The sequence below is a fragment of the Semicossyphus pulcher genome, unplaced genomic scaffold (genome assembly GCF_022749685.1).
Source record: "Semicossyphus pulcher isolate SPU_LCO1_2020_fin unplaced genomic scaffold, fSemPul1.0.p SCAF_3, whole genome shotgun sequence".
NCBI lineage: Eukaryota > Metazoa > Chordata > Actinopteri > Labriformes > Labridae > Semicossyphus > Semicossyphus pulcher.
In genome coordinates this window covers 2,406,010-2,466,957 of record NW_027211704.1, presented here as the reverse complement: position 1 = coordinate 2,466,957, position 60,948 = coordinate 2,406,010, and the positions used below count along the sequence as shown (strand labels likewise).

Sequence of the window (60,948 nt, the reverse complement as noted above, 5' to 3'; positions counted from 1 at the left end):
TTGTCACCACACCAGTTCCAGCACCACAGAAGAAGAGAAGAGGGAAGGAGTTGGCAGGGACAGTGGGATGCTGCTGGCTGCATTCTTCGGTGCCACACAGCAGCTTCACCACAGAAGAAGAAAGTTGGCAGGACGACCCGGTGCCACACGTGGGTATGGACTGCACCATGTTAACGTTGGTGCGGAGCCAGCAGCCTGGATTAAACAGTTCAGCATTTTAGCGTGGGTTTATTTGTGACTGTGTGTGTGGTTTGAGTGCATTTTTGTGCTCCTAGCTCGATGCAGAATGCCAGGGGAACCCCGAGCCACCCAGTTATTCATCCTGTCCTTCTCCTACCTACTCTTTTTTTTCTGCCACATTTCTGTCATCTGTCTCTCTCTCCCTCCGTCTCTCTTTCTGCCATCTGGCATGAGTGAACAGACCCCTGACAGAAGCGCTCAGGCAGCTCAGACTCACTGGGCTGTGTGGTGTTAACGGGCCTCATTTCATTCCCCCAAATCTCACTGCACAAACTTCACTGACAGCTTTTCCAATAAATAGCTGGAGGCAGGCAATAAACTCAGCAGATCTCTTATTCGTTTTCTATAAGTGAAGAGAAGAGTGTGAAAAGTCTGAGATCAGCAGTCATTGACTAAAAGGTAAAAAGAAATGACTGGACGGTAGCGTTTCATTTGTTTTTCATGCCCACGTGTTTTAAGCCGTCTGTGTCCCCGGAGGAGTGTTTGCCGTGGCATGAGTGGCACGCAGCCAAGCTTGGCTCCACATCTACGCTGATTTATTGGAACCCAGGGAGCAGAAATAAATGAGAGGAGCGTATTAGAACATAAATCATCATAATCACAATAACTACGCCATCATAAAACAGCAGCCAAACCTTAAGTCCAGGCAATAAGGGAAATCCGTAAAGACGACATGAAAACGAGAACTGTGAGAAACGGAGAGAGACCAAAGACCAGATACGGCCAGTAAACTAATATAGCCATGATTAGTCATGCCGTCAATGGGCTTTCGAAGAGTGCCATGCACGCCCTACACACCACCTATCTGTAGAGTTGTTTAAGGGGTTTTGTGACTGGTAGAACCACGAAGATTACCTCAAGTGTGGTTTCAATTCGTTAACATTTAAGTGTGAGAAAACCTGTATGAAATGATTCTGTCAAGCTGCAATATTATTAATATAATATATATACCCTATAGATATCGACCACCTGGCTCTGCAGCTCCTCTCTTTGCTTTGTGGAAAAAACAAGTGAAACATATTTTTCATTGTGTGGTTTTCAGGTTCACCGTGTTCACTTGTGTCCATAAAATTATCGACGAAAGTGAAGACGGTGAGTAAAGAAAGTCAGGCTCAAAGCCCTTGTGCAGAGCTTTAAATAGTTATTAAATGGACTAGAATTAATACTGGTGCCTCTACATGAGCTACAAAAGCAAACAAGACCATTGGTGACAACATTGATAATATATTTATAGTTATTTTTAATGCCTCGTACTGCTGCCGGGGGAAGGACGAGGCGATTAACTTAAACAGCCTGTTTTCTACATTTTCCACAGCTTTCTTACACATGTACAGGACAAGATCACCAAAGAGACAACAAGACAGAAGGCGCTTTGTCCACAGGAAGACGCCAAAGTCAATACAAAACGAGCCAGTTCAAGGCGGGACGGTTGTGCCTCTGTTATGCCTCAATTTTAATATAAAATGCACGGAGGGGAAATTATGGGGTGAAGTCGTTATGCCGCTGAGCCAGCATCGGGGGTTGTAAAACAGGCAAAACGGTGTTCGCGTAAACGATGGAGTCAGCAGGACGGAGCAGTGCTATGTGTGCATATGTGAAGCTTGCGCTGTTTGTTCACATGCCGCGCCTCTTTTGCTTCCGTAGAGGCAGAACGCTGCGCTTTCAGCCGGCGTTGCTTGGTTCAATGTCAAACGGCAAACATGGCTTGCGGTGGAGCTTCGTTACGCCACTATTGAGGTTTTGCAACGTAAAAAAGGCATTCGATTAACACATGGCTAAAACACAACTCTGACTTAATACTATGATGTGAAGATGTATTTTCTGGATGTGTGAAAAAGCACTTTTTTGCTAACAGCTTGATCATATCAATCAATTGGTTCAAGTTTAACACAATAGAGAGCTTGGACTCGGACTTGGACTTGGAGTCTTTTTCCATTAAATCACCGTTCTTAGGGACAGATGCAGTTAAAAACGTTAAATATCAGAGACCAATTTATCAGCAATGATCCAAAATAAATCCAATACAAAAAAAGATTACAATAGTCATTGTAGCTGTTGCTACAATGTGATGTTGCTGCGAGTGAAGCCAGAGCCAAATTGACTGAACTTACAAATAGTTTAATCGTCTGAAACAGAATAATATTGAGTCGGAAAATAATCTGATAATTCCAAAATATTATGATGAGTTTCCCACACAAAAGTTGATTCCAAAGCAAGATCGTGAGCTACCAGAGTTTGGTGAGTGCCAGGCATGCAGATTTATGTTTTCATTTACTGATCAGGTTCATTAGGGCAACATCTTTCTGGCTTTAGATCTTTTGAGACTCATATTTCATGTTGAAGCACATTGTTACACTACGAGACAGAAAAAGATGCTGTTAATGCCCTGAATATTATTCCCCCTCTTGTGATCCAGAGCTGAAACTGATATGACAACAGTGGGGTTGAATGGCCGGTTCAGGCTCTTTCCTTGGGCTGTGATGTATTGTTGTTGAAGACAGTACAGGGAGTTGGCCAAGGAGGAAGTGAAAACAACATCCATCCACACACAGAGCGTAAATACTGTATAAACCCACACACCAACGTATACATGAAGTCCTCCAGTATCCATTTCATGATGTGGTGGCCACTAGCCAGCTGGTTTAACTACTCAGAAGAAGGCGGGGGAGAAGGTGTTAGTTAGTTAACACTGTTTACGGTTCCTCGGGGCAAATTCAGCGACTGAGAAAGAAACACGGCTGCTTGTGAACGAGGAAACTCTCAGAGGCACTTCATAGGTAATGTAGGCAGAATTTTAAAAGCTCATTTACTTTGACAATTGTTGATCTTTTGCCTGACAAGCCTTCTGTGTTACAATGATAACACTATTATTATTATTATTTTCCATGTGTGTTAAGTACTCATTCTTTTATTTTAAAGTCACACAAATGTTTAATATTTAATAAAGTAAAGCAAGCTTTACATTTCTAGCAAGGGATTATTAATGTTTGTTAGCTAGCTAGCTCAGTAGTTAAGCTAATGTTAGCTCTCTCTGTCCAACTAACTAAGTCCAACCTGCTGTGTATTCAAATGTAAACCCCGTAAATGGGCTCTTAATTATGTTAACATTTTGGCTAAATACATAGTAGGCCTATTGTGTGAAGTTTTTTAAACTTGCAAAAATTAAGAAACACATAGCAGCTAATGATAGCATCTTGGAGCAGCGTCCACAGTTGGTAAACACTGTGGAGTTGATGTGCTAGCAGGGTTGGGAGGGTTACTTTAACATTGTATTCCGATACAGTTCCTAATTACCTGTTGAGAAATGTAATCAGTAATCTAAGCCATGTATCACAATTTTAAAGTAATTACTTTCAGTTACTTTTGGATGACATCAACAATAAATCTGCAAATAAAGACAAGAGAAAAGAAAATGACTTTTGTAATGAGCAAATGCCTGTTTAAATTAATAGAGCTAATTATGCACATTTAAATGTACTTTGTTAACTGTACACTGTTCACACTACTTCACACTCAAACTTCAAGTAAACTGCTGTAAACTTATTCCAGTCTGGTGCTTGTGTTTTTACACACACCATCCCGGCAGCGGCCACCACCAGAGTAACGAACTGTTTTTCAGTCGTAGAAGAAGACGACAGGTTAGCTAACATTTTAACTGGAATTCTTTGCAGCTAACGTTAGCGGTTGGTCTGACCTGTAAATGTTTCTTTAAATTAGATGTCGAGTCCTTGTATAATGACAGCATTTTCACAGGCGGAAGGCAGAACTTGCACTGTACTGCGATGTTGTTCCTGGCAACTTTGAGGAGCGGTTGTGACACTTAAGTGTGTCGTAGAGTGTTGTAGCGTGATCTTATAGAGCATCGTTGGTTTTATGTCATCTCCATTTTAAAATTGCAGTCCTGCTAGTAATCCCCAAGTCTTTGATGTGCTAACTCTTGGCCTTCGAAGTAGTGCTTGTTTCTACTGCAGGCTGCACACTTGTTAGCTGCACATGCTAATAAAATTCCAGGCTTGTTGCACCTACTGTTTCTTTCCTTTGCTTGACAAAAAACCGTCCGTTTAGCATTCATCAAAATCAAACCTGTGTGTAATAAAACAATTCCTTCCAAAGTTTATTGTTCAGAAAAACTGCAGCCAAAATGTTGTTTTCGTACGAAGGAGCAGCTTTCGGTACACATTTGTTCAGCACATATTTCTCCACAGGCTCAATACAGGATTATCATGTGGTGTTGTTTTAGGGTATATAAGCATATCCTGAAGCTCTGTGTGTTTGGTCTGATAGCCCGACCACAATGTGTGATGTCAGTGTTTAGAGAGCTTAGACTGGAAACCTGCCTTTCCGTCCTCCCCCTCTTTGCTCCTTCATCCCCTTTTCCCCTTCCTCGTATATGGTTCATGTGTTGCTGATTACCTCAAAGTCCAGGTCTGGACCCATGACTTCCACCTTCTTCACTCATAAGATTTAAAGCAGCCGACTCCCTCGCTAGAAATCCCCCAGCAGACTACCACCTCAAAGCACCCTGCACCCGCATGCATGTGCACAGGTACATGTTTGTGGTTTGTGCATGCAATCCTAAAGTTTAAAGACAGGCACACAGGGGCTGTATGTTCAAACATAGACAAATGCACACATAAACACACATGCATACATACACGCCTCCTCCTACCCTCCTTCCCTGGAGTCCTTTTGATTGACAGTGCCCGCTCCTGCAAGGGATTATGGTGGAAGAAGGGGGTTGGGGGTGGAGGGGGTGTGGGGTCCCGGGGAAGGGTGAAGGGGTTTGAGGCCAGGGCGAGGGAGAGTGAGAAAGAGGGCTGAGGATTAGGCCCACTGAGCTTCATTAACCTGAATGTTTACACAAGCTGATCTCTCGCAATGAGACCCTTTTCCTTCCCACAAGTGTCCCCTTCAAGAATCTGCTGCCCCTTCCTCCATCCCCTCAGCCCCAGTGAAGCAGTGAAGCTCTGTCCACACGCTGCAAGTCAGGCATGCAGCCCAGCCTGATAAGAGCCAGGATTAGGGATAATGTAGCTGTGAAGTAATGCTCACAAGTAAACAAAAATGTTGGGTTTGTAAATGTGTGCAAGTTGATGGTTTTCATATGTTTTTGACCAGTTTTAAGATTAGAATAAAATTTGAATTGACACACGCAATTTTCAGAATTTGGCAACGTTTCCATTCAGTTTGTAACATATTGGTGGAGTTCCTGAAAATGTTACGGTTGTTATGCACTGCGGAGAAAAACAAAGTCTGGTAATGATAGAGAAATATGCTGACAGGGAAGCCAACCTGCTTGTATTTAAATCGACAACACAAGCCTGTTTCCCTTTCAAAGGCTAACACTAGTAACTGGCTGAGATAGGTTAGAGTAACTGAAGGGGACATTTGACCTGTGGTCAACTTCTACTTAAAGTTGAAGGAGATTGCAATTTGATTCTGCATAATAAGGCCCCGTGCGCTGGGGAGCGCTGGGATGAAGTGCTTTGTTTCTATGACAACAAGTTTAACTTACCACACAGCTAACAACAAGCTTACAACGCGTAGGACAATAAAAGCACAACACTTCCCAGCAACATTCAGTGTCCGGCTGATCTGCTCCTACAAATGGGCTTTTCTGTCTCTATTGTGATCCTGTTTGTTTGTCATGTGGTACAGCTCCGTGTAGACAGAAACGGCCAAGTTCGGTGGTAACCAGGGTGACGAGTGGCGCCCCATCTGATTGGTTGCCTGAAAAAAAGTGGCGGTGACGACACCAGGGCCTTTCTGAAACGTTGAGAGATTTTCAACTTGAAGCGCTCGGAGCGGCCGCACAAAAGAGGCGGAGCCACATGCAGCAGCATACGCTCTGTCCGCATTGGGAACAACTGAAAACAGACGCTGTGGACACAGGGCCGAACATGTGTCTTTAAAATCGGGAGGCTATGGAGGGACTTCTTGAGGATTTTGATTGGCATATGCAGTAGCCAATAACTTGGATTATAAAAAGGTTCAAAACACATTGACGACCCATAACTGCTAGCTAGCTCGTAGGTTGTGGTTGTTATTTGGGAGGGACATACAAGTTTTCATCTTTTTGTCATTGTTTTAGTCATTGTTGGGCCAAACACTGGCACATAGGTGACAATTAATGTCAGATATTTCTGATAATTAAACGTTTTTCAGGTTATTTTACTGTATATTTTCATTGCAAGATTTTATTTGGGCCTTTCACCTTTATTAGAGAGGACAGCTAAAGGCCAGTTCAGATCAATGATTCGCAACGAGACTGGATGCAACTGTCAAAAGAATCTCCCGACATCTGATCCTAAACGTTCTAAAACTGGGCCGTTCACATCAAAGCAACGCAACACACACAGACACAGCTGACCGTCTCCATAGCAACGACGCACTGACATACCCCACTTCTTCTGCATCAATACTATAAGGTCAGTATTAGGCCCAGGTTACATGAATTATCGAGCTGGATTTCTGTTATTGCTATAAAAAGAAGTGGATGACAGTGACAGTGACATGCTCACAATGTCAATGTCAATGTCTTTGGCTACCGCAGCGCCAGAGACAGGGTGCCTAAGCCAAGTTATGCTGTTTCCTGATTGGCTGAAGTGAAGTCAAATCTTTAGCAACGCCACAAAACTGCTTCAGACGCTCTGCAACTAACCAGTTCACACCGCTGCAACATTCTACATTATAAAACTGTTTTGTTGCGTTGCGAAACATTGATCTGAACTGGGCTTTAGAGTGACAGGAAGTATTGGGGAGAAGAGAGGGGCATGCATGCAAAGGGCTGCGAGTTGGAGCAAAACCCGTGGCCGATGCGTTGAGGACTTTGCCTCTGTGTATGGGGTGCCTGCTTTACTAACTGAGCTGAAGCAGGGACCTTATTACATGTGGATTTTAATTAAGTTAAATGAGTGTAAAATTATTAGTGATATAGTGATATTATTCATGATTACGCATGTTGCACCAAAACTAAACTGCAGTAATGGCCGGATCATGAAGGTTTAAAATAAAAAAAGAGTATAATATTTAATATTTCTAAAAGTAAGGCTGTAACTAACTAGTACTTTAGTGATTTTCTATTGTAGATGAAATGGTAGAACATTCGGAAATGTCGGATTTAGTCGGATCCGTTCTGTGGTTTCTGTGGTTTGCATAATGAATGACTCTTAGGAGTTCAACTCTGAGTAGAACATTTGACACTCCTGACGAAGCAGTTCCTGTTTTTCCTGCGCAGAATAAATCACGGCTAATTCTCTAATGCATTACAACATAATGTATTACGAAAGTACAAAGGGGGTAAAGAGCCAGTAAATTAGTGCCAATCATGAGGCCGACTTCAAACACACCGACTCATGCTTTTGTTGCTTCTCTCCAAGGACCCGTTGAGCCGTCCAGAGTTGTGCCTGAGCTCTAAAGACAACACTGGGGGCTATTTGCTTCTCAGATTAAAGAGGCTGAGTAAGATAGCCGTCTGAAAGCAGCAGCAGTAGGAAGACGAGCTCCAGAGGTCCCCCCCCTCAAAGAGCAGTTAGCTGAAGCGGACTGCCCGTATTGTTTAGCATCTCCAGGAAAGGGTGTTTTCTCTCGGCACTGAGGTGGAAAAGTAAATTAGCGTTCACTCTGAGCCTGGCTCCGGCTCTGACAAACTGAGAATGGTGTGTCGACAGCCACAAGACCGCTCTCTTCAAAGAGCTCTAACTGAAGGGACATGGCTCATGCTAATGTAAACAGAGACAAGTCCAGAGCTCTTAGTTGGACAGGCAGGCTGTGGCATGAATTTCAAAATCGCCATCACATCAAATAGACAAACAGATCGACTGGAAGTTATCCTGCAAGAGGCACTTCTTCATCTGCCATGTGGGTCTAATTTTTAACCTTGAATGATTGTGAACGCTGCTCAGGGTCAGCGTAGGTCCATGCCTGCTCGACAAGATGCTGATCGGAGAGAAGGAAGGCAGCGGAAGAGAAAGCTGGGGAAAGAGAGAAAAATAGAGAAAGACTGAGAGAAAGTTGACATGAATGCCAAATCACGACTTCTGAGGAGCAGCCGTCTACACAATCTCAGACAGGAAAGGGAATGCGGGGGGAAGAGAAGGGGAGAATGAGCGATTGGAGAAAGGGGTGCAGTGAGGAAAAGAGAGAAATAGTTTTGGAGGAGACATCTGGATTTGATTAAGAGGGGCAGCGTGGACAAGCCAGCCTTTGCCGCTTGTTTTGACTGGGCTTTTCAAGGGGATGTAGATGCTGTTTGTTTTTTAATAGCAAGTGGCTTGTTAATTGATGAACACGGGCCACGGACAGAGCAGAGATTAGACATTTTAATAGTGTTGCTATATATCGTCTTGTGAATTCATGTGCAGCTTGTGCAAGTACACCGTGTATTTGCAGGAGTGCATGATGACTGCAGGGGAGGCTGGAATATATACAAAGCATACATTTCTCTCCAGATTCTAAACCTTTCTTCAGAGTTGGCTTTCTAATGCGCTTTGATGTAGGAGGGACATGAGCCATATTTGTTAACAAGCCTTTTTCCAGGGTCTCAGAAGCTCACAAAACCACAGGAATTCAGGGAGTCCATGCAAATGAAGAAACTAAACTAGGCTGGAATAGATGACAGTATAGAAGAATATAAAAGTGCAGAACTGAAGAGGAAAAGCAAACAAGGGGAAAAGAAAGCAGAATATACTTGAACAGACAAGATTGGACTACACATGACGTAGATGCAGCGCAGATCTCATAGGAATTATCTTTAAAAAAAACCAACTTGTTTTACGGCTAGAAAACATTTCAGGAACAAAATCCTTGTTCCCTTACAGCAAAACTGCAACTCAGACCTCCTTTCTCTTCACAGACGTATTGAGTGTGAGAGGAACCTCATGGCACAGCGTCTCGCACTGCTGAATATGAATAAACCATCAAGTGCAGAGACTCAAGCCAAGCCAAACTCAGCACGCAGGCATCACAGCGGAGCAGGGCAGGAGGCCCCGGAGCACAGACCAGCTCCACCACCACCGCCCCCTCCTCCTCTCCACGTTCCCAAAGTCAATTGCCCATCAAAAAAAGATAATGGCTTAAAAAAAATCCTGCAGTGATTTTTTTCTGCTGTCTGATTTTCAATTATCGTTGGAGTGAGAAGCGATGCAGTCAAGATGCCATCAGTCGGAGGGAAAGGGAATCCGAGGGAACACTGGTGAGTCTGGTGGAGAAGAAAGTGGAGAGCCGGAGTCGGGCTGCTCGTTCTCTGCGGGCTTTGAGGCCGTGATGATGATTGGACGTGATGTCTGTTTGGTAGCTGCTGCTTCTGCTTGAAGGGCAGCTGCATAAATGTCAGAGGGGTTTGAACCTTGGTCTCGGCTCAGTTAGGCAAACTGATGTCCCAAAGTGTGTGAAGGATTGATGAATGATTAAGAGTGACGTTTATTAGCCGATGCTGTCCTTACGGGCAACCAGGTAAGACTGCTACTTTAGCAGAGTGTCAGACTGAGCTGGGCCGACTGCGATTGGACAAAACTCACACATTCCTCTGAATTACCAACAAGGTATTGATTAGGCTGTGACTTTTAATCTAATTGTATTGTAATGACATTATTGTTGTTGTTTCATCCTGAAGAAAAAGGCGCAATTTACGTTAGCTAAGGTAAAAGTTGGCTGATAAGTCAGGTGTGTTTTCCTTATTTTCCTGGAAAACAAGTGAAACAAACCAGTACATGTATGGGTTCTATCTGGGTTTGAACCAATGACTGTTTATAAATTTGGACATTGCGTCTCCATCTACTCTCATTGTACCAAATTGAAGCCAAAATACCCCTCCTGCGATCATTTGGAGTCACAGCTGCGCAGCAGAGATCGGCGGGTGGAGCCGTCGTAACCAAAACACACACTTAACTTAGCGAAAAAACAGCAAGGATCCCGCACGCCGGCGTGTTTAACAGCAGAACAGCTTCTTTGCGTTGGTCTGAGGTTAACGTTCACAGGTATGGAAACTTAAGTGACTGTCGTGTTTTTGTTCGGCTTCCTCGCACCGTTCCTCTGCTCTACTCTACTGATCGGCTTCAGGAGCTGGATTGGTCAACAGAGCTGTCAGTCATCCTTTTTACAGCATCAAATAACTAATTAAAAGTAAACTTGTCAGAAAAATGAACACTTGGGCATAAATCAGCATGATTAGAACTAACTATAATGATAGAAACCATGTATTTGACGGGTTTGGCTTCACTGTGGGAGGGCTGTCATGCCGTCCATCTTTTTATACAGTCTGTGGTTTGAACACTGTTGGAAGCATTTCGATAAGCATAATGTAAGTGCTTACCTTACTCTCCGACGTATAGGTGTGGCCTTTAGATGTTTAAAACATGATAAAATTCAATTATCGAATTCATTATGACTTGGCCTCGTACTAAATTAGTCACATACTTATTAAGTAGCACCTTTAATATCTTTATTAGCTGCTTCTAAACTACCCCCTCGTCACAGCAACCTCCCTGTGGCCCAACACCATGCAGGGTTAAAGTGTTTCCACCTCGTGCAGTGGACCAGCTTGTTATCTTTGCTGTGTTTAATTGTTTTAGAGCTCTTGAACCTCTGGCCACCACACCTTGGCAGCAGCAGCAGCAGCAGCAGTGTGTCTGGGGATCAGTGAAACTTTATCCACAGGACGGGAAACCAGCTGGGGAGTAGAAAACAGGAGCGACTGGAGGATGTTCTCTCTGCTTACCAAACAGAAACTCAAGAGGAGGGCGAGGAGGAAGGTGTTAAAGACAGTATCAATATCCTGGAGCTTCTCCCGTATCTTCAGGGCCTTCTGTCCTGTTTGCGGTTGATGCTGAGCCTGTGTGTGTGTAAGAGAGAGACCTCCTGATCTTAGAAAAATATTTTACACCGCCCCGTCATGGCCCGGACAAAACAGAGCTATAGGTTTTATTTTTACAGTGTGACTACTAATGATGACCGTTTGCCAAGTGGAGTCTGGCGGGGGAGGTAAAACAGCGGCTTTAATCCAAGTTTTTTATTGTTGTGTCTGATGACTGGGAGGTCTGAAAATTTCAATTTCCTATAGTTGTTGTTAGCCAGAGAAATTGGTGGCAATCGGTTCAACACCCAGTACAGTTAATGTGTGTTGCTTCACCACATCCATTAGTTACAAAGACCTTTAACACGTAGCTGTTGGTGTGGACTTTTAATCTAACTGTTTGCAAATCCATCATTTATCCACTGTCACCGTAAGGACAACTTGACATTCAATATGCTAATAGAGGCGAATTAGATCTGTCAAGAATAAGAACACTGGTAATTATATAAATATGGGTCAAAAGGTAACAACGTCAGTACAAGAACAGCAGTCTTTGTACTGCAACCTGAGATGACAAAGGCGTGTTAAATCTTCATTACAACTGCATCCTTCTTCACTGTAATCTGACTGTCAGCTCGACCTTTTCTTTCACAGCTTTCTGCCTTAGCCACATAATCAACCAATCAGTGTAGGAGCACTAAAAACAGGCGACCGCAGGTGAGACCTGTGGCTGTCTGTCATTATCTCATCAACCCATCAATCACGCGGAAGCACCGCCCCGAGGGGAGCGTTTGCCAATAGGCACACAGGTGAACCCTTAAATCAGCTTTAATTGGGCGGCTGAGTAACAAGCGGGGTTGAAAGGTGTGGGAAAGTGAGACTGGTGTCGGTGAACTTTATGGAGCTCTGACAGAGTCTGGGCGAAGTGTGGAGGCAGAGCTCGTGATAAACACTCCTGTCCTTAAGAAAGAAAAGGGAACGTTGGCTCAGGCACGGGAGGAAACAATCAACCTCTATCTCCCGTCCCAAAGAGTTTATGAATACATCATGTTTTCCACCCATGCCTTGTGCAGTATTACATACCAATATTTGCAGCAAACAGTTTCATTTTTCCCCGGAAAAAATAAAGACCGCAGTAATGACTTGAATGATATATAATATATTACATATTTTGAGATGTTGCTCCCTCTGCAGGTCCATCTGCCTGTTGATAACATAAGAGAGATAATTGATAATTGATTGTACTAACTTGATAAAACAAGGTGATTTAGAATGTGATTTAAATTTTCTTTTTAAGATTTATTTAGGCCTTTTATAGTAGCGAGGGAGTGGACAGTGTTGGAAAGAGGGGAAGAGAGAAATGGGGGAAGGCACGCGGCAAAGGGCCGGGGGTGGAGGTTGAAACATTGGCCGCCACATCGAGGACTGTAGCCTCTGTACATGGTCCTCTGATTTAACTGCTGAGCTAAACCGGCACCCATAAATGTGTCCTTTTCTGAAAAATGGAAAACATTAGTTACCAAATGGGAAAATTTACGAGAAGGCTCCCTCAAGCTGGAACAACAAATCCAAAAGTTATGGTGCTGGGCTTGCTGGTTTGACAGACGTGATACTCTTTTTTTGATCAAATGTTTTATTTTGTTAAATTAAATATCACAGAAAATCATAAGCCTGCACATATATACATGTGACCTCCCCATATGACACATGGGTCAATTTAAATTTTAAAAAGGCTGAAAAACAGAAAAAACTGAAGGCAATAAAACCAAAACAAACAACAACAGGGTTCAAATGACTATACACAGTCAGTGATATTATGTTATAACACACATTGTGATATATATGTTAATTTAATTTTCTTTAGAGCCTTGGACAAAGTGTCTATTAAATGATCCTTTGCACCGTTTGTTCGAGCTACTGAGAGCTCCACGGAGATGATGTCCAGTAATAAAAGAGTCCAATGAGAGATCTCCATCGTATGTGGGGGCTTCCACCTAAACACTTTAAAACAACAGTCTTTTCTGAGATTTGGTAACAGTTGTTACAGAATCATCATTCAACAGTAAAACATTTGGTGACAAAGGAATACTTCCAGTTCCAGTAATGTCCGATAACACGTGATACTCTGACCAAAAAGGCTGCATCTATTGCAAATAATTTCTACCCTCATTTGTAATTTGTAATACATGATGACATTTGGTTGTAACCACACATTGCTTTCCATGTAGAGAAGTGGAATACAACACATCTTCTTTGTAATGCAAGTTTCCAACTTAAATCTTAAAACATCAAAATTGGTAGAAAAACTTCCCGACCCGTCCGAGGAACACGCGACACACGACCGTTTCTCTCAACAATACTTTGGCATGTAGCCCGACAGGCTGTTGACCAATAACTCTCACAGACAAGCACCCACCCGGCACAGGAGCCCAAAGTCTCCTTGGCTCTGGCCGTTGATTCTTCACTCAACTCATCACTACAAATTTATTGACAGCTTTTAAAAAAATATTTACTGCCCCACTTCCTCTCCCAGCGGGCACCTCGCCTGTAATCTCCCAACCCGTTTATTAGATCATTTGTCAAAGCCTCAAGCTTTTCTTCTCCCTTTTTGTCATCATCCCCTCCTCTCACTTTCTGGATGGAGGGGTGTGTGTGTGTGTGTGTGTGTAATGTAAGTGTGTGTGAAAGAGAGATAGAGAAGGAGATTGAGCACCGGCTGAGACTTGGAGTGCAATGGGCCTGAGGATTAACTCCTTCCATGCCTGCTTTTCCTTTTTAAAACAGAATTTACAGCTGATTAGCCTCCACTGTAAAGACAGGCCCCAGTTCCCAGAAGGAACGCTGCTAAACATTTATGCAAGGCCAGACGTAAAGACCCTTATTAAAAACATGTGTTCTCCCAAAGACCCCTCAGAGAGACATCTAAGAGGGGACTGAGTATATACGCTGCTGAAGACCCCCTCTTTCAGCACATCGTTGAAGAAATGCGTGTTGTCTTAAACCAGACACACAGAAATGCCAAAAATCACACATCCTACATTTTTTGACGCATAAGAAAATAAGTGCTTGGAAGGATAGTGGGAAATAGCAAAAATGTGCCTCAACCAGAGAGTTCCATACCTTTATTTTTTTTAATTCAAAGCTTAAGCTAGCAGCTGTTAGCTTAGCTTAGCGAAGAGATAAAAAGAGCAGGACATAAAGTTTTCAAATACTGAAGGAATACTTTAACATTTTAGGACAAGATTATTTGCTTTCTTCCTCAGAATTCTTATGTCTGTTCTGTATAAAGCTAGAGCTAATGGTCATTAGCATAGCTAGCAAAAACACATAAGTGAAAAAACATACAGCAACAGCTAGGCAGGCTCTGACTGGGGGAACAAGAGCCATGTACAAGCATCTTTAAAGCTCATGAGCGTATCTGCTTGTTTGATACGGCTGCACGTGACCTCGTATAGCGGAGTTGCAGTTAAAAAAGCTGCCTGTGGTAATCCGGGATAAAGGGGAGTGGATCTCAGACGGGCAGTGAAATTTGGGCACAACTAAAAAAAGAACAGCTCTCACCTACGGCTCGGTTCGCGTTGTTCGAAAGCGCCAAAGAGCCGCTCCAAAGAATCGGATCGTTCGCGAACGTCACAACTCTACTAGAAAGCTTGATTTCAGGAAGGCTCCCAGCCTAGTAAAACTCACAATGTGTTATTAGTACAATCCATTTTTTGTACAGATTAAACAAACAAATATTAATGGAACATTTACTGAGCTTTTGAAGTGCTGCAAGGAAGAGCTCTTTCATAAGAGCCAGTTCAGCTGTGTCCCCTTATTGCTAGTCTTTACGCTAAGCTAACTGGCTGCTGGTTGTAGCCGTACAGATATTGAACAAGGGAGTGGTATGAATTCTCTCCTGTTACTCTGAGCAAGAAAGCGGCAAAAGGGCTATGACCCAAACATTTACACTTTCCCTTTAAAGACCGAAAACTTACTTAAACCATGAAATAAGGTTAATAAACTCAAAATAATTACTCCGAATGGATTTTTGGTTAGCAGTCAAAGTTAGCACTGAGCTCACCGCGGTTCACAGAATAACCCACTGTTTCCCTCTGAGTCTGTGTAATGTGAGTGTGTCTGAGCAGAGAGTGAGAGAGGGCATGAGACGGTGAAAGTGAGCGTAAGAAAAAAAAAAAGTGAGAGTGAGTTTTATTATTGCTAAAGACGTGTACGGTGAGGCGGCGGCTGGCGCGGACACTATAGCCACCGTCGCTGCCAGGCCTCAGCTGCTACGTGTGCCTAGTCTTCACCACGTGCCCGCAGAGTACACACGGTGGCCACAGGTATGTTGCCATCACCCGGGGGAACACCAATCACAGCCAGCGGGCTGTCAGAAGCTTTCGGGGATCCCGTCAAGCTAATGAGATGTGACTGAGCCTGTGCTGCCAGCGCACAAGCAATTGTTCCATTCATGTAGCATCCACTGATGTATGGAGACTTTCCTGCAAGTCACAGCCATCAATGAGGGCAGAAAACATGAGTGTGTGTGTGCGTCATATGGTTGTCTGCCTGTACTGTGAGTGTATATGTATGTGAGCTATGTGTGTCTGTATGGATCCATTTGTCTGTTTGTGGGTTTGGGTGTTCAGAACTGGTTTACCACAGTGGAAAAGATAATCATAAACTGGCCGATGGCAGAAATGTGTGCAGGTGGGTTGTGTGTGTTGGTGTGTGCGTGTGGGTCTCGGTTCCAGCGCTTCGTGAAGTTTGTGGTAGATAAAATGTTGAGCTGTACACTTTAACGCAGCCTAAGATGGATTAAAACTGTCACAGAGCAGGCTGGTGCAACAAGGAAAAATGGTCCGCAATCATCTGCTGGTGGAATCATGGCAACACTGAACGTGTTTTTCTTTAACAGTCCACCGTGGAAACTGACTGATACAGAAAACCTGATTTCCTTGTTGCTGACTCATCTATTGTGTTCTCAAATCCACTTGAATCAACTAAAATAATAAACCCTAAAACTTTTAATTTGGAGGTGTATGCAATAAACAATGACAAGACAAATAAAACTCCAGTTGAATTTCCCTTTTACGTTGAAATCAAAAATCTGTATCAGTATGCGGCGAAAGCTCCAGTGGGTTAATCACACTCACATTGCTTGGACAAAGTGGAAAGGCCAATTAGTTTTGGGCAGTGTTTCCAACTGACATAATTTCAGCTATGTGAGTTCAACATAAACAGAAAAAGGAATGAGAAAATAATTGTGGTCGACTGGTGTGTGTGGTAACCCGGTGCAGTCTTCATGTTGGATGTGGCCAGCTTTTTCCAGGGTTTTGGATTTCTCATTATATGTGAGGTACATGAACTTACATATGGCTCCATACATGGTGTTATAGCTGACTGAGTGCAGCAGCGTTCCCCATTCGACTTAAAATCACAAATAAAAAAGATTCTTTCATTCAGCGAGAGTTTTATTGAGGTGAAATGTGGCGGTTGGTAGAATTTGCTGTTGAATACTTGACCTGGGAAACTATGGTGACACTTCTTTGACAGGAAGTGATGAAAGGTTTCAAAGCAGCCTGTATATGAAATTATCCGTTTTAAGATCACAGGATTTGTGTGCTTTAGGGCTAAACAATTCTAATAGTATCATGGAATATTTTCAGTGTTACATTATAGGGGGAGTATTATGCTAATTTCAAGCTTCATATTTCACTCTGTGATACCTGTGGAGTAGCTTAGCACATTTTATAGTTAAACTCTGTAAAACTCTGTGCAGGCCCTCATACAGCCTCTGAAACGACTCGGCTCTGTCCCTTTAAGAAACCCCGCCCCTACAAGTCCACTTTCTCCTGATTGGCCAGCTCTCCTTGACGTCACAAAGTGCAGCGCGTAGAAAAAACTGTGTGAAACCTAGCGTTCACAGCAGCCTGCAGACTGATCTGAGAAGCCTGGGGATTACTCCAACATACTTTTACCTACGGATCTGAAATCTTTAACTTTTACACGTTTAGTCTGAACATCCAACAGTGTAACATTATATATATGTGTCTAAATGTGAAACAGCAAAATACCCCCTCTTTAAGTAAAATAAAGCAGAACACATTAAGCAATTTGGGGGTCAAGATTAGAGTTGAAAAGATTAGTCAATATATTGATACGTCCATAAATACATACAATAAAGTGATCAACGTCTGAGGTCCTTTAACATCTGCAGGACGATGCTGAGGATGCTCTCTGAGTCTGTGGTGGCTAGTGCTGTCCTGTTTGCTGTTGTGTGCCGGGGCAGCAGGCTGAGGGTAGCTGACGCCAACAGACTGAGCAAGTTGATCCACAAGGCCAGTGACGTTGTGGGGGTGGACACTCTGGAGGATGCTGTCCAAGTCATGTGGACAATGTGCCTCCCACCCACTCCATGATGTGCTGGTTAAGCACAGGAGCACGGTGAGTGACAGACTCATTACAAGACATGCACCACAGAACGCCGCAGGAAGCCATTCCTACCTGTGGCCAACTCCTCCCTTTGAGTCTCTGACACTCAGACACCTATTTTAAACTGTGCACTGAAGTCTTACTGTACATACTCTGGATAATTGTGCAATAATTCCACTGTGCAATACATTACATATTTAAATTACCATAGATCCAGTTCTTAGCAATTAATATTTTATCTTTATTTCTTATTTTATTGTATATATAATACACATATTTGACATATTTCTTACTATATACTATATTTTTAATGCCATATATTTCTTCATGCTTCTCTCTGTATCAGAGCAACTGTAACGCCCGAATTCTCCCCCGGGACAAACAAAGTATTTCTGATTCTGAACTAACGAAAAAGTGACAAATTAATCAGGCAAAAATACTTTAACCAGCTATTTAAATGTGAGAATTTACTACTTTTCCTGCATTATATAATTATAATTTCAATATATTCAGGTTTAGGACAACTATTTAAAAACACCACTTGGGGCTCTGTGAATGTTTTATAGACACAGCAATTTTAGAGAATTGTGTAAATAATATTTTTAAGCTGAGTTTTTCTCTATCACACTCTACATGTCATGCCTAGTAGTTTTACATTTTACATTTGAATCAGAATCAGCTTCATTGGCCAGTTATGTGTACACCTATGAGGGATTAGTTTTTCATTGCTTACACTGCTCTCAGTGCAGAGACACACAAACAGACATACGCAAACATTATAGAAGTAAAGTGTAAAAAGGGAGGATTTACTCGCAGTACAACAAAATTGATCACTTTAGTGCCCTATATATTTAAGGTCAAATTTAAAAAAGAAAAGAAAAACATCCCCCTTCATAAATCTGATTAAATATGTCTCTACTCTGTTCCAAATAATTCCCTTCCAGCTCCGTCCGGAGAGATTTAAAGGGAATATTCAGTTGTTTTTTTCTCCTTCAGAGGGCTTTAGCTCAGTTGGAAGGAGGGCCAAGGGTCCGGCTCTGTAAACTAGGGCCAATGTAAACACAGCAATTCCTTCCCAATTAGAAACGCTAAATGCATTGGACTCGGTGCACTACCAGGGCCGGTCCGTGCAATTAATGCAGCCTTGGTCTCCACCGGCTGCTTCGGATGGCTGGGATGGTTAAGATGTATACGGTTTCAGTTCAAGGCCGGGCAGGGGAAGTCTGATTGGGCAGGTTGGACTCATCATGGAAGTATAAACATGAGGTTGGATGGGCGCTCGGCGGTTGGGGTTTTCTTTGGGTCAGCCGTGCTGGGTAGCTCCGCAGCAGGCCGGGAGGAGATGTGTGGTAGGAAGGTCAATCAGAGGGGGAGATTAGGGGAAGAGGAAGCATTTCAGCTGTGCAAAGACTTTGGCTTCAACTTTAAAACTGAAAAAGATGATGAACAAAACAGTCGTACGAGGTGCTGGCAGTGACACGTTCTGGCTTTGGACTGCAGTCACGTCAGATGTGAAGCGACGCTGGCTGCTTTGCCATTTGTCTACTGCAATTTTTGTAACATTTTTATCAACACTGCCGTTTTACATCAGGATGATATTTAAATGTAATCTTCCCTTACTGATTGTAGCCCCAAAAAAAACATGAATTTCACTATCCTCTTTTTTTTTTAAATTTCAGGATACTTCTGCAATAATTGAGCACTACAACACACGACTTTTTGTTACTTGGAAGGTGTGACAAGCGATAGGCAGACAGGCGATTTTGGATTACTTCTGGCATGGGAAAATACTTTGGGGTGATTCTAGATCAGTGTGGTTGTAGACTGCATTTTTACCCAATACACTTTAATCATAACTATTCTCAAATTGATGTTTATAGTTAGTTTAAAACTTGAAAATGCACAGCAAAGAAGCGTACCTGTAACAAAACAATATGCCCCTTTTTACTAAAGACACTTCTCAAGTATGCTTCAGGATAAGGTCCTTAAAGTAAAAAACAATCATAAATTATAGAAACCGACTCTTTCTGGCTCTTTGGTTTGAAAACAGCAAAACATGTTTGACAGGGGCAGAACACCATTGTTCCAGTCTCCTTTTGTCCAGTGGCCATTGTGCATTGTGTGTTCCTGAGGTGTTGGTTTGCACTATCAGCCTGAGGCGCTCCACTCTCTCAAAGATAGTTTGCTAACAGAGCTTTCACTCCATTGCCTCTAATGAAAATCCATACTAAACATTTAGCTCTGTGTGAGAAAGGGGGGAAATTCAATAAGACACATAACGCAATTTGTAAATTACAGGAAGAACCAATCGAACTAAGAGACAAAATGGAGAAATGTTTTTTTGTTTATATCTGTTCATTTTCTTACATTTTAAACCACAGCAGCAGCTGCCTGAGTGTGGTGAGCGTTAAAGAGGATGAAATCTACTTTTCCAGGCCAAAATGAAGTCCAATGCTGTGTTTTTAGTCAGTCTTGTTTCCCACACAGATTATCAGTCATGCCGCCAGAGATGTCTCTGCCGAGGTATTCCCCAAACTAATGGTCGCTCTTGGACAGCACCGTCGATAGTAAACTAATCTGCAGCCTTCAAGGCACAGGAAACAGATCTAATTAGCACTCATTGAACTATCTTCCAAGGAAACTTTTATCTTTAGACCACTCTGACAACAGGCCTGAAAGCCAGACTAATGTCACTTACTAGTTCTTGGTTTAATGGCTGACTGAGAAATGTCTAATAGATGGATGGACATGTAAGTCAGGGTGGAGTCAGCTGTGTAAATTGTTTTCAAATGGCTAAATTGTTGTAAGGTGCTTTAGAAACCTAATACAATTACTGGGGGGAAAGATATTGATAAAGTTATTACTTCAAGTAATTATTTGCCTGTTCTGTACACTTTTATTTTCATCTTTCAGCATCTTTCGTTAAATAAAATGTTATATTTTATTTGTTGTACAAAAATTACATTTCCCTTTGCTTTTCATTCCTCTTACAGCGCCCATCCGGGCTGCTTGATGATAATAAACTATTAATATAATATTTGGAGTGATGCTTCCACACCGTGGCTGAAGCTGCAAACTACAGCGGAAGAGTTTAAATAATGTATTTTTTTGCCAGCAGGGGGCGACGTCAAATTAATCGCACATCCCGCGAGATTTTGCAATTCTCTCGTTGTTTGTTTACAACCCAAGTACTTCCTGCCTGCTAGCAGCTTTGTCCACTGTAAGCTAATTTGGATTATTATTTAACTAAAAAAACACTTTCAAGATGGGATGTGATGGAGGCACGATTCCGAAAAGACACGAGTTGGTCAAAGGACCCAAAAAAGTAGAAAAGGTGTGTTGTTTTCCTTCTTTTTAAGACCGTAACTTTTAGCAGTGTTGCTAACTGTTAGCCAGCTAACATAGCAGTGAACGCTTAAAGCACTATATCCTGAAAACTATTAAATGACTAATATGTTTAGGCATGTTTATTATTTATAGAGACTGTTTAGCCAGTCACTTTTCTTTTAAGGCATTTATTACGCGTAGGGTGTCTAACTATTCGACAGCTATCTAGCTATCGGTAGTTTTTAACATCTACGCTACTGTAATGTTTGATAACACATAAGAGAAGCTTATCAATTATAGTTAAGTCCTTTGCGTTTTTTGTGTTCTTACCTTCCTGCTCATGTGTCCAGGTTGATAAAAATGCAGAGTTGGCCGCCAAATGGAAATACTGTGCCTTGAGCCAGGAGAAACTCAAACGCCCCATCGTCTCCTGTGAACTGGGAAGGTGAGAGCTGCTCTATGTTTGCTTATATTCAGTCATTATTGGCCAAATATGTGGCACATGAAAGGAATTTAACTCCGGGTTGTCTTAACTCTCAAAGTACAGACACACAAATTGACATACTAAACTTAAAACAAGGATAAGTTAGTAAAGGTAACACAGACACTTAAGACACTGAAAACTACAACTACTATTTACAGGCCCATGGATACAAATATATATATTACAAAGTATTAATATAAATATCTATACATTATTTAAAAAACACGTCTATCTTATACAAGAGGTAGATTGTACTTTTTAGTATATATCAGTATATACAGAGAATGTGAATTGACACTTTGACTAAGTTAGCTGTTCATCAGAGTGACAGCCAGTGGGGAAAGAAACTGTTCCCACGTCTGGTTGTTTTGGCGTACAGTGCTCTGTAACGCCTGTCGGAGGGGAGGAGTTCAAACAGTTTGTGTCCGGGGTGTGATGGGTCTGCAGTGATGTTACCTGACCGTTTCCTGACCGTTGACTGGTATAAGTCCTGGATGGAGGGCAGGTCCGTGGCGATAATCCTCTCTGCAGACCTGTTGTCTGTTGCAGTCTGTTTCTGTCCTGTTTAATGGCAGATCCAAACCAAGCAGAAGACCCTAAATTCATAGGCTGTCTCGATACAGTTATGGAGACAGGAGGGCTTGAAGACGTGATACTGACTGAATATATTGTGTTTGCTTCATAGACTTGTGTAAAAAATCCTGTTGCAACTGTCTAACTAGTGGTCTTGTAATGTAATGACTCAGGCTCTATAACAAAGATGCTGTCATTGAATACCTTCTGGATAAGACTGCTGAGAGACCAAATGCTGAGGCAGTAGTTCACATCCGTGGGATCAAGGTACTGTTATGCTAAAGTTTTCTACACTTGTGTGCGTTTGGTTTGGGTTCATATGTGATTGTTTTTATGCCTGATCATCTATCCCTCTTCAGGATATAAAGGAGCTGAACTTGACTGACAACCCCGAGTGGGAGGGAGAGAGAAGAACTACTAAAGGGGACAGATATGAGGACATCCACTGTGGCATGTTCATTTGCCCCGTTGTTGGGCTCGAGATGAACGGCAAGCACAGGTAACAAACTACAAGTAAAGAGTTTACAACCAAAGTGTAATTAAGAGGCAATGTCAGGTATTATGTATGAAGTATAGCAAGAACCTTTCTCCCTTCAATATCCATCCTGTTCACTGTAGTTTAGTTATTATTTATCTACTAATTAGGTGAGACTTTATAAACTTTAAAGGAATTTTTAATCAGCTCTGTGTTTCTTAAAGTACAACATTAAATTCAATATTTATCAGATATATTATGATATTAAAACATTTGATAGAACTCCACTATACCGGTATTGATAGTACTTTTTGAACAGCCAGAAAGTAAAAAAACTTTTATTAATCTACTCCAATGTTTCCATTTTCAGGTTTTGTTACCTGCAGACCTGCGGCTGCGTCTTCTCTGACAGGGCCATGAAGGAGGTCAAGACAGAAATCTGCCACAAGGTAAAATTTGATATATTTTTCTAGTCACTATCTTAACTGTGTTTAACCAGTGGTTTGCCAACTATTACATTTGTTTAGATTTCCTAATAGATTATTGACTGACCGCCAGCGTCAGCCCTATAAATGGGTCTGTGAGTGAGTGAGTGAGTGACGGTACTTTCAGAGCAGCAGAGAGAGAGAGTTGCGACATTGCAATGGCGGATCATGGAGCATTTTGGACCTCCATTGACGTGACTCTCTGTCTATACGGCTCTGGATACTTTGTTCGGGGAGTAGGCGGGGCTGCTCCTCCGCTGTCCTCACCTACGTCCGCAGCGTGCACCTGCTTTCATTGACCTGATGCGGTCAGCAACATAGGAGGTTTTGACCTAGTCTTGTTAATCGTGTTTTCTGATAAACTCCTCTCCATTACTGAACTGAATATTTGGCAGTGGTTCTGCTTGTTTGATCCAAATACAGAGACCACTCAACCTTAATGCTTAGTTAATAAGCAGCCTTGATATCAGTGTTGATAATTCGATAGCACTCTTGCAGTGGCGCGGGTCCATATGCACCTGCAGTTCCTCAGGTGGACAGTAACAGTGTTTTAAAATATCAAAACAGCTTATACTAGTAGAAAAAATGATGTTGGCTATAAATTAAATATTTGTAACATGAAATAAAAACAAATAAAAACTTAAAAACACCCAAAAACTTTGAAAAAGTGAGAGTACCACAAATCCATATACATAGGCTACATCTGAGGAGAGTGTATGTTAACAATGGCAATCTATTAGTTTAACATCCCTAACCACAAGTATTATTCCTGTCATTATTATTCAAAGCAGAACGTGTGGTCAGAGACCCAGCTTCAAGAGGAGATAACATATTTTTTAACTCTCTTTTCATTAAGTGTCTGTAGACATCTATAGTCTAGACTGTCACTTTAAGAGCAGTTACTGGCAGTGACCCAGTGAATAGCGCCACATGGGAATCTTACAGAAGCAGGCCTGTGAACCATTTTGGGTCATGACCTGTTATTTTTAAGTAACTGATGTGCTATTTCTGTAATTTCTCATACAAGGCTGTAATGAGGTAAAACATTGCTGCACATGGTATTTGGTCATGACTGTTGTTTCTGTGGAAGTGAGAGCATCTTGGCCCACATCAGTTGTTTGACTTTGCCAGAAATAGGGACTGAAACCATAAGAATAGTAACAGTGCTGCTTGTGGGAACTGACTCTGTCATGGGGGATTTCTGCTTAGATGGTCTTATTAGGCATACACAATTTCCCTAATTGCCCACAAATATTCCCTTGTGTTTTAGTGCTATTAGTAGTCTTAGGGGGGAATTCAATAAAGGCTTGCACAGCTTTTGCGCCCGCTAAACCTGTGCAAATAACACGAAAAGCCTCATTCTCCAAGCACACAAGGAACATTAAATTCACCCCAACGTGCGCTGCAGAGCAAACAGCGTCTCTGTGCTGCGGTGCTGTTTATATATGTTTCATATTTAAATTTCAAATTTAAATTTAAATTATTTAAATTTCTCACTATGCATTCGTTCGTTGGAAATTTGCTCCCTTTCTATGCAAATGAGCCTTGTGCCAAAAAGCGACTCAAACAGCAGCGCTAAATGCACCGCGGTTAGAGAGAAATATCACCATCTGCAGAGAGCTGGTGGTAACAGGTGCGCACTTTTATAAGGCCTGTTTCGCTCTGAGTTTACAATGATCATGACGACAACTCCCCCTTTTGCGTGATCAAAAAATGTATTTGTCTGTAAATGCATTCTGTTAATAATATATTGTCATTATTATTATGATTGGGAGAGCAATCAGTCCGGGGCTGTGCGAGGCTCAAGCCTGGCACACGGGCAACCATTATGCAGGACGGGGGTTATTATATGGACGAGCTGCTGTTACACGCTGAGTTACAGAGAGTGAAACTAAAACACCTGTCGAGTCTGGACTTTACAGTAAACTGTTAAAAGAGCTGCCCCCTCCTCTCTCTGCTCATCATCGATCTGTGCATGGAGTTGAGATCCGTCAGTGTGGAGCTCAGTTAAAGGGTGAGAGCAGAGAGTGGAGGTGCCGACAGCTCCTCTCCACAATCAGACACAAAACAGGAGCAAACTGCACGGATCTGTGACACTTTATTGGCGTGTTTGCGCTTGAATATCATCAGGGCAATTTGCTTTGTGAATCTGACCTTGAGACGGAGCAGATAGTGGGGGCAAATGATGCAATTTATGTTGCCATCAGTGGCTGCAATTATTTTACATTATACATAATGTTTATTAGAGGTTTAAATTGCAAGCAAGTGACTAACAAACTTCCCTGACACTAAACATCTGGGAAGGGTATCAAATATTTTCTTGGGTAATGCATTCCTTTGAATATTTTCACCGAACAAAAACATTTCCGGTCGTCTTTCCTGGCCAATTACACTGGAATTCTGTGGGAAAAAACATGGACGTACAGTAAACTGCAACTTGACTGGAGTGTGGAAGCATAAAACCTCATGGGGTTAAGTCCAGATTCTGTTTGCCATTTCACTAAAAGAGAAAAAAGACTTTATCAAGTGTTTTCACTGGACCACACACGGAACTTTAATAAATTAAACAATATTAAACATTCAATTAAATAAACATGAAATGCATATTCAGTAGTTTGTGTAATACTTTGTGTAGTGCAGGTTTTAAATTCTTGTTTATTTGTTTACTTGTTTGTTTAATGGGAATCATCCTACTTCTGCTCTAACTGCGTTGCTTTAGTGTAAAGACAGTTTAGTCATCTGGTCTACACACGGTCTTCTGATATTGAAACAGAGCAGCCATCCTACTGTTTCATAAATCGACAACTACATCTGTAAACAGTAGCCATGACATTTACATCCACTGAGCGAGTGCAAATAATCTGAACTGCATGTAGCCAGCCTGATATTGATTAGATTAACAGCCATGTCACGCTCCAGCGCTGCTGTTGAAGTAGCTGCTGCTTGAGTTGCTCAGTGTGGCGAGCAGCCATGATGGTTCTATGGGAACAGTTGCCTGGTGCAGCACCTTGTTCCTGTGCCACTGCTCCAGGCAGTCCAGTGCCTCTGGAAAGGTGTTACTCTCAAACTTATTGGCAAACATGCTGCTCTTGTTGATGATCCAGGGCAGGTCTTCCACTCCATAGATACAGATGTCTCGTACGTAACGTCCTGGAACATGAAAACAATCATTTGTAAACCTTTTGTGTCTTTGTCTTTGTCGGTTTGTGTGGGACTGAAGTGATTTTGGATGATTCAATGTTTGTATTTTATTTTAACAAAAACATTATTTTTTAAATCTTTATCCTGTAAAAGGTCGTATAAAACACAGACATGACCTGTTGCAGAATATGTCTCATCAGATTAATCCTCATATCAGTCCCACATCATCTTTTGTTGAGTAAATCTTGGCTTAGCCAGTCATGCCATCCTGTCTTGAGCAAAAGCTCTAAGACGAAGAGTAAGGAGGAGACCATTTCTCTTGTATAGGCCGTAGAGTAAAACGTAGGCATATGTTAGGAAAATGTATATGAGAAAATGCTCTATTATCTATATATGTGTTTCTGAATCATGTTTGAAATCAAGTTCGTCTTGTTTTAAAAATGTTATACATATTTTAATTTAATTATTTTTCGGAGCCTCTCCTTCCTCCTGAAACGAACAAGTCGCTTTGCCATTCAAAGCTCAAACCTTAGCCACGATTGGCTGACAGTATTTGGAGTGACCGCGTAGCCCCTCCCCCACGTGTGCAGTCCCATGTGGGGAAGCGGCCGCACTGCACTGTCATGCCAAAGTTGTATAAAAACATGGCAGCTCTAGGATCGCTTATTGAGCCTTATATGTACGAGCCACTGTGAACAATAAACACCCAACACTGTGAAACCCATGCAAAATATGAGAATGTCCATTTAAAAGATATGGCCCCTTTTTAATGTAGTAGTGAGTCAGGTCACAAAATGCACTTAGCAGTTATATTTAGTTAGAAGTTTACAGGACATGACTCTGAATGTAGCAGTGACATATCTGTAATATCAATAATTTACAATACACAGGTGAAAATGACTTAAAGCCTGGACCTTAGATTCTTCCTCTCATTCACTAATGCACCAAAAATATAGTACCTCCGTTTTGTTACATGCACTTCTGTACTGTACCTTTGCAGCCATTGTGCGCCCTTCCCTCTTGATCCCTCCACTTGATTGCCCGGATGTCTCCTGCCCAGCCTCCGTCTATGTGGCTGCCTGGAGCTTCTTCAAACACATAATCAGAAAGATTTAATCATGATTATGCGGCGTAATTTTATTAGAAGGATTTTCTAAACCCTGTTTGGGAGTGTAGCATCCACTGTGTGGGAGGCATTCTTCAATGCTTCCCATAGAAACGCTTAGGCAACCAGCTGTGTGCTGCTCTTTACGAGAGGTGGGGATGTTAACCAGACCTGCACTTGACAGACCAGGCGGAAAGTTCTCATCCTTTACGTCGGGAAAAACGGAAACGCTTCAAAACAAACATTTGTGCCCCATGAAAAAGTGAGTTTTTCTGAGTGCATGGCATCTTCTTCACCACTTTCACATGTCCAGCTGACCTTCCCATCTCCAAGTATGGTTAGTGCAAACCACTTCCCTAAGGTTTTCTATGGGAAGCATGCAGATAGGGTTAGTATTCACTAGAAATCTAAAAAAAGACAAAAGCATTTGTACCTCGGCCTTATTATGGCACTAAAACTACAAAATAACAGGAGGTATTACATGTGTTTATAGGGGATTGAAATTATGTATATCAGAATAGATATTATTTCAAGTCCTTAAAAGTTTGTTGCAAAGCCATAAGGTGGATATTTAAAACAGGCTTCTCTCTGTCTTCCACCTTATAGCCCTCTTCCTCAAAGTAGAGGCTTTCTTATTGGCACATCAGGACAGATACCGACCTTAAAAACACAGTTTGTTACGCTTAATAGATTTCTCCGAGGGGATACAAGTCCATTGCATTTCAACCGCAGTCTTCAAGAGCACCCAGGGACTAATTTCACTTGTAAGGTCAGTGTTTTGGATCCATTCCAACGGCTGTATTTCCTGCTGAAAAACATGGTTGCCTTTTGGTGTAGTAAGAAATATAGACATTGTTGATGATGACTTGAAAATGTCATAATTGTTTGTATGCTGTTGTTTTTATTTATGCCATGTTTTGAAGTCTTTGCAGCATCATTTAATGCTGTCATATTTTCCTAATGAGCCAGTGTAATAACTTCAGCCATGCTTAAGATAACTTTAAGGCCTTTTATAAGCTAATTTTTTGGCATCTGGTGCAGAGAGAGAGGGGTTGGCATTCACCAAAGAGCGAGGGGTCGGGAGTTGAACCCAGGCTGACGCATCAAGGACTTTGCCTCTGTGTGTGTATGATACAGGCTCCACCTTCTGCGCTCAACCAGCGCCCCTACATGAACATTTTTTGATGCTGTTTGCAGGAACGTTAATCACCACCAACTTAGAAAATGTAAAAAAAGCTGCCATCTGGCCGTTGGTAAAGGAAACTGCTAAGCAAGTCTCTCTACTTCATCACTACCATCACATCGCCTCACATCACATCCTATCTTGTGCCCTAAAGGAAATTTAGCAAGTGAATGTAAAGACCTGTTGCGTTTATTGTGTTACTTCATATCCCATATTCTTTTTTCAAACTGTTTAACTTGAAGGGTACTTTGAGGGCACGGCCTAGGCCAATTCTTTCAGGCTTCTATTTTATGCAAATCCTTACGTGCAACCTCTCTACACATATATATATATATATAATGTATTTGGTTAATATGATGGCCTGTTTGTGAGATCCAGATAGGGTTCTTTTAGTTAGGACAGCATTATTTCCATTATCGTGCTGATAAAAAACAAATAAAAGGCACAGAAAACAAAACCAACTCGGCGGACGTTTGATACTTGTTCTAGTAGTATAGTTCTATTATATGATTTGTGCAGTGATGGGGAGTTGCTGAAACGTTCAGTTTACCTTTGATGTTGTTGAGTGTCACCCAGTAGTGCTCATCTGGACTGTACGTGTCTTTGGACCACTCCAAGAGGTCTCGGGCTAGTGTGCTTTTCAGAACAAAGTTTACAAACGCCCTTGTGAGAGCGTAGTAGGCTGTTCCAAAATAAACTTGCAGATTGTGTGGAGGAGGGCCTTTCTTTAGTCCCAGTTTCCGAGCTACATGTGACCCAAAGATCTCGATGTGCTGGAGCTGCGTCCTGTGCCGAAAAGAGGTGGGCTGCTTCACCCCGGGTGTCATGTTTCTGTCCCTCCACTCTTTGCTCTGCATGTACCGCACCAGTTCCAAGTTGCTCATTATTGGAAAATCCTGCCCGCATAGATTCACCACCTTCCTCCAGCCGATCTCCGACTTTGCCAGATCCGTCATGCAGTTTAAATCTGCTTGCAGACGGGAAAACCCAGCGTAGGTCACTGTCTCGCTGCGGCTGGAGAGAAAGGTGTTTCTAAAGCAGCTGACTAGCTGACGTACCGCCTCCTGGTACTCCAATGGAGCCTTAGCATCCACGTGGATGCAGTAGACATTTTGTGGCATGTAAATGGCCCTGAGCAGCCGCACAAAAAGCCCCAGCTCCTTGTGAACTGTCACAATGAATGCTAAAGGGTAGTTCTCCTCCTCGTGGCTCAGAGGTGTTGTGATCACGTGTAGGTCTCTGATCAGATCAGAACACTGCAGGCCACCTTTCAGAAGCAAACGTTCCACCTGTAGACAGAAAACAAGATATTACCACAATGCCTTGAAACATAGTTAATCAGAAAATGGTTCTGTCCTGAGAGACGAGTTTAGGCCCGATGCATCATTTAATAAAGATTTTAGAAATGCTGGAACAAAGACTATATATAAAAAAACAACGTACCTGGCAGCCGTGGGGATCCCACTCTTGTCCTTTCTCCGTGCCGGGTAGAAAAGCTTTACATTCAGCAGAGAAAGGCCTGCAGCTGGGGGGCTCGAGGGGTTGAGGATCTTGGTGTTGGGGCTCTAGGGGTCTAGGCTCTGTTGGCATCCTGGTCCTCAAGTAAATGACTGAACAGATAATGATGCTCATCCCCAGGCACAACAAGAAGCTGCATTTGGTCCCTTCAAGCTGGCACATAATAGCCCTGCTTCACCGTATCCTGACAGCACCACCACAGATGAAACGCCTGCGATAAAGACATCCGGATTAGTTATTTGCAGTGGGTTCCTGAACCTCTGAGGAATATTAAATAGGGTTAAATATGTAGGTTAGCACTAATGGATGAAGCCAGTTTTTAGCTCAAGAAATGCAGTTGACTTTAGGCTATAAATTACCGTTATCTGAGATGATTCACATCACTGGCAACACATTTTATTATCATGCAGGGTGATAAAGTGTAACTGTAGAAGGCTGTTCTTCCTCTATTTGCAACGGAACCAAAATACAACCATAACAGTTACCTGTTCGGCAAAATTTGTCTACATGTAGAAGCAAAGAATATCTAGAATATCCTGTTAAGTTATTGTTAAAAATATTTTCCTTCCTGCTGAGAACCTCAGCTGGTCAATGATCATGGTAAAATGACAATCATTTTTGGGTACAACTTGTTTTCTTTAGTTTCATATTATTATGAAATCACCTGAAACATTTTGCAGACAAAAGAAGGAAAAGTTTAAATGGAATTTATATTATTATTTACGGCATAATAAGAAATCTCTTTCACTGAGAAGAAAGTTGACAAACGATTTATAACAGAATTGGAATCAGAAATGGTAAAATGCAACTCAGACTCACTGAACAAGCATTGACGGATCAACTGCAAATTCAGGAATTCTGCTGGTTCAAGGTTCAACAGATAACAGAAAGTAAACAATTTTTGTGAGATACGAGGATTGCCAAAATGTTCCAGACTAACTGAGGAAGACTTCAATGAAGGGCTGATAATAAGGATGATACCTTTCACCTTGTCTGTTTGTCATTTTGTTTTTAAGACCAGCTCCAGTCATGTTTTAAGACATATGAAATGCTCTGCTTGAAATGTTTAATTGTGTCTGATATGATTTTTCTGATAAATATGTTTAATTACCTTGTAAAAATCCTCCCATGGCATTAAAAATACCCGCCCGCTATGTACTAAGCTTCTCCTGTTCCTAAAATTACAGCCGAAAACAAAACTCGTCTCTGCCATCGTTTAGTGGCAACTTGTTCAAACTTTGCTAGCTTGAAATGTAGTAATTAGTAGTAGTAACGTTAACGTTAGTAGTCAGTAGTGAGTTTGCAAATATTACGATGACGGTTACAGCTGGATCGCGCATCGCCGAAGTGGTTGCCATGGCTGCGCAGTCAGGGTCCAAAATAAATGAGGCCGGGCGCCGGGGGCTGGTGCTCCCATCACTACAAAACATGCTTTAGTTGTTGACAAAGTTTTGCATGTTGTGGAGACGCCTTTCTGATTCACTTAGCCTCGCCATCACTGCATCTAAAATACAGTATTAACACGTACCACTGTCAGTATGGGAGACAGAGGGTAAGCTAAACACTTGAAACACCTAGCAGGAGGCAGCAGAGGCTGTCGCTAACAGCTGAGCTACAGTGCGGTCACCAGCAGAACGGAGGAGCTTGTAAATGACAGTAGGATGAGCGAGGAAGGAGATAGCTATGAGCGCTTGATCAGAGCCACTGCAAGTATCATTGTGCGGTGGATTAACGAGCTGCACTAATGAACGATTATTTTGTTGCAGCGATGAAATAAGTACTCAAGAAAAAGAGTAATATCAGAGTGTATAAATACTTAATCACAAGCGATAGCCCTGCAATAAAGACTTAAGCAAGAGTTAAAATGACTTGAATCAAAATATTCTTACAGTACCGTAACTTAACTCACTGTGCAGGATGGCCTATTGTAGAGTAACATGTTTATTACCAGTGGATTATTAATGAAGCATTACTGCATACACCACAAAAGAACAGTATATTACCTCAACATTACACTGCTACATTAAGTTCAAAGTAAATGTTATAGTTTCTTTCTACCACTGTTTATTATTGACTTTTATATTATACTGAACAACATTTTTATGGCTGGTAAAAAATATTTTGGACGGTAAAAGTTTTTGGCTTACCCACCAATGACAGGTAGACCAAAAAGTTATTTCGGACCCTGGTTGCACATAATGATCTGCATAGCGTCTCCCCTTCCATTAACGGGATTGGCTCCTTAGGTCTGTGACGTCTCAAACCTACCAATCTGAAAACGTGTTGTTCAGCCTGTCCTTGGTTCACTCCGGTGTGAAAGCAGACAGGCCCAGCCATGGAGATGACTGCTTATGTTGTCCCTGATATGTCAGATACACATGAGATGTTTACAAGGCTAAACACTGGATTTTCACTGGAGGGGGGCTTTAAATGTTTAACCTGATAATCATCCTCTGAAACTAACAAGCTATTTGTAGTATTGTCTAGGTTATAATATACTTTTTGTTTAGAAAAGCCTAATAAGTTTGGAAGGAAAATAGTTTTGTGTACTTATTAAAGTCCATTGATAAATATCCCTCATCAATACAACCTTTTTCTGAACATTTTCCAGATGCCAAACCTTCTCAGGGCAACAATTTGTCTGTTTTGTCTTTGCCTGTGTTCTGCATTTTATTTGTAGTAAGGGTAGGTTGGTCTGTTCTGCACTCAAGACACCTGTTGCATGTCTGCCCATTCTGGAAGCTTCTCTTCCTACACTCTCTTTCATTTCCCGATCAGACAGAGCGCGTTTTAGCAGCTGGGGGCTGCTTTTGCGTTGCAGCACGCCTCGAGTTAAAAAAACTTGAACTCAAAGCAGAAAAGCGCCCAACATCATGGGCGTTTTTTCTGCGAAAGGAGAGGCGGGCCTTCTGTCAGTTTACAATGTAAGGGTTAGGTTAATGACAACTAATGATTCGGTGGTTGCCTTAACAACAGGAGAAAAAAAAGGCGCAGCGAGCTCCTCTTTCTTTAACTGTAGGCTTCAACAAAAAAAGGCAGTGCGGTGCGCCTCGCGTTTTACAGCCTGCAAAACTCGCCTTGTCTTATCGGGCCCTAAGGGAGGAGAATGACGTCTCTGAGGGCTACTCTTAATCCCATGTCAGTGAAGCCTCCTCACCTGAGTCGCCCTGCTGTTAAAGCCACAGATACAAATATCCATAGGGGTGTTGGCTGCCATGGAAATGTGTGTGTTTCTAATCCGTCTCAAACACACACCTTTCTTCACTGACTCTGCCAGAAAACACAACTATGATCATGTAAATAAGGAAAAGCCTGCTGCTTTTTGCATGCAGAGATTATTTATTTAGCTTCTTCAAACCTCAAGTTAAGCATTTCTTACGTAAATACTGTGATCATGTCTGTCTTCTATGTGTCTTTTGGCTATCTGGATTCATCTTTTTAAAGCTTGTATCAATGCAACACGCATTAACACACATGCAGTTGTAGAAGGCAAAAACAGAGTGCTAACGACAGTGCAGGTGAGCTAGTTACCTTTGAGGCAGTTCAGTCTGTAGTCCTTATGTGGAAGAAGTAAAACATTAGACATCAGTGCCGGTTCTGTTGCCTAAACAGCCTCTCCGAGCTCGTTAGTACAATCCAACCAGAGTCCAGCGAGGAGCAGGAGTCGTTTCCAAGGGTGCCATCATCATCATCATCAGCAACAACAACAACAGCAGCAGCAGCAGGAGTAGCAGCGTCTGTTATCCTGTAGGTTTCACTTAAAAGTGGTTGTTTCTTTGTTGTTTCTGGCAGCTCGTGGTGTGGGACTCTGCTCTCTCAGCTGGAGACCCCGTCACAGAGAGACAGAGAGATTTGCGTATACTTTTCCTCCCCTGTAGATAAATCCACTGCTGATGAGATCGCTCCCCCTCCACGACATCCCCCACGAGACGAGGTCCCTCCCTGCCTGGTTACCAGCAGTTACACCCATGCACACACCTGACACACAGGAGCGCACTCTCGCCAACCTAAAAAAAACACACACACTCTCTCTCTTTGTGAGGTTTTTTTCCACTCTCCTCCCCTGTCCAGTTTCCTACTCGCTGGTGCTTTGCATCGTTGCTTTTTTGTTGTCTTGTTTCCTCAAACCCCTTTACCTTAGCCGGCTTCCATGTTTTGTTTACTTTCAGTTTGAATTTAATTCCAGTTCATCTGCCCAGTTGGAGAGAGACACACTGAATTATCCACAGTGTCTCTTCTCTGCGCAAAGGCTTGTTTGCTGACTTGCTGATAAGATGCTCAGCTCACCAGCGGCCCGTGTCATCCGTGGTAATAGCAGCAGCAGAGTGACTGACAGAGTTTGTTTGCTGCTTGCTCAGCTTCTGAGATTATCCCTCTTGTGTTGTACAGAGCACATGGCCGGAGTTCACACCCACTGAGCCCGCATTACGGCAACACAATAGACCCTCTGCTGGTTACTCAGGGGTTTAATATTTGTGTGTGTGGGTGTGTTTTCCCTTTTTTTCAGCAGTCATGTCGCTCAGTGAGAGATCTGTACGATCCGTTCTTAAATGATTGATTTTTCAGACACTGTGTTTGCCATTGGTTTCATGCAGAAGTCCCCCTGTATTATTGATTTACCTGTCAGTGTGAACTGCATGCAAATGAACTCAAAAAAAGGTGATGCATTGGATGTTGATCTTTTGTACAAATGTTGCCTACAATTCACATGCTAATGTTTTTACTTCAACCCTTAAAAAAACATGTAGGCATTTGTGTATGGAAATAGCTTGCTTTATTTTAATATCTGCTATCTTAGTGTACTTATCCCCGCCACAGTTACCGAAAACCATTTGAAAATATTTTCATCACGCTGGATGAGCAAAACAGTGGTTTGCAAGTCAAAGTAGGGCAACACATCTCACCTGTTGTGCACTTTAAACCATGTTTTTGTACTTTTCACAGAATCATACAGCTTTAGTGCTGTGAGCTTCAAAGACCGTACACAAAGAGTGATGTGATTTGTATGTGGTGAATTTATTTTGGAAGCAGGTCAACCTTGTCAGAGAAATACATCTTTAATCAAAGCCAAACCCCTGAGTAATTATTGTTAAATGTTATGTTTCCAGGCAGGGGACAGAAAATCCTTTCAACACTCTTATTAAATATCTTTATTTATCACAGGACTGCTTATTATTGGACACTTTAACCAAGACTTAACAAAATACAAAAGACTGGATAACTATAGCAATAATTCTATGTAAGGCTGGGCAATATTGTGGAAATCAACACAATTATATTTATCAATATCACATGAAAGAGCACAACATCACGACCTCGAGTGTGGTATTGCTTTTATACAACAGGTATACAAGCGGCAAATAGTAGTAACAATCAACATCAGATTACTTTTTGCTTCAACAACTCAACTAGTTCCACAACTTACCTGAAACTGGACTGTTGTTGCCGAGCAACACAAACATTCTCCATTCAGCTGTTTTTTTTATCATGTACGTTTATCTGTATGTTTTACTTTAGCATCAACCAGTGAAATGAGAGTCTGCTGTGTGAGTCAGAGGCACCAGCCTGATTAATGAAGACACACACGCTCTGCTGTGATGTTAATTAACAGTATTCAGAACATATTGCTGAGATCAGATTTCTTGGTCGGAACTTGTATAACGTCCAATATCAGTGCATGTCATGATGTAGAAAATAAATAAACATGCATAAACATGTAAAAGGGTCAAACTGACTGATGATGAAATTGATTGAAATCATTAAATTTAACCTTGTTACACCTTTGTGTATTAAAAACTCTTGAAACATAGATAACACAAACTCCAGTATTCGGTCGGTTAATGCTTGCTCACATTTAAAACTAAAACTGCAACTATAAAATCACACCATTACACTACCATATGGCTGTTAACATGGAAATATCAGTCAGCTTTAATTCTGAGTAACAGCGTTGTTAAAGTTCTGCAGGATGTGTTTCCTCGCTTTGCTTTGCAGGAACTCCTTTCACATTTGTTGGCGAAGTGTATCTACTGAGTGAGTCTGTCTCTTTTACCTTGGCTTCTTCATTTGTGTTCCAGTGTGGGGACCCATTTAAAGATGAGGACGTCGTTGTGCTCAATGGCACTAAGGAGGAAGTGGAGGCCCTGAGGGAGAAGATGGTGGAGAGGCGGTCCAAAGCCAAAACTAAGGTGGGTTATAATTATAGAATTACATCTTAAATCATCAGACTTTGTGTAATTTAATTTGGTGTTTAAGAGGGATTTATCGTCTGTATTTTCTCTTCATCGTAACCAAATATATAACTTTTTGTTGACTGATGCATCAAGTGTTTTAGTTACAAACGTTTGTAACCGCAGCTTTTTCTGTTGCAGAAATCAAAGAAGAGCAAAGCATCTGAAACTTTATCAACTCCGTCAGAGTCAAAAGGTTTGTGTGAAAGCCATTGTGCGTCTTGTTCAGACGACTGTTTGACATTTACTCAAACATATATACATATGTATACATATAGTATTATCTGAACTCCCATAACCTTTGACCCCAGTGCATCATTTCTCAGTTTGCAGTGTTGCCTGGTTTTCTAAAGTGTTCTGGTCAGACTTTACAGGCTCGTCTGTCACACATCTATCATGTAGTGACGGGCGAATTAAGGAAGTTGTTTTGGATTATTTAAAGAGTTTGCAGCAGCCCTGTTTTATTCATTTTTCCATAAATATTTATATGTGTAATACTCCTATCCTAATTTTATTTCTCATTAATACGAGGCCCAGGGGCGTCAACAAAACAGGTTATTTGTGAGCACAGATTATTTTATTCATGCTCTTGCTCAGGAACCATCCACACACGCAGAGAGCGGAAAAGCAGCCGCTTAGCTCCGCCCACCCTCTCTGGCAGACCAACCACTGCTGGCTGATGGAAAACGCGTCACTAACTGGGCGCCGCCACAGACACCAAGTCTGTGATACTGCAAATGCAAGGGCTTTCATCAGTGGGCCATAGGCTCAGTCATTGTGTTACCTAATTTGGCGATAGATAGAGACTGAACAGACATTTATTGACATGAAAATCTTTGAGATTATTATTATTCAGTGCCCTGAACATAAGAGGTAAAATCCTACTCTTACATAATACACACTTTATGTAGAGCAATGTTAAAACAGACGAACTTGACACACATGAAAGCTACTGTTACCTAGGAGTAGTGTGCGTGTGTGTGCGTGTGTGTGCATGTGTGTGTACCTCCTGTGGCTATTGTCTTGGAGCTGGAGTGTGGAGAAAAACAAGTCTGATGAACAGATGTTTTCCTGTGAGTTAAAGCAGCCGTTAACCACTACAGCTTCCGTACAGTATATGTTTCATTACGGAGTGGCGTTGTGGCTTAGTGTGAACTGCATGAGCCAGAGAGGCAGAGTTAAAGGCAGCCTGTCTAAGAGCCAAAACCAACATTAAATCCAGAGCACAAGTAATCCATTGGTATAAATTGTTAACTTGAGGGCACAAATTACTTATTTGAGGGCATGATTGAGTTTTCTCTTCCTCCATGAAACCACGTTGGCTCTGTGCACAAAACAAGGCAAAGAGCCTATAAATAGTGATGTTGGAGCAGGTACAGTGAGGTAACAATGTGGCCACATGTTTATGAAGCTTTCATCTGAGACTTCTACTGTTCTATGTCCTCAGAAAGCCTTGGTGTGGTTTCCTGTACAGCACAAGGCTCCTAACTCACACTGGAGAAACAGGGTGTCGGCTCAGTAACACTTTTGGTTTTGATAGTTTTATTTCAATTTTGTTTTACCACCAACCAGTTAAAACATCAATTAGACACAATTATACTATAATAAATTCAACTTTAAAGATGCCTTTTTTACGCAACCTTTTATCGATGATCAAGTAAATTGATGCAAAATGTTCCTAAATTAGATATAATAATATACATTTTGGAAACTCACATGTATCAAATACTCTGAAAAAAAAAGAAGATGAATGAAACTTTTGTTGTTAATGAATCCATCTAACTCTTGTTTCTTCCTGCAGGTGACTCACAATCTCCACAAGTGGATGTAGCAGGAGGCAGCTCACTACAAAACGGTGGTGAAAGCAGTCAGTCAGGTAGCTAACAACGCTTTGAACTACAGACAAACAAAGCGTAAAGGCCAGCGCCAGTCATGTTTTAAGACTTGAAATAATAAATTGTGTCAGATATGTTTTTTCTGCAAAAAATGTTTAATTACCTTGTAAAAATCCTCCTAAGGTGTCTCCTCCTTCATCCTCATTAAAAATTCCTCAATCTGCAGAGTCCCCGCCCACTATGCAAATTTCCAACCGCCCCCTTCTTCGAGAAAAACAAAACACGTCTCTGCCATCGTTTAGTGGCAACTTGTCGAAACTTAGCTAGCTTGAAATGTAGTAATCAGCAGTAGTAACGTTAACGTTAGTAGTCAGCTGTGAGTTTGCAAACATGACGATGACGGTTACAGCTGGCTCGCGCATCGCCGAAGTGGTCGCCATAGGTTACACATAATGATATGCATAGCGTCACCACGTCCATTAACGGGATTGGCTCCTTAGGTTTGTGACGTCTCAAACCTGCCGATCTGTAAACATGTTGTTCAGCCTGTCCTTGGTACACTGCAGTTTAAAAGCAGACAGGCCCAGCCTCCCTAACGTCACCCAGCATGGCAACAAAACAAATTTAGAAAGCAAGTTCGTCAACAAGGTATGTTGTCTCTGAGGATCTTACACACCAAGGAGTTTGTAAAACAGCTTTGGCTGGAATGATTTTCTCCTTAAAATGAGTTTCAATACAAAATGGTTAAGGTAAATGGACTGTATGTGCTTTTCTAGTCTTCAGAGCACTCTAAGTGCTGTTCCACTACATGTCACATTCACACTTTCACACACACATTCACACTTTAGCCCCTTTTGCACTTACAGTTCAAGGCGGTATTATTACACCTCTGACACAAAAGTTTATTATAAAACAAAATACACAACAATGTATCACAGAACAATGAATGTTAATCTTTGCCTTGTTTTTCTCAGCTGCAGCTGGACCCTCGGGATCCTCCAGCTCCTCTAAAGGCTCCAAACTTTCCACAGCCTCCTCCACAAAGAGATCCATCCAACAAATGGAGGAGAAGTCTGAGGTCTTTAAGTCCCTGTTCACCACCCACAGCTCCGCCAAGCGCACCAAAGAGCAGACATCCAACTGGGTCACCCACACCCCCTATCACTTCTAGTACCCATCACTCAGTGCAAATATCAACATTTTAGACCCCCACCAACACAAACAAATTACCAACATGACCTCTCATGTGTGAACCCATCCCCATCTTGTCTTAGCCTCCCAGCAGCTCAGTGTTTACAGGTTGTGAACATTACTAAAAGCTCCCCAAGCTGTTCCCACTCTTTGTTTTGCAGCCTTCTTCCTCCCTCGTGTGTTCTGCAGGTCATCTGTGTTCTCAGTCACAGGTGCTTTGAGAATTGATGCCAGGGTGACTTTATCGTCTCTGTCACTCTGCTGCCTCCTAGTGGACAGAGTGGAGCTTTTTTAAAGGGATCTCTACATGGTTTAAAAGTGGCGTAGCTTGATATAACAGGTCAGTAAAGTGTTATATCTCTAAAGTAGGCCAGACTTTGTTTCCCCTGTTTTATTTATCATCTATGAATGATCAGGTGTAAGTCATTGATTTGTTTTTCTCCCTTATTATCTCAAAGTGTGTAAGCTTGGCCCACATGTTACTTTATAAATATGCTTAAGACTTATTAAATTACTTTTAAGAAGTTTCTGTCAAAGTTATTTGTTTTCTTGAAAAGTTGGCCCAAAAACTGTTAACAGCTAAAAGAAAAGACGAACACATCTTGTTCATTTATTGAAATGTGTGATGCACACAGACAAAGAGACATACAGTAACTGTGATACAACTGGACAATAGGAAACACCTTTGGTTTAGTACTTTTCTTCACTCTTGTACTTCACCAGCTTTACTATTTTCCAAACACAGAGCTTCCAAATGTGTTTGCGTTCCTTTTTGGAAGATCTTTGACCTGAAAGATAAAAAAAATAGATGTTTTTTTGGCCTCAAGTGTAAAAACAAAATGTGGTCACATTGAATAATCACAGTTATCACAGTTTTTTTTTTTAAAGGAGACTTTTTTTCTTTTTTTGCATGTGACAAGCAAATGTCAAAAATAAATTTCTATCAATCCTTAAAGGAAAAATGATCCCCACTCTTTACTTGTGTATCGTGCAGCAAAAAATCCACAACAAGCTTTTCTTGTGTGTTTTGCCTGTTATGAAGAGCTCTATGTAATGCAAGTAAGAGCAATAATTACCAGTGATGACAGCAGCAACAACAACTCCCTGTTGAGCCCTTCGAGGGAAAATTCACACCCAAAACAGACTATAAAAAGCTCTCATTACATGCGGCAGTTTACATGTGTTTACATGTGGAGGTGTGAAAATGACATCTGTTATGAGGCTCGGTGTTAAGAGTGTGATCGGGACGCACAGCTGCCAGCAACTAACTCCATAGATACTAGTTAGAGACATCATCCTGTTGCTTGGTTGCTGCAACTTAATATAGTCTTGCTCAGATGCCCTCGAACAATATAAGCCGCATCGAGCCGGTCGAACCACTAGCTGGTCCTCCGGTCTGAGCCACTGCGGTTGTTGTGGTCCTTTATCTTCTTATAGTGCTTCTTCAGCTTCTCTCGTACTTGTTTCTAAGTGTGGATAATGTTGAGCTTCGACAACCGTAGAGCTATTCTGGCCTAAACTTTGTTGTTGCGGGTCGGCGTTTCCAGTTCCCGCTGGATGTCGTCTTCAGCAAAAATACTGAGCGACGCCTGCACCTCCTCGTCGGTCCATCTATCGTAAGCCTTGCTGATTCCATATTTACTAAACACGGCGGTAAACAAAATCTCGAGCAGGAGCAGGATAATAACAGTGAGCTTGCAGCTGCAGTCGTTTAAACATGGCGGGGTGAAATAAACACTGCAAGTACTCGACCAATCAGAAACGATCTACACTGCAGGCCACGCCCTGAAAGTTCCGGGCCATTTGGAAAGTCCTACCCCCCGAGCAGGGCCGTTTCAGGGGGTAAATTAATTAGCCTGGAATTAAATTTGGACCCTAGTTCCTGCTGTCGAAACGCACAGAGTTCCTGAAAAGGTTCCTTGTTCCTGGGGAAAGTTCCTGCTGTCAAAAAGCACCTTAAGAGATCAAATTGGCAGAAGAGAAGAGAAGAGAAGGAAGGAAGAGCTTATTCAGATCTCTGACATGAGTAAAAGTGGCAGTGCAACACTGCTGAACTGTGCATTAGAAAAGTTACTCATGGATGTTTCACTTGGATGTTTGACCCTCTCAGTGCAGGATGTGTTGGACTCAAATGAACGTAAAAACAGCCTCCTTGTGTCACAAGTTTCCCCATGAATCTCATTTTTAACACGTGTGTTTAAGGTTCGAACAGGACTAGTTGAGAGGCCAATTGTTGTCCAACTTAAACAAGTGTGATTTGGAAACTGGAAACCAAACACTCAGAACGGGTCTTTAAAGAATAAGACATATGTGTCCAAGTGCTGAACTTTTGAAATTAATCAATTCAATTTTTAATGTGGTTGAAGTATTGGAAAATCACATCAGATACATGTGTTCTTTTCAGATTATTATTTCTGATGCATTCATTCAAAAGAAGCAATTTAAAGTTGTGAACTGCAGCTTAATTTTACTGTTTATTTACTTCCAAGTAAATGTAGTGAAGTAAAAATAACATTATTTTGGTTCAAGTTTAGTGGTCTAGAAGTATAACTGCATAAAAGGCAACATGCATTTGTTAAATAATTTATGAATACTTTACTGTCACCGATCAGCCATGACATTATGACCACCTGCCTAATATTGTGTAGATCCCCCTGACCCGTCGAGGCGTGGTTTCCACTAGACCTCTGAAGGTGTGCTGAGGTATCTGGCACCAAGACGTGAGCAGCAGATCCTGTACGTCCTGTAAATTGCGAGCTGGGGCCTCCGTGGATCGTGGATCGTTTGTCCAGCACATCCCACTGGTGCTTGATTGGATTGAGATCTGGGGAATATGGAGGACAAGTCAACACCTTGAACCCGTTGTTCCTCAAACCATTCCTGAACCATGTCTGCAGCGTGGCAGGGCGCATCATCCTGCTGAGAGAGGCCACTGTCATTAGGGAACACTGTTTTCATTAAGGGGTGTGCTTGGTCTGTAACAATGTTTAGGTAGGTGGTACGTGTCAAAGTAACATCCACATGAATGGCGGGACTCATCAGACCAGGCCACCTTCTTCCATCGCTCCGTGGTCCTGTTCTGATGCTCTCGTGCCTATGGTAGGTGTGTTCGGCGTTGGGCAGGGGTCAGCATGGCACCCCTGATTGGTTTTTGGCCATGCAGCCCCGTACACAACAAACTGTGATGCTCTGTGTGTTCTGATACCTTTCTATCAGAACCAGCATTAACGTTCTCAGCTGCTTGAGCTTCAGTAACTCTTCCGTTGGATCGGACCACACGGGCCAGCCTTTGCTCACCACACGCATCAATGAGCCTCGGCCACCCATGACCCTGTTGCCAGTTCACCAGTTTTCCTTCCTTGGACCACTTTTGGTCGGTACTGACCCCTGCAGCCCGGGAACACCCCACAAGAGCTGCAGTTTTGGAGATGCTCTGACCCAGTCATCTAGCCATCACAGCGTGGTCGAAGTCGCTCACATCCTTACACTTGCCCATTTTTCCTGCTTCCAACACGACAACTTCAAGGACAAAATGTTCACCTGCTGCCTGACATATCGAAACCCACTGACGGGGGCCATTGTAACGAGATAATCAATGTTATTTACTCAACCTGTCAGTGGTCATAATGTTATGGCTGATTGGTGTAAATTAGATTAAAGTGGTTCAAAAGTAAAACAGATTATTTCTGTCAGATGAGTTGTGTTCATTCTGCTGTAGTACGAGGCTGCAGCCACAAGGTGGCAGCAGAGGCAGCCTTATCGCACCCTCTCATTTTACAGACTCGAACTGTGGTCGCGGAGTAAAACAAGACCAACAAAGGGGAGTCTGCCTGCTTCTCATTACATGTAAGTTACACCATAAATAATCCAATCACTGTGGCTGAAAAATCAAATAAACACTGCGTCCTCTTGTCTCCCTGCAGCTGCAGAGGATGACATGTTTTCATGTTTATCTCTATCTTTCTGCGCACGTTAGACCATTGAGTAGGTGGTTTACAAAAAAATAATGTGTCAATAATAAGAACCACATAAACTCATGTTAGTTTTTGTTTTTAATTTACCACATGTTTATAACCATGGAAACTCTTTGCGCATGCAGGAGCGAAACAGATGAATTTTCTAACTGCGCTCTCGTGCGTTTTTAGATTTTTCAGTGGCATTTTTTCAAAGCATGTTTTGGCTTGATGCGGCTCAATCATTTTTTCAGCACAAAGTTATATTTTCTGATCTGAGCTGATACTCCTGAAGGAAAAAAGAAGAAGAATCTGCCTGAAAGGAGGGAATGTAAAGGGCTCACAAATAAGGGAATATGGGGCTCGCAGTGGATAAACACATCTTTAAATTTATCTGAACGGTTTAAATCACTATAATATTGTAATAAATTGTTATTAAGATATATAAAACATTCATGTTTAACTTCCATTCATTAAGACCACACAGCATAATCATTTACACTCAAATATAGGCCTAGGTGGAAATAATAGGCCGAGTATTTTCGATTCGTGTAAATTGGAAATAGGAATTAAATTGTAATATGACACACACACTGACACAATAATTTCCATTATTTCTCCTTATTATTTGAAATGTTTTGTTTGCTGAGTCTGTGTTTTCCGGCAGGTGTGAAGGCAGCAGATCAGAAAGCCATCAGGTTATTTTCTCAGAACAAGATATGTAAGCTATTCTCCAGCACGTAGCCGAGACACTTTGATCTGTTCATTAGTTTAAGCCAAAGTATTCTGGAGATCAGATAACAGGAGCCAGTTTAGGCCTTAAAAAGCTTCAGTTGCTTTTGAAAGCAGATTCTTCTGGTCAGCCTGAGGCGGTGAGGCTTTGGGGGGTGGAATTACCTCATCTTGAAATTTCCTCACGTCTTTTTTAAGAGTATAGCATTGTTACGTTTCCCCTCAACAATAGCAGATAAATATGGGATTAATTATAAATCTACCTCGGTTATAGGTCTAAATGTGTGAGCTTTATATTTTTAAATTAATTCACATATATATAATAATTTACATAATACATCTGTAAGCTCTTTTTCTCACCTTGATCCAATCTAATCATAATTTTGCCTGACATAAATAAAATCAACACGAGTTTTCATTGTGGAACTAGATTGATTGTTTTGATTTATTCCACTCAGGTGTTGCGCGTTCGAGTGCGCATGCGCAGTGCACGAACGCCAGGTGAAGTCGGCATTGTAAACCTCTTGTGGTTTCAGTGATCCGCAGCAGCGTGTCAGTGGGATTCTGTGACTGGAGCTTTGCAGATGTCTATGCTGGAGAGGATAGACTGGAGGGTGAGTTCGCTCGCGTGTTTTCCGCTTACAGCTGACTTAGTTTAACCCAACATGCATCATGTTTATCGGTTTTGCTGCTGAGTCGATACTTGTTTTATTACTTTCCTCCATAATCACCTGTTTGAAATGGCGCAGCGCCGCGTGCGCTCTGGAGTAACCGGTGATTGATGTCCTTCAGGCCGGGGCTTAATTCTCTGAAAAACTTAAAGGGATTTGGTTTGAAGCTGTACTGGGATGCTGTTTATGGTCAAAACTGAAATAGGATTTTAATAAAATGTTAGTTACAACACAATCAGTGCATAATTTATCTCTTCTTTTTTTTTAAATGTATAAAATATGCACGCTAAAATAGTCCTACAGGAACAGAGAGATGTCAATTTAAATGCGGTAAAAGTTACTTCCTCAGTATTTAGTAAAGCAAACATGCTCTACTAAACATGTTTATAACGTAATACAGCTTGTATAACATATTATAGACTGTTTTAATTATGTGAATATGAAGAGTGGCCTATATTAGAGGCGAGTATTTCTTGTTTTGTAGGCCTATAAATAAGAGGCGAATTTTATAGTGAAAATCCCCATTATACAATGAGTCAGGTTCGTTCTACCAGTAAAGGAGGATACGTTGATACTAGTCTACATTAATCCCGTATCAAACCTATTCAATAATCACTATAAACTCCTTCGTTAATTTACGTCACTTTTCTTATTTGTCCTGGCATGGATCCATTTAATCTGTACACCTGACATCGGCTGAGCCGGTGGTCTCTACAGTCCACTGTCATGAACATGCTGAGCATCAGGATCGTTCAAAACATCCCCGTCAGGCCAAGCGTGAATAACTTCCTTAGGGTCTGCTGTGTGTCCCTTCAACGTAAAACAACATTTAATCAGCGCGCATCACAACAAGCCAAAGACCAACACGCAAAACGAGAGATAATCCTCGTGATCGCCCACGTCCCGTTGTTCCCAGGCACACAGCGTGGGTGGACGGACGCCACAGGCTGTTAGACAAAGGCCCTTCAATAATCTCACAAATTATAATCTGACATTTAGTGGCCTGCTCTTCAGATGAAACAAAACCAATTAACAGAAGAGCTCAAAAATAAGTGACATATAGTGCATTCAATTGTGTTGAAGGACTTTTTCATGTTGAATTTCAACGTTTTAAATGCTAAAATAAAAAACCCAACAAAATTAGAATACTTATATGTCCTTATAATTATAAAACACAGGGGAAAGAAAACATCTTTTGTCCCCACTGTTGCATATCAAAGCTTCAAAGCGTCGTCTTGTTTTGGACGTTGCAAAGCTCCACCAAATATGTAAATGAAGTGAAGAAAGACTTTTTTGTTGAGCTCCTTTGAGCTTTAGAGGTTTTGGTGGAGAATGATGCTGCTGAGCCCTCGGGCTTATTGCGGTTTCAAACAAGCACTTAACCATTACTGTGAAACACTGGCATTACAGTGTCACGGGGTTATTTGTGTGCCTACTTTCCTATTTAAGTGGGGGAGCTGATTTTTTTGCACAAAACTAACGAAAGTTATTTTAAGAATTTAATGAAATTAGGGAACATTTATAAGCAAAATAGAGTAGGCTATAATTCTCTTAGGCCTACTACTAATATCAGTATATACAAATTTCACCACTGCCAGTAAATGTAATAAAATAAATATATTAAAAATAAGATATTTTCCATTATCAAAATACTACTTTAGAAAGATAACATGTAATAAAATATAAAAATATATGATTATTATTATTGTTATTTTAGATGCTCGGACTAATTGTTAAGATCAGCACCAACATTTTAGAACATCTCGATATGAGCATGTGATTGGCCGAGAGGCATTCAACTGAGCGTCATAATTTCATAATGAGGCATTCGGTAACCTAGCAACCCGTCCCTATGACTTTTTAATCTCAATTTTTAATCCCAAGAAGTAAAAATACTTTGTTTTCTGCGTTATTGGAGAAATACTCTGATAACGCTTTGTTAACCGTTGATTGAAGTATTTCTAGATACTTCTAAAACAGGAACTACGGATGTTTTTCAAATTAAAAGCCCTGTCTGTAAGTTACTGACGTAGAAAAACAAACACTGTATAAGTAGGTGCTGACAGACTTCACTCACTGTAACTAATTAAAAGCGGTATATAGAAAAAGCAATGGGTTTAAACGTCTGACACAGTACATACGGACAGAACTCTGATTGGACCGTTATCCCGCCAATCAGCAATATTTTCATTTTCCCTTTTTTGCTGACGTCACCTGGCAGGGTGACGCCCACTCGGAGCGGCTGTGCAGATATAGTACAGTCAGTGCTCATGTATGCACCAATAAGACTGAACATCGCTCTTTTGTCCATAAGAGGGAGTCAAGTTTCTTATATGCAGCGTTTTCGCCCACTTCCACGGCACAACTACACAGCACGTTGGCCGGAGAGGGGGGAAATACAGCTTGACAACGATTATTTTCTCTCATAGTGGCTGTGGAAACTCATATCTGCGGTTGGACTGTCAGTCGCTCGGTCAGTTCAGCCTTCATCCAACAACTTCCACCTCAGCTGAACAACAAGAGGGGTTCATGATCACCAGGAAGCTCTTACATTTTTCTTACCTGGATTAACTCGCGAACGACAATATTTTTTTCTTTTTCCTATACTCTTTTCTCTTTTAACGGAGGGTATTTTTTGTCTATCAGAATGTTGTGGAAATTAGCCGACAACGTGAAATATGAGGATGACTGTGAGGTGAGTTTCGCAAAGAGGGGAGAAGTGCCCTTTGGTGAACATCGAGCAAAAGTTTGCCATCCAACGCTAAAAGTGATTATGGGTTGATTTTTGTTGAATTTGAAGTCAGATAAGATGAGATAAACGAAGATAAAAGTGTTATAACAAAAATCTAACTTAACAAGCGACAACTAGGAGACAAAAACAACAAGAAAAGTAACCTGAAAAAAGTTGAGAGACGCCTACTGTAAAAGCAAGATGCAATTTTTCAGAGTAAATGTACAAAAATTATATTTGAAACAACCAAAACACACATATTATTACGTACCTGAAAATAATCAAAACTATTTAAATAGTTATTAATTTGTTGTCAAAAAGTAGCATTAACTATGTTTTTACAATATTTCATTTTTAATTTTGATCATTACTGACGTGTAAGAACTTTTTTATAGGCTATGAATTTAGTAGGCTTAATTCTAATAAGATGTAAAATAAAACCGTTTCTTTCGCGCTAAATGTGTGTTAAAATATACATACATTTAAATGTATTGTCTAAATATATTCACTCTCTTCTCTAAACAATTATCTTCAGTGGACATCATACCATTGGGTAACAGCCACTTCATTCCCCTGAGGGACAAATGTCAACACTACCTGCCATCTTGTTGTCACCTTTCTCAGCTGCCATGTCTCTTCCGTCCCTCAGGAAAGGCACGACGGCAACAGCAATGGGAACCCCCGGCTGCCTCACCTGCCAGCGGTCAGTCAACACCTCTACAGCCCGTCTCCCTCCCTCTCACACTCGGCCAGTTCGGACTTCCAGCCCCCGTACTTCCCTCCCCCTTACCAGCCCATCTCCTACCCGCAGTCCAGCGACCCCTACTCCCACCTCGGCGACCCTTTCAACATCAACTCCATACACCAGTCGCCGTCGTCGAACCAGCAGCAGCCGTGGCCCGGCCGACAGGGGCAGGATGGGCTCGGAGCTCACGCGAGGAGCGGACTGGCGAGTCAGATCCTGGGCCTGGAGGGAGGCTCGTCCGGGGTGAGGAGGGAAGGGTTCCGCCGGCCGGAGCTGCTGCCCCCACACGCGCACAGCCTGGAGTCGTCGGTTATTGGTGATAACATGGGGATGCACGACATGGGGCACGGACTGGAGGATGTCCAAGTGAGTGGATTTAACTGAGAAGAATGCTTAAGTCACTTTGTCTTCTAAAATGTGTGCGCGTGCATGCTAGCTGAAGACCATAAGCTACATTAAAAGATGCGTCTTAGGCAGACAATAAAGCTAAAGTTGACCAGGTTAGCTAACTTTATTTAAGTATTTAAGGTTACATTATTTTGATCAAAGTAGATTCAAATCGATTCAGTTAACATTAAATTTCTATATTGGTAATAATATCTGTATTGTTTTTATTTGTAGGCCTTATGTTTTGCATTAAAGAGGCAAAAGATACAGAAGTATTTTGGACTAACGTTTAATATTTTGCTCTTAAACGTAACTTTTGTGGGTTTTTTAACAATGACTATGATTCCTTATGCTAATGCATTTTCTTATTGTTTCCACCCTTCTTTTCTCAGCATGTAGATGACCACAGTATTATTATGGCAGATCAGACAGTCATCAAGAAAGGTGAGTTTCCTCCTTGTCTCAATGTAATCTTTTGTGCCAGAGAATCACAGTTCTTTTACTTTGAAAAGAAAAGGTTGCTGCCTATGGAACATGTGCCTTTGTACAACCAAATAAAGATGCAGTAATTACTGGCAAGGGCTGGAAATTTACCGTAAGGACTGTATTTTTTTCCTCTCCACATACTTGGAATTGTCATAACAATTACTTCTATAGTGGCATGTCAGGGCACTCAGCGCAGGGTACAACACAGGAGGAGTTTTGTATTTGTACTTGCACTGCATACACTGATAATCCTCACAGCCACGAGATGCACTTATCTAAGCTTGATATGATCCGCAGCCTATTCTGTTGGTGAACGTGCTTGAATGGTTGCCCAGTGGGAAAGAAGTGATCCCTTTCAAAAAACGACAGGCTATTGACAAGACACGAAAATTGAGCAACCCCTCGGTGTTGACTGCGAGAGAAGAGGGAAAGCTTTCGGATCATCTTTAGGCGGGCTAAGCTTGCAATTGCGGCGCTTTTCAGCTCACGTTAGCAGGAAATTATGAGTTGATCTTGACGCAGTGTTTGGCTCTGCAGAACCAGCTTTTGGCGGGGTGTGGCATTAAGGGCTTGCATGTGAAGGACAGTTTAGTAATTTGTTGGGACATGAACTGTTTTGATGGAGAACTTATTCCTGCTGTTTTGTCATCAGGGCTCCATTAAACAGACTTTGAGTCAGAGGAAGATCGGCTCGAGGAGAATTATTCCACTGCTTAGCTTTTCTGCATTTATTCAAACCATACACAGGCAGACGGATAGATAAATAGAGGGATAAAAATATTCATTAAAGCCTTTAAAAAAACTCATAAATATGATATAATATAAAATCCGATAAAGATGATTTTAAACCAACATTATGATTGAGTCCCTCATTATCATGCCTGACTATTATCACTGTGGTTTCCCCATGACATTTACGTGATATTTTTCTTTAAGTACAGTGTTGTTGTTGTATTTTTTTTCAGGAAAAAACTTTTACAATCTTGTGAGACATATTTGCAAGCTGACATCTCTTTGCATGGCACAATAAACCAACCAGTCTCCATTTGTTACGTAAATCAGTGATGGCTCATTATATTGTTCCCATGCTTAAGGGCACGCTATGGGCGATCTAGGTTTTCCACTTGTAAACAATGGCATGTCATTCCCAGCTCTGTGCCCCAGAGGAGCCTTAAAGTACTCATGTGACTCTGTGATTTCTGTCTCAGTATTAGGACTACGAGGTGGCAGGAACCTTGATCGCTTACAGAGGACTTATTATCAGGGGGGCATTCTTGCGGGTGAGGATGAAGATAGCTATTTTCTGTAGTGTGCTGTACTTGTTTTGTTTGTCCGATGCCTGTCAGTGCTTTTGTGGGGGGTTATTAAAAACTTCGTCTAACTTTAGAAGTTGCAACAAAAACACACACACACTTTTACGCGCCTGTGAGAGCAGCTAATAAACAGCACTGAGGTGAATCTGAGGGTCAGTCTGTGTGTGTGTACCTGTTTGTGGATGGTGTTTGGCATGAGGGCATTTGAGCAGTTTTACCAACCAACCACACAATATTTCAAAAGTCCTCAGCAGTGGTTTTCTCAGCCGTGCAGAGCTGCACACACACTCTTCCTTGTGATTACATACAAGAAAACACAAATTCCCTTTTGCTCAGAAAGGATTAAGCTGATTAGAGCTCATGTACATACACAGGAAAAGAGTGTATATATAAAGATTTCTGTTGCAAACCCAGAATATTTTTTATTTCCCTTTGTACTTCTTCACTCTTCAGCTTACCCATATTTCCCCCCCTCCTCTCCAGGGCCTGTCACTCTTCCTAAAGGCAACGCGCTGGGTCTCCCTTTCCAGAAGGAGTCCCTGCTGGGCATGGTATCAAACCCCACGGAGGTTTTCTGCTCCGTACCGGGCCGTCTCTCCTTGCTGAGCTCCACTTCAAAGTACAAGGTTACCGTGGCTGAAGTCCAGAGACGTCTGTCGCCCCCTGAGTGCCTGAACGCATCGCTCCTGGGAGGAGTTTTACGCAGGTCAGAGCTCCGACTAACGCTGGATTTAATGCCCCTGTTGTAAAAGTCTTAAAAAAAAACACACAGGAAGCACTGATTGACCAAAATTAAGGGAAGCTCTCTGAAGCATAATAAGGTTCCTTTTTTCATCAATATCTTTGTTATCTGCAGTTTCAGATACAGAAACCATGATCTGATATCCCTCTGATGCAGCCTGAAATGCCGTATTGTGTTTTTGCGAGTACGCTAGTCAATGCACCAATCACATGCCATAACTTATTAGCCTTGCAAAAAATGTACTTGTTTCCTCTTCTCCCAAACAGTAGCCCTAACAGCATTAATGTAAATTATGGCTGCTAGTAGCAACTGCTGTTTTAGAGTGGTGCTGCTAGCGGAGAGTGTGACATTAGTGAAAGCTAGCAAAATGTCAGCAATAGGCTATATTTTTCTTTTAAATTAAACATTAAGATAATTACAACATGTAAAAACACAAAATAAAGCAGTTTTCTTGTTAAAAATCAGAGTTTATCTGCCCCTCTTCACTGCGGACACATGATGTCGGAAGAAGATGCGAGCAGAGCAGCCGCTAACGTTAGCTAAGCTTGTGTCCGGGTGCTTAGCTTGTTTTTAGGCAGAGTACAGAGCCATATGTCAGACAACAATGCTAACAATCATAGCACAGCCGAAGAGGGTTAGCTCTACAGCCTAAAGCTGTTTAAATACTAATTGTGCTATGTATTTTTTTTTCATTGACTTGTATTGTTAGAATTGTTGGTTATGAGGTTGAGAAAAATCCACATTGATGAGGTTGTCCTATTGACTCGAATATTATCATCAATTTATCGTCAAACTGAGGAGTTCCTGCTCAAGTGATCTGTAGACTAAAGCTCAGAGGCTCATGGGAAAAGCTTTTCTAAAAGCCCAGCTTGTCTCAGTTACTCGAGCTCATCAGTTTTTTGCGTAAGGTTCGTGACATTCTTTGTGTGGTCTGCAATTTTGGTTCTGTGCTTCCTCTGGGGATAGGTTACATCAACACACTTAGTACCAATCTAAAGACTCTGTGGGTGTGTTTTGTGTGTGTTCGCCAGGGGTTGCAGCACGGGTACGTTTATCCGTGGCAGAGCAGTTGACCTCACGGCACATGTGTTAGTGTTGCAGTCTGCTGAGGGACTGCGAGGAGGTTACTGTACGAGCTCAGCACCCCTGACCGGAGCGTTTTGTGCTTTGAGTCGCACGTTTGCCACTTCCCATGTGCCTGTGTTAATGCTGACATGCACACACACACAATCGCAGACATTTTTAAGTAGGTCATATAGCAATAGGAGGGGGGATCGTTAGCAGAGCGACGGAGGGTAGGGGGGTGAGGACACTCGTACACACATGCCTCCCTAAAGATGCACCCGCCACGGAGAGGCAGAGCTTGCCCGCCAGTCATGCGGAAAACTGAATCGGCCTCAGCAAGTGGGGAGTTTAAGTGTTTCTGCAAACGTGTGTATGAGTGAATTTTATGTTTTTTGAGCCGAAGTATCAATTGTGTTTTTTTCCTTCCGTCACAGGAGCCGGTTTGTGTAATTTATTTATTATTAAGAGTGCACAATAAGATGTTCTGCAGCAGTTAGTGCAAGGCCCCCTCTGAAAAGTTCACGTTTATTTCAATAAAATTTGATTAAATTAAATTGAATTAAATGTTTTTATTGGCAGGAGAGTTTCATTATTTCTTTCACCAAAGCTTTAATTTGAACAATATCAGGAAAATACATGTTTAAAAAATACACCATATCGAATGAGAAATGTTTTTTCATTCTGTTGCACAATCTACAATAATTCGATCTGAAGTCATTTATAATTCCTTCACATTGTGTGACGAATGTTGTTATCATGCATCATCCTTCTTATTACCTCACAAACTAAGTATGTGTGTTTTTCTTGTCTTTCTGCAGAGCTAAGTCAAAAAACGGAGGCCGCTCTCTGAGGGAGAAGCTGGACAAAATTGGGCTCAACCTGCCCGCCGGAAGAAGGAAGGCGGCCAACGTCACTCTCCTTACCTCACTCGTAGAAGGTATGGCATGTCACTCAGCGGTGCTTAGCGTTGCACCTTCTCAGGTGTAATTGCTGTTTGCAGCGGTGGAATGTCGCTTTAAAACGTCCGTCTCATTCACAGGGTATGTGCATGTTTTAAGTGGCATATAGAGTCTGTAAGCCATTCTCTAAACACCGTTCATTGTTGGAATAGCCCATTATATAAGGACAATGGGAATGCTGCAGAGTCTCGAGGAGCTTTGTTCTGCATGCGATGTCCTTTAGGTGAGCCGATGTTTTAATGCACGCTGGATGTCTTTAGACGAGAGAGTATCTGAAGTAATCCTTCTCCACCTAGATTAGTTAGTGTCTGCAGGACGCTAATGGAGCTGCAGATTAACTCACTTCTACTATAAGCTAACCATCCTTTTCGTGTCTTTATTCTTTAACATAGAAACAAATCCCCAGTCATTTAATTTCAGGGAGTTGCACAGTTTAAATGACGCCACACTCCACACCTTCCCCTGTCATCACATCCAATACTAAACCAAACATCATCGTACCTTCGCCAGGCAGTGACACTTCCCCACGAACACGTTATCACCTAAAAGACATCTACCTGCCGCGGGCCGAGGTAGAATATTCTATCCTCTCTTGCTCCCAACACGCTTAATTTTTCTAAATGGGCTGATGATTCTGTGCAGGAGAATGACTGCGGGCTTGTGTTATTTAGAGACCTTCAAAGCTGAATTAAGCCTTGTTATCTCGTGTTCGGCTCGCCAGGAGGGCCTGCTGACCTTAAAGCTTGTGCTTCTGAATAGCCGCCCGTGTCCTCAAGTGATGCACGCTTCTATCAATAAGCGGTGCTGTTAGTGCCGTGGGCTCTCTTCGCTAGCATTTATTTCACTAAGCCCATTATGACCATGCAAGTCAAACCACCCTGAAGACGGAAATATATTCATCTCAGTAGCTCTCGTGTCCCCGAGCTAGAAGACTGTGTACAGATGATTATTCTGGAGTTCAGCTGCTTCACTTCATGTGCCTTGATGCTTGAGTGTGTGAGGTTCAAAATGGGGCTGCTAGTATAATACGCTGCATTGATAAAAGGTTGATGCGGGCCAGATAACCACTTGATCTTTGGCCATTCTGTCAGAGTAAATCCAGCAATAATGCCTTTGTAAATACTAATCTTTCTGTGTCTGATTTGGGGAAGAGAGGCAACTTTTTCTTTTCTCATACCAGCTCTTTTTCCTTCTTCTTCTCTTAGGTGAAGCTGTTCATTTAGCAAGAGACTTTGGTTACGTGTGCGAGACCGAGTTCCCTGCAAAGGCAATCGCTGAATACCTGGGCAGGCCGCACGTGGAACGCAACGAGGTTAACTCTCGCAAGAACATGCTCCTCGCTGCCAAGTAAGTGTCTTGTCTGCATGGTTGATTTGCATAGAAGCAGACCTGTAGAAAGCCGACATATCTGGGATGTTTTCTTATGTGGCTGTGGGATTATTTTTTAATTACTGGAGGATTTTGCAGATTGAATTTCCTGCAGGCTTCCTAAATCTGTGTACTCTTCCACCTTCAGGCAAATCTGCAAAGAGTTCACCGACCTGCTCACTCAGGACCGCTCACCTCTGGGAAACTCTCGGCCGGCCCCCATCATGGAGCCCGGAATCCAAGGCTGCCTCACTCATTTCAGCCTCATCACTCACGGCTTCGGCTCTCCGGCCATCTGCGCAGCCATGACCTCGCTGCAGAACTACCTGAATGAGGCGCTCAAACAAGTGGACAAGATGTACCTGAGCTCTGGTAGCGACACCCAGGGCTCCTCAGACAGTGGGAGCAAATCCACCGACAAAATGGACAAGCACAGGAAATGAGAACTGGAAGGACAATCCTTATGAACTTGAGAACCCCTGAGTCCCTCCATCTTGCCGCCCTGTCTGCCCTGTTTTTGGACGTTTTTTTAAAATCGATTGATAAGTATTGTCATTTTGAGAGCGTGTGTGTATGTGTGTGTACTCGCACTGTTGAATTTATATCATATTTTTCGAGTCGATAAATTCTAAGAACTTGTCACAGTTTGCTGCAACTTCAGCCGACGGTGCAGGCCGTGTACTGGTCCTAATGGGAGCCCACCTTGTTAGGGTGTAGTAAACACCCTATCACAGAAACCACTATGCAGTTCCACACAGTTGCCAATGTGCTGATGCTACAACCATTGGACCTGCTCTCTGTTGACAAGAGGAGAAAAAAAAGAACAAAGTGCACACTGTTTTTCTCTCCCTAGAGGACATCATTTCAAGATGAGTTGCTGTGGCTGTGAATTCCTCTCAGCCCCCCCCTCCCCCCCCTCCACCTCCTGCTCTGTCTGGAGGCAAATCCACTGATTTCCTGTGTCTCAATGGACTTGCAGCGGACAATTTTCATATGAGAAAGAAAGAGAAGAAAATCCTCGTCATTTTTTTTTTTGTTTTGTGCTCAATTTGTACAACCACTTCAAAATGGCTCCAGTGTTATTGTGCTTTGTTCATGAGAGATGATTTGAATCTTATGTAGGCCTGAATGAGAAAAAGACCATTTTTGGGTTTGTCGGTCAGAAACCAGAGACTTTAAAGCCTCTTCAGTGTTCATGTGGATAACAGGCATAGCAATGCTTCCATTGTTACTCTTTTTACGCAGCAGAAACTTGTTACTTTTGTGACCGCGTTTGGTATTCCTCACTCTTAGTATTTAAAAAATCCCGATTTACCATCAGCCTACCACCCGGTTCAGTCCTGCCTGAGTGTACGTATGTTGTGAGAGTGCGTGTAAATGTACAGATTTCTTTCTTTCAAAATGTTTTTAATTAGACATTAAATTCCAAACATAGAATTTTATCCAGCGTCTCGTCCTGGATGTAAATATTTTCTAATTTATGTTGTAATTTAATGGGCTTGTGTAAATACTGGTATCCCTCTGGTGTATGGTTTCACTTTTTATGATGACGTGTTCGACTTTTATAAATGGGTTAGTTTTTTATCGAGTAGAGGTTAGGCAGTGGGCATGATATACCTTTTTTTGAAAATATGTAAAATAAAACTGTTTTAAAGTTTCAGGAAAAATAAAAAATAAAATGAAAGACTGCAGGCCGCTTCGGTGAGTCATCCATCTTGTTTTTTGTGCATATTTCAGCTCACAGATGATTGTTAGTCATGTGTTGGAGGATTCTGCTATTAATAAACAGCAAAAAGTCCCTAATGTGAACAGTAGAGATCATTATAAACTTTCACTTTAGTTTCACAGATAGGTCGTGTGGCTCAGTGAAGAAACAAAAGTACAAGATGTTCACAGAGATGCAGAGAAAGCTGAGAAAGAGATGATGTTATAAGATCGGAACATTCCTTCCAGTTTGTGTCAATACTTTTATCATTTCTGACGTTTCCTCCATTTTTTTCGACTCCTGTCTTTCGAGCAGGTGTGCTCCCGCATGAAGGTGCATTTCGTCTATGCAAATGTCGTGCTGCGAGTTTCACACTGCAGATGACGACTCCTTTGATGTCTGAGAAAAAAAAAGCGCTGCAAAAAAAAAAAACTGCAGATGTGTGGAGCAGCATTGCTTAATCATTACTCGCCTAGCCGGTCCCTGCTGATTCATGCGGTCTGTCTGTTTATGTGTTTCAGGAGGTTGCTGCTTCGCTAAGTGTCTGCTACAATCGACCAGTGCCTCAACCTCTGAATTTAGAGCTGGGTTTATGTATCCGATCGAGTATATTTGTAATCGGAAATAGGAAGTTAGGAAGTAGTGTGATTACATAAAAGTTTTCAGGTGTCTGTACTTTACTTTTTTCTAGTTTTGACTTTATTAGACAGTTGAAGAGAGAGAAAATATTGGGAGGAGATAGAGGGGGATCACATGCAGTAAGGCAAGGGCTGAGGGAACCTGCAGCCGCTGCGTTCAGGACTCTCTGTACATGGGGCGCCTGCTCTACCAGTTGAGCTAAACCAGCGGCCCAGGTGTCTGTACATTATTTAAGTATGTATTTTACTTTTACATTTTTTGTACTTTCAACTTACATTTTGAAAACAGGCTCGTGCATGCATTTCAGGAAAATCGTGCATCATATTGTGCATCATTGTGCACCACCTTCAGCATCAAAACCAATATCGAATTGAATGTATGGGACAGTAACACATCGGCATTCCTTGGCCGGTGCATATCACGAGCGATAGCCGTAAAAAGACGACGAAAGTGAACCAGCCAACAGACAAGATGATGGCGTATAGGATAGTGTTGGGAATTTGGGCTCTTTGAAGGGAGCCAGATCTTATGGCACTGTTCCTTTCCGAGAGCTGTTCGAAAGAATGTTCGCGAACGCCACAACAGAGTGGTCAGACTCGCGAACGTGCCTGCACTATATTCTCCTGTTTCAACACACGCACATTGAAATTCCACAGCAGAAGAATGTAGGAACAATTAATCGACGTCACTGATTTGGCAATAATTTATGATACAACTCTGTATGACGACAGAGTTGTCAACAAAAAAACAACAAACCTGGCGGAGGGTTGTAATGTTGCTCACCGTCGGCACTATGTTGTGGTAACATGAGTCCGCTGCACGTGACGTCGTATAGCGGAGCAGCAGTTGAAAAAAGCTGCCTGCGGTGATCCGGCATAAAGGGGAGTAGATCGAGGGCGGGCAGTGAAATATGGGCACATCTATAAAAAGAAGGCCTCTCACCTACGACTCAGTTCGTTCACACCAAAGAGCCGTTCAAAAGAATCCGATAGTTGGTGAACGTCACAACACTAGGATAGGAGCAGATTAAGAGTAGTGAGATATTCTCTATCCACCTGATATGTGAATTTTAGCAAAGTAGATTTTTGAATGACAGGCAGCAAAGGGCCGAGGGCGTCGAGGACTCTAGCCTCTGTATTTGGGGCCCCTGCCCTACCCACTGAGCTAAACCAGCGCCCAAAAGTTGATATCCGATCATTTTCAGTTATTTTTTATTTTATTTTGGAGGCACAACAAGTTAGGGTACCGAGTCTCCCAGATATGACGTACGGTTCAGTAAGCTTTGCACAGAAGCAGCTGGTAGAAACTTACTTCAGGGAACCACTTTTTCTTGTCTAAAGAATGTGCATCCTTTTGCCACCTCTTTTAACACTATATTGGAGTACATTAGCTTCATATCCGTCTTTGGAGGTCACTAGGTGAAACCAGTGTTTCACAAAGGCCAGGCTGCATGTGAAGAGAGACACAAGCTGCAGCAGCAGCAGCAGCAGCAGCAGCAGAGTGCCATACCTCGCAGTTAAACAAGTATCAGCCTCTCCCCTCAGAACCTGTTCAACCAGACCTGTCAGCCTGGCGGCTCGCTGCAGCGGTTGACTTTAACTGCCTTCAGTTACTCGTGTTAGCTTGAACGCTCAGCCCTGAGAGAGGAGAGAACGGGAGGAGGAGGAGGAGAAAGGGAGGGAGGTGTTGGTGAAGAGGGCTGGTGGAGGGAGAGAGAGGAGGTGGATGTGACTTGTCTTTGATGACCGGTTGAACACGGTTGAGATGACACCTCCCCTGTGTCTGACGCTTTGATTGGAGGTTACTCTCTCGCCTTCTCTCTCTCTCTCTCTCTCTCTCTGTAGACTCTTTTATTCTCTGTGTCACATCGCAGGGCTTTTGTTTTGGCAGCCGTGAGACACTAAACACACACATGTCCCATTCACTTTCCACACCTTTATTGTCAGTGAGAGGATTTCCCCAGAGTAAGAGCGAGTCAGACGAGACTCCCAGCTGACCGTCATGTGAGGTGCATTTCCAAGTCAAGTATCAGTAAAAGTAAACCAGGTGGAAAAACATAGATATCAGTCATATTTACGGATGCACAACATTATCGGCATGTTATCTGCAGATATGTAATTTTTCCGCTAATAAAACAACGCTTTAATTCTGCCAAAATGTTCGAAGATTCACTAAAAACGGTTGGCGTAATGCTACGACATTAACTCGTCGCGATCGTGCGCTCGCACTGTCTGCACAAAGTTCTCAACAGTATACAAATAAATGCTAAAAAGTCTCAGAAACTCAGATGAACAGAAGTTAAACAACTTTCACAGCTCTTAACTAGCTAACAGTTAGCTCAAATTCTCGTCATTTCACTGGACTCAAACACGCCGATGCTAACAGAGAGTAACTTAAACATCAGTGCAAAACTAACTTACATATTCATGGTTGCCAACACAATAAAAAGAGTCCGTCTGCGTTCACTGATGTGTCCGTAGTAGGTGCAGTAAACAAGTCGGGCATGTCTCCCTCACTGCCGTGTTTCGGGGGGGATGCTGTGTTCAGGTGCGCTCAGAAACGTGAGTGATCATACACGTGACCTTTTGTGCAACGACTCTTCCATCAAGCGTGAAGAAGGGTGCAAGATGTCTGCGGTATGGCAGTTTTTGGCCACTACAATAAGAATAGGCATGATATCAACTCCACTACAGGGGAGACTTGATGTTCTATGCAATTAGATGGAAAAAAACATGAGCCTAATGTACCGGTATTGAAATCTGCAATCGGCAATAAGGGTTGGAAAATATTGGCATATTGGATATCCAATATCGTGCATCACTAGTCATATTCAAATATCCCCGGAATATGCACAAATATACTGTAGGATGCAACGTGTTCATTGATTACACAGTAGATTTCATTTTGGACCATTTTTGCCTTTATTGATTGACAGCTGAAGATAGACAGGAAATATTGGGAGCAGAGAGTGGGGAGTGACATGCAGCAAAGGGCGGGACTCGAACTTGCAGCTACTGTGTCGAGAGCTGTAGCCTCTGCACGTAGGGTGTTTTTAACTTTATTGTTTCATTATTTGATTCTATTTTGAGATTTCTTCATAAACAGACAAAATTGGAGGCTGAAAAATACAAAATAAACACACCCATGTTTGAAATATACATATATGCATATACATAATATCTCAGATTAATTGCACTCAAGCTCTTTTTCTGATCTTATCATATTTTAAGTGCACCTTCGATGATGCATGGGGGAAGCTTTGCTCAGTAAAACCATTTTCCTTACCTTGCGTTCTCGCATTCAGGCTGCAAAGAAACATGAAATGTTAGCATCTCTTATAATTAAAGTGGTAATCTATAAGATCTCAGTTTTGTTCTCTTTGGCGAGACCTTTGGCGATAAACGGTAATTGCGGGAGCACACTTCCCAGATATCACCACAGTGCTGCATGTGTGACGTCCACGGTTGGCTCCGGTTGTAACTCTTGATTTTCCTGGCTGACGGTCGCTTTCCTTTTCAGACTGTTTGCTTCATCTGAGCGTCGAGTTTGTTTCTTCTTCTTTGGATTTTCACTTTTTTTTGCAATTATCTTAACAGTCATTTATTTACATGAAAATCTATCAGATTATCATCAAGTGCACCTTCAAGTGCACCTTCGATGATGCATGGGGGAAGGTTTGCATGCCTGTAATACTCAACAAAAACATTTTGCTTACCTTGTGTTCCTGCATTCAGGCTGCAAAGAAACACTGAAATGTAAGCATCTCTTATAATTAAGAAAACATGCTTTCCCTTCACGCAAACATCTGTGTCATAACCTATGGATCTTTCCAGATAATTGCCTGCACAGTCAGTCTCAGGATCAGTGAAAAAGATAAGATCTTATTTTTGTCTCTGACAATTTGGAGCTGCCTGAAAATGTGGTGATGCCATTTGCCAGATTTGCAATCTTTCTGCTATTCTTAGGGATAAATTACAGCAACCATGTGACCATTTGAGGCATCCGTGACGGATCAGATCTCCCTGTATCCTCTCTGTTAACATTATGGACATGTCACAGAGTCATACACTTGTATACGATAGGTCCCTTTTATTCAGCCACAAACGTATCATGTTTCTAATTTGACCACTTTGCACTTGTCTGATTTCTGTGGAACTCTATCATGTATTTTCCAGAACACAGGCAGTGTGGAAACTGGTCAAACATTTCATCTCAACTGTGAGTAACTGCGAGTGATTCACCTGTGACACACCTCGGAGCTGGGAAAAGGAGGCGAGCGTGGACTTGTTGAGCTTACCTGCTACCTTCCCTTCTTCGCTCCTTTAATGAAAACGAGAAGAAGAAAGTCATTGACTTACAGATCATATCTGACGTGCTAATATAGAATCTTTTGATCTCATTAGGACGCCCGGGGCTTCTTGTCAACTCCAGATTCATTGAACTGTGGTTGTATTTC

The 60,948-nt window shown here is 42.0% G+C and overlaps 3 protein-coding genes across 5 annotated transcripts; 2 read left to right on the top strand and 1 right to left on the bottom strand.

Moving 5' to 3' along the window:
* Window positions 1–20,633: 20,633 nt before the first annotated feature.
* rtf2 (replication termination factor 2) lies at window positions 20,634–39,907 on the top strand. The gene is made up of 9 exons (XM_069678245.1): window positions 20,634–20,783; window positions 21,127–21,221; window positions 22,007–22,100; window positions 22,193–22,332; window positions 22,679–22,757; window positions 35,818–35,928; window positions 36,112–36,166; window positions 37,772–37,846; window positions 38,780–39,907. The coding sequence occupies exons 1-9, from the start codon at window positions 20,715–20,717 to the stop codon at window positions 38,974–38,976; spliced, it is 915 nt and encodes a 304-aa protein (XP_069534346.1). The 5' UTR covers window positions 20,634–20,714; the 3' UTR covers window positions 38,977–39,907.
* Window positions 24,927–34,018, bottom strand: gcnt7 (glucosaminyl (N-acetyl) transferase family member 7). Its single transcript, XM_069678667.1, has 5 exons — window positions 33,272–34,018; window positions 29,666–29,951; window positions 28,773–29,511; window positions 26,927–27,022; window positions 24,927–25,943 (listed from the first exon to the last, which is right to left on the bottom strand). Exons 2-5 carry the CDS (start codon window positions 29,900–29,902, stop codon window positions 25,702–25,704), a joined length of 1,314 nt encoding a protein of 437 aa, XP_069534768.1. The 5' UTR covers window positions 29,903–29,951; window positions 33,272–34,018; the 3' UTR covers window positions 24,927–25,701.
* A 6,840-nt stretch (window positions 39,908–46,747) lies between the features above and the next one.
* Window positions 46,748–55,837, top strand: tfap2c (transcription factor AP-2 gamma (activating enhancer binding protein 2 gamma)). Of its 3 annotated transcripts, none has more exons than XM_069677952.1 (8): window positions 46,748–47,047; window positions 47,733–48,194; window positions 48,608–48,659; window positions 49,910–49,981; window positions 50,519–50,720; window positions 52,640–52,758; window positions 53,986–54,127; window positions 54,297–55,837. In XM_069677952.1, the coding sequence occupies exons 1-8, from the start codon at window positions 47,000–47,002 to the stop codon at window positions 54,589–54,591; spliced, it is 1,392 nt and encodes a 463-aa protein (XP_069534053.1). In that variant the 5' UTR covers window positions 46,748–46,999; the 3' UTR covers window positions 54,592–55,837. The 3 variants fall into 3 exon arrangements, with proteins under 3 accessions (XP_069534053.1, XP_069534052.1, XP_069534054.1); XM_069677951.1 differs by having other exon boundaries at window positions 50,498–50,720; XM_069677953.1 differs by lacking the exon at window positions 49,910–49,981 and having other exon boundaries at window positions 50,498–50,720.
* Window positions 55,838–60,948: the final 5,111 nt, after the last annotated feature.

Excerpts from the sequence above, each read along its gene's own strand:
- rtf2 (XM_069678245.1), top strand. The coding sequence starts at position 20,715 with ATGGGATGTGATGGAGGCACGATTCCGAAAAGACACGAGTTGGTCAAA. Across the intron at positions 22,101-22,192 it reads TTCACATCCGTGGGATCAAG|GATATAAAGGAGCTGAACTT; the intron begins GTACTGTTATGC and ends ATCCCTCTTCAG. Across the intron at positions 22,758-35,817 it reads AGACAGAAATCTGCCACAAG|TGTGGGGACCCATTTAAAGA; the intron begins GTAAAATTTGAT and ends TTTGTGTTCCAG.
- gcnt7 (XM_069678667.1), bottom strand. The coding sequence starts at position 29,902 with ATGTGCCAGCTTGAAGGGACCAAATGCAGCTTCTTGTTGTGCCTGGGG. Across the intron at positions 29,512-29,665 it reads GGGATCCCCACGGCTGCCAG|GTGGAACGTTTGCTTCTGAA; the intron begins GTACGTTGTTTT and ends TTCTGTCTACAG. Across the intron at positions 25,944-26,926 it reads GGCGCACAATGGCTGCAAAG|GACGTTACGTACGAGACATC; the intron begins GTACAGTACAGA and ends TTCATGTTCCAG.
- tfap2c (XM_069677951.1), top strand. The coding sequence starts at position 47,000 with ATGTTGTGGAAATTAGCCGACAACGTGAAATATGAGGATGACTGTGAG. Across the intron at positions 48,660-49,909 it reads TCAGACAGTCATCAAGAAAG|TATTAGGACTACGAGGTGGC; the intron begins GTGAGTTTCCTC and ends TTTCTGTCTCAG. Across the intron at positions 54,128-54,296 it reads AACATGCTCCTCGCTGCCAA|GCAAATCTGCAAAGAGTTCA; the intron begins GTAAGTGTCTTG and ends TTCCACCTTCAG.